The sequence below is a fragment of the Chionomys nivalis genome, chromosome 10 (assembly GCF_950005125.1).
Source record: "Chionomys nivalis chromosome 10, mChiNiv1.1, whole genome shotgun sequence".
NCBI classification, from domain to species: domain Eukaryota; kingdom Metazoa; phylum Chordata; class Mammalia; order Rodentia; family Cricetidae; genus Chionomys; species Chionomys nivalis.
In genome coordinates, this window is record NC_080095.1 from 8,644,723 (window position 1) to 8,716,811 (window position 72,089).

Consider the following 72,089-nt stretch of genomic DNA (forward strand, 5'->3'; position numbering starts at 1 on the left):
TTCCCACAGGGCAGGGAACACTGACTGCTCTTTGGACTGGAGAGGGAGTGGGAGGGGAGTGGGGCGTGGGGAGTGGGGGAAGAGGGAGTGAAAAGGGAGGCCAGGAGGAGGCAGAAATTTTTAATAAAAAAAGAGACACTACTAAAGACTTACTAAGTTTCTGAGGAACTTAATTTAGGACCGCACATTTGCACAGCTATTACAGCCACCTCTTTCCCACAGTGTAAAATACATTAATGCGTTTTCTTTATTCCTAATGTGTTTGTTGTTTTTATACTGAAAGTATTTAATTTTATGAATTATATGTTCTATATTCTATGAAATATATATTTTACCTTTGTGTTCAATCACATTGTTCAATTACATGTTTAATCTTGTTAGCAAACCTCCAGTGATTCTCTTTGAATTGAGGGAATTAAAATACTTGGTGTAATTCATAAAATTTTCTAGAACACTCTGAGGAAATTTATATCCACACTTATGAGTTATTTTGCTGTATTTTCATAATAATATTATCCTATATTATTTTTACAATCAATGTTTTTCTTTATGACATTTTCATACGTGTATATGGCGTACATTTATGATTTAGTATATTGAGGTAAAATTCACATGGACGTTCATGTTCAACTTACAGGTATACAATTAAAATATGAATTATACTCATTGTTTGTAAAATAAAAATTATTTACAAAAAATGTTTCGCTGATACATTAACTTCAAAGTCTAATGGTAAAAATACAAAGATTTAATAACCAGGTCACGTGTTAAATCTGTATTTATGATTCAGACTCTATATGTTTTTATCTGTGTGTGTCTGTACATAGAGCAATTTAAATTCTCATACACATTATAGAAAGGATGCCACTTCTCTGTATATCATCCAAAACCTGCCATTTGTTTTCTTCTTTTTTCTTTTTATTTAATTTTTTTCATAAAATACATATCAACCACAGCCTTCTCTCTCTGGATTTCTCCCAGATCCCTCCTTTTAGCTTCCTCCATATTGTCTACTCCTCCTTTTCTTTTCAGAAAAGAACAGGCCTCCTGGTGATATCAACTGGATATGGTATAACGTGATTCAATAAAGACTAGGCACAAAATCTCATATCAAGGCTGAACTAGGCAATGCAGTAGAAGAAAAAGATTCCAAGAGCAGATGAAAGAGTCAGAGACATTCCTGTTCTCTCTGTTAGGAATCCTACATAAACTCCAGGTTCACCATGGAATGTATGTGTAGCACCTAGTGCAGTCCCATGCATGCTTCATGAGTGTCTCCTCAGTCTCTGTGAACCTTATGCTCCCTACTACGTTGATACAATGGGCAATGTTCTGCTGAAATCCTAGAAACCTCTGGTTCCTACAGTTCTTCCTTCATCTTGGTTCTGTAAATTTTGCCTAATGTTTTCCTGTGGGTATATACATCTGCTCACATCAGCTAATAGGGAAAGCCTCTGTGGTGATGACTGGGCTACACACCAATCTATGAGGACAGCAGAATATCACTAGAAATCATTTCATTGACATTTTCCCCACTCATACTTTGTCTTACCATAGATTCTATGATTTATCCATCTTCCAGTTCCTGGTAGTTCAGGCATTGTCCTGCATGATCTTCCTCTTGTGTTTGGGCCTCAAGTTAGACCAGCCATTTGTATCTCCCTTAATCTCTGAACCACCATTACCCTAGCACATCTTGCAGGCAGGACACATCTCTGTTGGAGGTTTTGTGAGAATAGTTTCCCAGTCTAACCACTGATAGACTTGTCTGGATAAAGAAGATGGCAATTTCTGGCTTCATGTACTCCATTACTGGGATTCTTCACTAGCATCACCCTCATACATTACAGGAAATTTTCACTCCAGTCTTTCCACATCATACCCTAAATGTCCACAGTTCCAGTCATATTTTTCTGTCGTCTTTCTCACCCTGACCTGATCATTTGTGTTCCCATTCATGCCCATAACAAGATAGGCCGTTATGAGAAACAACCTAGATGTCCCTCAACCAAAGAATGGATAGAGAAATTATAGTATATTTATACAATGGAGTGTTACTCAACTGAAAAAAAGAAGAAAACACGAAATTTGCAGACAAATGGAGAGAACTCTTTTTTTTTATTGAAAAAAAAATTTTCTGCCTCCTCCCCGCCTCCCATTTCCCTCCCCCTCCTCCCGCCCCTCTCCCCCTCCCCCCACTCCTCTTCTCCTCCCTCTCCAGTCCCAGGAGCGGTCAGGGTTCCCTGCCCTGTGGAAAGTCCAAGGTCCTCCCCCCTCCATCCAGATCTAGGAAGTTGAACATCCAAACTGTCTAGGCTCCCACAAAGTCAGAACCTGAAGTAGGATCAACAACCCCTGCCATTGTCCTGGGCCTCTTGTCAGCTCTCATTGTCCGCCATGTTCAGAGAGTCCGGTGTTATCCCATGCTTCTTCAGTCACAGTCCAGCTGGCCTTGGTGAGCTCCCAATAGATCAGTCCGACTGCCTCAGTGGGTGGGTGCACCCCTTGTGGTCCTGACTTCATTGTACATGTTCTCCCTCCTTCTGCTACTCATTAGGACCTTGGGAGCTCAGTCCGGTGCTCCAGTGTGGGTCTCTGTCTCTATCTCCATCCATCGCTAGATGAAGGTTCTATGGTGATATGCAAGATATTCATCAGTATGGCTATAGGATAGGTTCATTTCAGGTTCCCTATCCTCAGGTGCCCAAGGAACAAACTGGGGACATTGCCCTGGGCATCTGGTAGCCACCCCAAGTTCAAGTCTCTTGCCAACCCTTAGGTGGTTCCCTTAACTAAGATATGAGTTTCCCTGCTCCCCTATCCAACCTTCCTATATCCCCAATCATCCCGTTTCCCCAAGTTCCTCTCATCCTCTCCTTCACACTTTTCTTTCTCCATCTCCCCTTACCCCTATCCCACCCTACCCCCAAGATTCCAATTTTTTGCCCGGCACTCTTGTCTACCTCCCATAGCCAGGAGGATAACTATATGTTTTTCCTTGGGTTTGCCCTCTTGTTTAGCTTCTTTAGGATCACATATTATAGACTCAGAGGCGCCCTATCCATAGCTAGAAACCAATTATGAGTGAGTACATCCCATGATCTTCTTTTTGGGTCTGGGTTACCTCACTCAGGATAGTATTTTCTATTTCCATCCATTTGCATGCAAAATTTGAGAAGTCATTGTTTTTTACTGCAGAGTAGTACTCTAATGTGTATATATTCCACACTTTCTTCATCCATTCTTCCATTGAAGGACACCTAGGATGCTTCCAGGTTCTGGCTATTACAAATAATGCTGCTATGAACATAGTTGAACAAATGCTTTTGTCATAGGATAAGGAATCTCTTGGGTATATTCCCAGGAGTGGTATTGCTTGGTCCACGGGTAGGTTGATCCCAATTTTTCTGAGAAACTGCCACACTGATTTCCAAAGTGGTTGCACAAGTTTGCAGTCCCACCAGCAATGGATGAGGGTACCCCTTTCTCCACAACCTCTCCAGCAAAGGCTATCCTTGGTGTTTTTGATTTTAGCCATTCTGACAGGTGTAAGATGATATCTCAAAGTTGTTTTGATTTGCATTTCTCTGATCGCTAAGGAGGTTGAGCATGACCTTAAGTATCTTTTGGCCATTTGAACTTCTTCTGTTGAGAATTCTCTGTTCAGTTCAGTGCCCCATTTTTTAATTGGGTTAATTATCATTTTAACGTCTAGTTTCTTGAGTTCTTTATGTATTTTGGAGATCAGACCTTTGTCTGTTGTGGGGTTGGTGAAGATCTTCTCCCAGTCAGTAGGCTGCCTTTTTGTCTTCGTGACAGTGTCCTTTGCTTTAGAGAAGCTTCTCAGCTTCAGGAGGTACCATTTATTCAATGTTGCCCTTAATGTCTGTGCTGCTGGGGTTATACATAGGAAGCGATCTTCTGTGCCCATATCTTGTAGGATACTTCCCATTTACTCTTCTATCAGGTTGAGTGTGTTCAGATTGATATTGAGGTCTTTGATCCATTTGGACTTGAGTTTTGTGCATGGTGATAGATATGGGTCTATTTTCATTCTTCTACAGGTTGACATCCAGTTGTGCCAGCACCATTTGTTGAAGATGCTTTCTTTCTTCCATTGTACACTTTTAGCTCCTTTATCAAAAATGAGGTGTTCATAGGTTTGTGGGTTAAAATCCGGGTCTTCTATATGATTCCATTGGTCGACTTCTCTGTTTTTATGCCAGTACCACGCTGTTTTCATTACTGTAGCTCTGTAATAGAGTTTGAAGTCAGGGATGGTAATGCCTCCAGAAGTTCCTTTATTGTATAAGATTGTTTTTGCTATCCTGGGTTTTTTGTTTTTCCATATAAAGTTGATTATTGTCCTTCAAGATCTGTGAAGAATTTTCATGGGACCTTGATGGGCATTGCATTGAATCAATAGATTGCCTTTGGTAGAATTGCCATTTTTACTATATTGATCCTCCCAATCCAAGAGCAAGGGAGATCCTTCCATTTTCTGGTATCCTCTTCAATTTCTTTCTTCAAAGACTTAAAGTTCTTGTCAAATAGATCTTTCACTTCCTTGGTTAGAGTTACCCCAAGATATTTTATGCTGTTTGTGGCTATCATGAAAGGTGATGATTCTCTTATTTCCCTCTCTGCTTCCATATCCTTTGTGTATAAGAGGGCGACTGATTTTTTGGAGTTGATCTTGTATCCTGCCACATTACTAAAGGTATTTATCAGCTGTAGAAGTTCTTTGGTGGAGTTTTGGGGTCGCTTAAGTACACTATCATATCATCTACAAATAACGCATGTTTAACTTCTTCCTTTCCAATTCGATTCCCCTTGATCCCCTTATGTTGTCTTATTGCTATTGCTAAGACTTCAAGAACTATATTGAAGAGGTATGGGGAGAGTGGACAGCCTTGGCATGTTCCTGATTTTAGTGGGATGGCTTTATGTTTCTCTCCATTTAATTTGATGTTAGCTGTCAGCTTTCTGTAAAATAGCTTTAATTATATTTAGGTATGACCCTTGTATCCCTAATCTCTCCAAGACTTTTATCATAAAGGGATGTTGAATTTTGTCAAATGCTTTTTCAGCATCTAATGAAACTATCATATGGTTTTTTTCTTTCACTTTATTTATATGATGGATTACATTGATAGATTTGCGTATGTTAAACCAGCCCTGCATCTCTGGGATGAAGCCTACTTGATCATAATGGATAATTTTTCTAATGTGTTCTTGGATTCGGTTTGCCAGTATTTTGTTGAGGATTTTTGCGTCGATGTTCATGAGTGAGATTGGCCTGTAATTCTCTTTCTTGGTTGAGTCTTTGTGTGGTTTTGGTATCAGAGTTACTGTAGCTTCATAGAAGGAATTTGGCAATGACTCTTCTCTTTCCATATTGTGAAATACATTTAGGAGTATAGGTATTAGGTCTTCTTGGAAGTTCTGGTAGAATTCCGCATTGAAACCATCTGGTCCTGGACTTTATTTGGAAGGGAGGTTTTTGATAACAGCTTCTAATTCTTCACAACTCACAGGTCTATTTAGGTTGTTCACCTGGTCCTGTTTTAACTTTGGTATATGGTATTCATCTAAAAAAGTGTCCATTTCTTTAACATATTCCAGTTTTGTGGCATACAGGCTTTTGTTGTAAGATCTAATGATTGTCTGAATTTCTTCTGTGTCTGTGGTTATGTCCCCCTTTTCATTTTTGATTTTATTAATTTGCAAATTCTCTCTCTGCCGTTTGATTAGTTTGGATAGGGGTTTATCAATCTTGTTGACTTTCTCCAGGAACCAGCTTTTTGTTTCATTGATTCTTTCAATTGTTTTCTGTGTTTCTATTTTGTTGATTTAAGCCCTTAGTTTGATTATTTCCAGTTTTCTACTCCTTCTAGGTGAGTCTGCTTCTTTTTTTTTCTAGAGCTTTCAGGTTGGCTGTTAAGTCTACAATGTGTGCTTTCTCTGTTTTCTTTAAGTGGGCACGTAGTGCTATGAACTTTCCTCTCAGGACTGCTTTCATAGTATCCCATAGGTTTAAGTATGTTGTTTATTTGTTTTCATTGAATTCAAGGAAGACTTTAATTTCTTTCTTTATTTCTTCCTTAATCCAGGTATGGTTCAGTAGTTGACTGTTCAGTTTCCATGAGTTTGTAGGCTTTCTGGAGGTAGCATTGTTGTTGAATTCTAGCTTTAATCCATGGTGATCTGATAAGATACAGGTGGTTACAGACATTTTTTTGCAACTGTGGATGTTTGCTTTGTTACCGAGTATGTGGTCAATTTTCGAGAAGGTTCCATGAGCTGCAGAGAAGAAGGTATATTCTTTCCTATTTGGGTGGAATGTTCTATAGATGTCTGTTAAGTCCATTTGATTCATTACCTCCAATAATTCTCTTATTTCTCTGTTAGGTTTCTGTCTAATTGACCTGTCCATTGGTGAGAGAGGAGTGTTAAAGTCTCCTACTATTAATGTGTGTGCTTTGATTGCTGCCTTGAGTTTTAGCAATGTTTCTTTTATGTACAAGGGTGCTTTTGTATTAGGGGCATAGATATTCAGGATTGAGACTTCATCCTGATGAATTGTTCCTGTTATGAGTAGAAAATGTCCCTCTCCATCTCTTCTGATTGATTTTAGTTTGATGTCAACTTTGTTAGATATTAGTATGGCCACACCTGCTTGTTTCCTAGGTCCATTTACTTGATAAGCCTTGTCCCAGCCCTTTATTCTGAGTAGGTGCCTGTCTTTGTGGTTGAGGTGTGTTTCTTGTAAACAGCAGAATGTTGGATCCTGTTTTCGTATCCAGTCTCTTAGTCTGTGCCTTTTTATAGGTGAGTTGAGTCCATTGACATTAAGTGATATTAATGACCAGTGGTTGTTAACTCCGGTCATTTCTTTAGTAGTAAATTTTGTGTGTTTCCCTTCTTTGTGTTGTGCTGGTGAAGGGGCTCTAGTTGTCTGAGATATTATGGTCATTGTTGGACTCCTTGGTTAGTGATTTTCCTTCTATTACTTTCTGTAAGGCTGGATTTGTGGCTCCGTATTGTTTAAATTTGTTTTTATCCTGGAAAATTTTGTTTTCTCCTTTTATAATGAACGAAAGTTTGGCTGGGTATAGTAGTCTGGGCTTGCATCCACAGTTTCTTAGTTTCTGCAGTACATCTATCCAGGACCTTCTGGCTTTCATGGTTTCCATAGAGAAGTCAGGTGTAAGTCTGATAGGTTTACCTTTATAAGTAACTTGGCCTTTTTCCTTTGCAGCTCTTAATATTCTTTCTTTGTTCTGTATGCTTTGTGTTTTGATTATTATATGGCGAGGGGATGTTTTTTTTGATCCAGCCTATTCGGTGTTCTGTATGCTTCTTGAACCTTCGTAGGTATATCTTTCTTTAGGATAGGAAAGTTTTCTTCTATAATTTTATTAAATATATTTTCTGGACCGTTGAGATGCGCTTCTTCCCCTTCTTCTACTCCTGTTTTTCTTAGGTTTGGTCTTTTTATTGTGTCCCATATTTCCTGAATGTTTTGTGATGAGAGTTTGTTGGCCTTGCTGTTTTCTTTGATCAGCGTGTTTATTTTCTCTATGGTATCTTCAGAATCTGAGATTCTTTCTTCTATCTCTTGTATTCTGTTGGTTATGCTTGTTTCTGTAGACTCTATTTATTTACCTAGATTTTCCATGTCCAGCCAGCCTTCTGTTTGTGTTTTCTTCTTTGCCTCCAATTCAGTTTTCAAGACTTGAACTGTTTCCATTATCTGTTTGATTGTTTTTCCTTGGTTTCCTAGGGTATCATTCACTGATTTACTCAATTCTTCAAACTTTCTGTTATACTTCTCATCCATTTCTATAAGGGCATTTTTTACATGCTGTTTAAGGGCGTCAATCACTTTCATAAAGTCAATTTTTTCTACTTCTTCATGATTAAGGTGTTCATGTCCTCCTGTTGTGAGGTCGCTGGGTTCTGGTGGTTTCATATTATTTTTCAGATTGTTGGGTGAATTCTTGCATTGGTGCCTGCCCATCTCTTCCTTGGAATGCTCTCCTATGGATCTTCTTTTACAGGATCAGGTCTCCTTGCCTACTGTTGTACCTTCCCAGTGATGGTACTCCCCAGTGATGGTTCTCCTGGTGCTCCAGTGATGTCTCTCCTGGTGACAATATCAGATCTCCGTGCCCAATGATGGCTCTCTTGGTGCCAAGATCAGCTCTCCTTGCTGGTTGGGTAGTTCGTAAACAAAGTGCCTACCTTGCTTGGTGCAGGCAGGCCAGTGAAACAGAGGAACTCCCGCCTGCCTGTTTGCCCTGAGGATTAGCCCCCAGAGCCCAGACAGGCTGAGCTAGGTGTTGTTATGTGCCCAAAGAAGGAAGGGGCAAAAGGAAGAAGGGTTCTGGATGCAAGCTGGGTGGGATAGGAACAGAGAGGCAGTCTGCAGGGAGTATAGTCTCTGCAGGGAGCCCAGGAGGGATGGGGGTGGGTGAGGAACTTCTGAGTTCCCTGTCAGGGGCTGCTGCCGCGTCACAAACTCACCCCAATGATGTCTCTCCTGGTACTGAGCTCAGATCTCCGTGCTGGTTGGGTAGTTCGTAAACAAAGCGCCTACCTTGCTTGGTGCAGGCAGGCCAGTGAAACAAAGGAACTCCCGCCCGCCTGTTTGCCCTGAGGATTTGCCCCCAGTGCCCAGCGAGAGAACTCTTAAAGATCATCCTGAGCAGGCAACCCAGACCCATATAGTCAGGCATGACATGTAATGACTCATTTGTTTTTCTAATGACTGCCAGTCTGATTGTGACTATATAGAATCCATATTCGGTAAAAATTCAGCTTTAACATGCTTTTGTCTATCATGATTTTTATTGTAAAGTAGAACGCATGGCTTTCAATTTGTCTTCTAACATCCACAATCTGAAAAATTAAAGTCAGTGAGTGAGCACATGTCCAACTGGAGTCTGCAACAAGTCCATTTTCTCTTACCAAGCCTTCCCATAAGCAGTTTTATCCCATTTTTCACATTATTGGAATTTTTATATGTCCAACCATTTCCAATTTGGTTTCTATGTTTATGTTCTTCCCTGCTTCTAGTGACAAGGAAATATTTCCATTATCTATATTCTTTCCCAGAAATTTCTGTGTAAAAGCATTGTCACACTGGTGAAACTGAGAGTAGTATTGCTCATAAGTCAAGTATTATTAAATATTCAATGTGAGGCACCCAACTGTATATAACATGTTATGACTTTATCATGAAACCTCTGTGAAAAAGTAGAGCTAGTACCCACTATGAATTGCAAATTTAGGGAGAAAGTCACCAGGAGACATTTCCTAAGTCAGCACATATATGGGGAATGTGCAAACACTGGTCTCAGAGAAGTGTCATGTAAATAAAAGTAAGCAGAAAACAGGTGTAAGATATTGGGGGAAAGAAAAACACATTTCAATATTGCTTTTATAAAAATATCCACTGATCTTCAATAAATGATGAAGCAAATACTGTTAGTAACTGAAGAATATTAATATAATAAATGTATATCTTCTCAAGACATTGACAACTAAGTGGTAAATGTACCCATAGAATGATATGTGCATATTGCACAATATATGTGGAGTAGAAGTTTCAAATATTTTGATTCCCTGTACCTGTATTTATAGATTATTTCTTACAGCCCATTGATTTTGTACAGAAGCATATACAATTTTTGTAAAGGAACTGTTAGAATATGCTGGTAACTAATATGGACTTTTGGAGACACAGATTGTAATTGGGACTTCAACTCCAGCATCATTCTCAGTCGGGATAACTCCTATAGCTACGTTTTCTTATATCTGAACCATGTGCCATGTCTTACCGTGCCAGAACCATGGGAGGAGACTTTAGTGTGAACTCAGACATAAACCTTCATAGACAGGAGCTCAGAAACAGCAGAGAACATAAAGAACCACTAAAGCTACTCAGAATGTTCAGGTGCCACTGATATAGGCAGTTTTGAATTTCTATGATGTGATTCCTTATAAAAAAGCACATGTCTGTTTACATTTTAGAATATGTGTTTTTCTCTTCCTGTTCAAAAAATCTAGAGTACATTTGCTTTGTTAAATTGATGTGGGAGTGTCATATATCAATCTGTTGATTTCATTGGTTAAGTAATAAAGAAACTGCTTGGCCCTCATAGGTTAAAACATAAGTGGGTGGAGTAAACAGAAAAGAATGCTGGGAGGAAGAGGAAGTGAGCTCAGACTCGACAGCTCTGCTCTCTGGAGCAGACGCCATGCTCCCCTCTCTCCAGCAGACGCAATAAAGCTCCGACCCAGGATGGACGTAGGCTAGAATCTTCCCGGTAAGCACACCTTGGGGTGCTACACACATGAATAGAAATGGACCAAGCAGTGTTTAAAAGAATACCGTTTTGGGTCATTATTTTGGGGCATAAGCTAGCCAGGCAGCCATGAGCCGGGCTGTGGGAAGAGGCCCGCAGCCCCCACTACATTAAATTCTATGATAATTATGATTTGATTAATGTCTAACAAGCATATCATTATTTCCAAATGGAACACTTAAGATAATCATTTATTACTTGTTATCAGATGAAATGAACATAGAATCTCTTTTCATTTTTTCTACAATATTTATAATTTTAAGACTTGGTTATGTTAGTTTTAGTTGGAAACTACTTAGAAATTTAAATATTCTGAAAATCTTTCTATTTATTTCCTCTCATGGTGAGTAAACTTCAGATCTTCCATGTACGTGGGAATATATCTTGTCTATTCTTTCCAGATTCCAATGTGTTGATGCTCTAACAAGGTAGAAATAATTAACATTTTCACATAATGCATATTTAAAATTATCATCCTTCTAAAGATTACTTTACAATCCACTTATCATATAATGATTCCACTGGAGGTGTTTCTTGTATCCCCATCTTGTTGAAATGTCTGAGTGACCAAAGTGCACATACTAAGTGATATGGCAACAGAGTTCCTTATCACAGTTTTCTGCTTTTTGCTAGTGTTTTTGTAAACATTTCCTGCATGATTGCTGACGTGGAACTCTTTATTTCTGCTGAATATAGAAAAGCTTGAATGTTTTATGTCTAAGTTAGATTAGCATTACTGGAGAAGTGAATTTTGGTGTTGGTCCATTGTTAAGAATTACATGTTTTAGGAATTTGGAAAAGGAAAAAAGACTCTCCTAGTCCAGGCCTGAGCCTTTCCTGGATAGTATTATACTGATCTCAGACTTATATTAAGAAATTTTGGAGAACAAAGACGCTATAGAATATGGGATTACTCAGATGAAGAAAAACAGCTCAACGAACAACACAGTGTAAGGTGAAATCCAAGGAATCCACAGTCTTTTGCCAAATGACAGTAAAACCAGCAGCCCACATTGGTGCCAGTGACCTATGATGACCACAGAGAACCTGAATGTTGGGCACACTCTGGATTTCAGGAGTCCATGAAATTACTTCTTCATATCTTCCATGTACATTGAAGGAAATATATATTGATATATGATCCATGTTTAATGAATGTAAAATGAGATATCTTGGCTAGTATTTTGGAAAATAATTCTTCAACAATGAGATTACTACATTTGATACAATCCTTGTAACTGCCAGTACTTATTTACCAAGCCAGGGTTTCCTGAGTATGGTCAGTGAGTACTGAATTTTAACCGTTCAGTAGGAAGCAGCCACAGCAAGACTGAAGCTCTGACAAGTTTATTGCTAACAATCTGAATTTTTACATTCTTTTTAGAATGATAAGTGTATAAAATAATAAGAATATTAAAAGTGTATTCTTAAGTTCAGTAACATGCCAACATGAAGGCTGCTCAAGACCAGCAGAGGACAAAATGGAGTCAACTATCAACAAGACAGAAATGAGGAATGGAGGGGATTCCAGACTCTGTGAACTAACTCCTTAAAGTCTATTAGCTTAACAACACATACTACAATTGATACGTGATGTCTCAAATTTTCAAACCCTGTAAAAATTTATTGTTAAATATTGCACTGATGTTTTCTCATTTATTTAATTAATATTTATTTATTTTTTGAATATTTACAAGTTTTTTCAAAAAATATATTATGAACACATTCCATACCCAACTCCTCTTAGAACATTACCATGTTTTATCACTAAATTCCACAATCTTTGTTTCTCAATATAGAAAGCATACAATAGACTAAGAGAAAAAGTGTCACCAGATACTAATATCTAAAACCTTTTAGAAAAGTAAATATTAATTTCTTATACATGAAAACCGATTAGAAATTCTCCTATTTTAGGGGTTTTGGGAGTTTCCAGTCACATTATTCTCATCACTACCATCACCTGTAAATCAGTGTTGTCACCAAGAAGACCATATGTCTCAGGTTGTGATTCTGTTTTTATATTAAGAGATTAGGCCTTGTTGTTATGTCCACAGAGTCTGCAGAGGTCTCCAGAATATATACTTCCTTAGACAGTGTGAGGATTTGGATTCAGCATTCTGTTGCCTGATACAGGTCTTATCTACCTCCTTCTTCCCCATCTGGACTAGATATTTATGTAAGAAATAATATCCACACCTCATGGATATTAAATTATGTGGGTCTATGTTGACAATACAGGGATGCCCACATCCCACAACAACTTTTGATCAGTGTCTTCTCCAGAGTCACTGAGTACACATTCCTTCACGATGGAATGGATTTGGATTATTTTCTTTCTCATGGCAACAGTTACAGGTAAGTGGTTTCCTAGTTCCAGACTTGAAAAGGGTCCACACACTTAGTTAAAAGTGACTCCACCCGGCCTTTGTCTTCACAGGTTTCCACTCCCAGGTCCATCTGCAGTGATTTGGAGCTGAGCTTGTGAGACCTGAGACCTCAGAAAATTTGTCCTGCAAGACTTCTAGCAATCCTTAACTATTATATGCACTGTGTGAATCAGTGACCGGGGCAGAGCTTGAAGTAAATTGGAAGAGTTCATCTTGGAAATGGCAGTATTCTTTATGAACAGAAGTTCCAAGACAAAGCCACACTTATTGTAGGCAAATCCTTCATAAAGTATACATGGAGCTCAGAAGCCTGACATTTGTGGTGTCTATGATCTCTTACTGTGCAAGATACAGTGTTGCAACTACATGGTGAGTCTGTCAAAACCCTGGAGGTCCAGGAAATTCAGATGACCTTGAAGATTAGCGTGGATACAATATCAGAAACCATCAATCTGAGTGTCTATTTTCAGCCATTTTTTCACATTCCTCTATGGTGTTTCTCAACATTTCAAAAAAACATCAGAGAATTGTTGAAGATGGGAGCAGCGGGGCTCCTTCCCACCGCTACTGGGCTAGCTTTACCTGAAATAATTACACGAAAACTGTATTCTTTTAAACACTGCTTGGCCCATTAGTTCTAGCCACTTACTGGCTAACTCTTACATATTTATCTAACCCATTTCTAATATTCTGTGTAGCACCATGAGCTGTCTTACCAGGAAGATCTTAACCTGCATCTGTCTGGAGTGGGAGAATCATGGCGACTCCTGACTCAGCTTCTTTCTCCCAGCATTCTGTTCTGTTTACTCCGCCTACCTAATTTTTTGTCCTATTAAAGGGGCCAAGGCAGTTTCTTCATTACTTAACCAATGAAACAACAGACAGAAAGATGACCCACCTCCATCAGAGAATAAAGATGTGCTGATTCTGGATGTACCATACAGTCCACCATACCTTGACAAGATCTTTATATGTTAATATCTTAGACATGCTTCTGCTTTAGAGAAACAAACAAACAAACAACAAAAAAGAAACCCCAGCAAACTCCAGCATAAAAAACTTTACCATCATATTATATTATCACAGTATCCTTTAAAGCTATGAGTTTAGAACTGTATTTGGAGTAAATGAGAATATACTATAATATGAATTCCTCTAGTAAAATACAACTCAAAAATATCAGGGCAAACTAAAACCCCTTTCAAAATTCAGTTTGATATACCTGTATACCTCATACTTTGTAAGAAGTTTTCCCCATAGTTTTAGGGGAAGTCTTTACCTTTCCTCATAAATATAATTTTATATATTTATTAATAATTAATTCTAATCCTGAATTGCTTTTAGCTGCATTAATCAAATTTCTTATTGTTTTATAGACAAAGATGTACCTAGATGTCATTATGTGGCGTGTTCACATGTGGAATCTCCTACGTTGACAACATTTTGTACCCTTGCTCAGAAAACATTGGGCCAGAGGTGTAGGATTCAAACTGGGAATGTAAAAGATTAGTTCTATTTATGGTAAGCCTTGCATGTCCATTGTCTTTATCTCAAGTACTAGATTAGCATTGATAGAAATTGAATGGATGTCATTGTGTAGTGTACTAGTCCTACTAACACACATAAATATACAAGTGTTTTGTTATCAGAAGCAACAATGTCAACATGGGACTTTTATTGATTTGGCTCTGTCATAAATTTGACATGTCTGAAATCAAACATTTCTTACAATGTATGTTTCTTAAATTTTTTTAAATTTTTTTTTATATATAGGAGACTTCACATATACATTGGTTATAAATTGGCTGAATTTCCAGAGGAGAAATAATACTTCCATTTTTAACATGACTGCAATCTTGCTAATTTGATTAAGACAATAAAGAGAAAAAGAAAAATGTAAGCAACACAGTGGACACTGGCATTCTCTGGTATAAACAGTTTTATTTTATGTATTTATATGTTTATGCAATTATTATCTATTTATTGTTGCAATAAAAGCCTGTTTACACACCAGTTTACATTGTTGTGTAAACAAGAACCTGCAACTAGGATATCCAGTTTCTTTCTCACCTCAGATGGTTCCTCTCACATACATGATCATCCCCAGGTTGAATGTAGATGAGAGTGTCTGTTTTCCTGCCACTGCATTTATTTTACTCTTGAAATTTATTCTCACAGTTCCTCATTATCCTTCCAGGCATTTTCCAGTAGACCACATGATAGGGAAGAAATTTCTCCTGCACAAGAAAAACTGAACAGAAATTTCTTATCTTTTACAGCCTAATGTCTTTCTTCACAACATAACAGGTCAATAACATCAAGAACTCTCCTGTTCAAATATAAATTACAAAGTCAAGGCTGAAATTAAACACAGCTTCTATAATCTAGGAATTCTGGGTAACCATCAGCAGGAAGACTAAGAGTGGTATGAATGAGAGTTATTGTTAGATTTGAACTGGGTAGACCCATGCAGGATTCATAATACTGACTTTTGCAGGTGTAAGCTATCATTATTAAGAAGAGCCATAATGGACAATGAGGACTACTGAGAACTCAAGAACAATGGCAATGGGTTTTTGATCCTACTGCATGTACTGGCTTTGTGGGAGCCTAGGCAGTTTGGATGCTCACCTTACTAGACCTGGATGGAGGTGGGTGGTCCTTGGACTTCCCACAGGGCAGGGAACCCGGATTACTCTTAGGGATGACGAGGGAGGGTAACTTGATGGGGGAGGGGGAGGGAAATGGGAGGTGGTGGCAGGGAGAAGGCAGAAATCTTTAATAAATAAATAAATAAATAAAAATAAAAATAAAAAAAAGAAGAGCCGCAGCTTCCATCCTTCACAGAATTGTGCCTTGTGCATACTCTGATACATCACAGTAACACAAGATTTTTAGGACAGCCTACCTGACCCACACAGGATGGCTGACAGAACATAAAAGTGGCTACAAACACTTTCTTTAAACAATCACTACATGGGAGTGAGATTAGTCAATTGAAGATGCTGTTCTGTCAAACTAAAAAAAGGAGAAACACATTCAGATATTGTGTATTGTGATTTTCAAATGACATAAAGTCCATATGAACAATAGCATTGCTAAATATTTTTGACATAAGGCAGCAAAAAAGTAAAACCTAAATAAACTAAGTATGCACATCCTAAGGTGCAGGGTCAGAAAGGCCAGCAGTGGTGTTTCCTGACACTAGTCAGAGTTTACTCCTCTCATTTAATTACACACAGGGCCCATGAGACCATCTCCTATGGCAGTTAGTACCCTCTCCTATAATGACACAAGATCTGTCATGGAAAGTAAAGTTAGTTCCTAGAATCTATGACACTCTCCTTGGAATGTTAAAATGACAGAAATGATCTATTTATAAAGTCTCTCCGAGTCACCTTGAAAAAAGCATATCTCAATCTAGAATTGGTCTATTGTATAATGAAGGCCTGTCACTCTTGTCTCTTATAGAGCTAATTTTAAAAATCTTTATGCTGAGACTCAGTATAGAGTGTCATGTCCTGGGGAGGTGTTAGTACTGGTTAGAAGAAAGTTAATCAGATCAGGACACTATATGGAGGGTCTAGAATACTCTTAACCTTTTGGAACTCACAGTTATGTTTCCTTTATTACTATTAAATAGTTTAATAACACTAATCTGTTATACAGGAGTGTTACATCTTACACAGACAATACCAGACTAGCAATAAATATTAATAGACAAGTTCAAAATTTAAAAATTATTTACAGAAAAATCTTAGCATATGGAACATACATATCACTGTTTTTCAATACCGGATATCAAATTCTAGGCATTTTTAAAAATCAGCACTAAGCTGCTCTTTGAAAACCATTTCTTCATTATCATATCTGGATTCAATATTCATAAAAATTTGTTAATCCTTCTAAACCAATTCCCACATCCAACTCTCATTTCATATAAAATTCATGAATTTTTAAATTTTAGTTAACTTTTACAAGTCTCTCCTACTTCTATCTCTGTCTTAATTTTGTGTGTGTGTGTTTTTGCCTATGTCTATTATATTGACCTCAGTTGTAGCTACTTATATGTTCATATGTAAAGCAGTCTAACTGAGCAGTAAAGGGTATTGCCTGCTCTCCCAAATTTCCTGAGTTCAATTCCCAGTAACCACATGGTGTCTCACCAGCATCTGTTATGAGATCTTGTTCTCTCTTGAGGAGAAGTCAGCTGTACTTTTCAACTTACCTAACAAAACCCAATATGGACAAATTCAACAAAACCGCCATATATGAGTGACACGTGCATGCTTCAGCATTGCCAGGGCATACCATCATTTTCTATTTTTCAACCTGTCCCTGAAGAAACTTGATTCTTATTCTCTCAAAAGCTATTGATTAACTGTAGCTCTTCATTTAGGAGTGAGGAACAGAGAAGTTTCCTCCTATGGATTGGTATCTAGTTTAGGCTTCAATATTGTAAAGATTTCATGGGTGCAGCACTCCTGCTCCTTCTGAAAAGTACTTTCTCATAATTACATCCTGGTTCTTTAAATATTACAATAGTTCTGTGTCTTCTTCAGGACTTTTCCAGAGATTTTAGTATATGATTTGTATTGAAGATATATAAACTCTAAATGGTCATCACAACATCATTTTTTCTCTGCATGTTTACCTAATATGAATGTCTGCAATAGTTTTCATCTACAAATAAAATCAATAACTTTATTAATGTGAATGTTAGAACTTTTATCTGACAGTATATGACCCTCATAGGAATCACACAGCGGTACACAATGCTCCAGAGATAATCCTGACTAGTTTTGTTAATTGATTATGCACTCTAAATATAGACAGAGCATCCCAAGCATGGTATATGTTGAAACTCAATATAAAAATGTAAAGGTAGTTCTTCCCTGATTTGTTGGAACAACTAACAAAATTCTTTTTTAAGTCTTTTACAAACCAAGAATCAGTTCATTCTATAGACTGACAGCAGTGGTGCTGGGAGAAACTTCATAGATTTATCATTTGATGAAAACACATGAAATGTGGTTAAATATTTGGGTAATATAAAATTTAAACAACTGAATAATAAATACTTTTTAAAGCTTTCATCATATTTTTCTATTAGAGAATTGTAAATTGGAAAATGCAGTGAGATTTTGTTTTATTCCAGTAGGAATGATATTTAATAGAGAAACAAATTACACCAAATCTTGATGATCAGTTGTAGAAAGGAAAATCATATTTAGATGGAGAGGGCGCTAATTGTTACGGTCTGTATAACATTTCGTCTGGAAATTCCCCCAAAACCTGAAAATACATTTGTCATGTGAAATAACTATATTACTTCTGTGCAGACACCTAAGTATTCTTTACTGCCAAGATAACAGATCATTTCTGTGAAATGTCACCCTCTGCATAGCAGCTAAGAGCTGGAATCATTCTAGAGGTCCAGCAATGAATGAATGGACAATAAAGATGTGTTTGAACCCATTTCTTGTTCTATCTGTACAGGCACTCAGGTTCATGCTCCTTTTCTTTAAACTTGTTAGATCTGTAATGGAAGATTCAACAAGCATATGGGATAGTCAATTATATTTCATACAAAACACTTGTTTTACTGTTTCATATTGCAGATGTACTTCATGACCCCTTCTTGTGGACAGTTAGTTTGAGATGTGTTGCATTCATTTATGCTTTGGATTATTTCTTCAATTTTGCAAATATGTGCTGCACTTTTTATGTTGCATTTGTTTAAATTTGTAAAGCTGAGTTACATTCCCTAGCTAAATCTCCTGATTGATCTTCTAAAGATCTAAATGGTCAATTTCTAGTAATGAAACAGCAGTCAATATGGCTGTTTAAAAAGAGAATAAGCAGACAGAATGTTAGGAAAGAGAGTGAAGAGTGAGAAAAGGAAGAGGGGAGGATACAAATGGGCCAACCACACAGCCACACAGTCAGTCCTGGAGTAGGAAGAAAAAAAATGGATAGAATAAAAAAGGTAAAAAGCCTAGAGAAAAAAATGTAAAGTGAATCAGAATAATTTATGCTAGAAAATATGAAGTGAAAGAAGCAAAAATAAGGCCAACATTCACAAATAAGAATAAGTCTCTGTATTTATTTGGGATCTGGGTGGCAGAAATCCAAATAGTTACAAAAAATCAACTACAATACCTCATATTTAAAAATAAATGTTATGTCCATTTATGTGATACAGACCCCATCAATTTCCTGTTCTCATTCTCAAGCCTCCAGTGAAGAACGAATTATCCAGTGCCAGAACTGAAAATCTAATTCATAGGAAAGAACTTTAAGCCTTAAGGGATTGGAGTCGAGAGGATATATCTCCTGTAGGAAATGTAAATAGTATAGATACTAGTGGATGCATTGGGGGAAGGTTGGGAGAGAGGATCAAAGGGGGAAGAAAATGAAAGAGAAGAAGGGAATAAGGGGAAAAAGAGCTAAAAGTAAGATCTGCTTAGTGGATAGTTTAGAAACCGATTACGGTAGACGTTTCTAAAGAAGAAATGTAAACACAAAGATATGTTACAGCTCCTTTGATTATAATGGTGTCCTGCCTACATTATATGCTAGGTCAATGGTGGAACAAAACTTTTTGAGTAACCAACAATATATGCTTTGCATTAAGACTTTTCCAAGAAATAGAACCCATACTCTACACTACTTGAGTGACCAATAATCTGAGAAGAGATAATCTAGGAAACTACAGAAAAATAAATATCATTCTTTCAAAATATAACATTACATTAAAATGACTCTCTATAACATTCTGCTACAAGCAAATTCCAGTGGCTTGCTCAGCCATGAGCAGAGAAGCTTCCTATTGCAGAGGATGGGAACAGATACAGAGATCTAAAGCCTGACAATATTCTGAGAGTGAGAGACCTTGGGACATTCAATACTATACAAGGTGCCTTCATCAAGTCCATGGTTTGAAGAGTTCTCAGCTGCTTCGCTCAGAATGAGATTACTCTACATTCCACAAACTGGATGGATTAAGAATTAGGTGTGGTTCCTATACAACAGCAATATGTCAACGGTCAAATTTCGTAGGAAAGACGGAAACTTGTAGGAGACTTTTCTTTCCCCAGTCCTCCTGTAAACAAATAACATAAACTGAGAATTAATAAAAATTTTAAATGTTCATCCAATATCATTGGATTGTTACTCACTTTTATTTATATTAACACATTTCTCTGATTCTATATGTTGCCACATAGCTCTTGTCTTTACCTTTCCTCCATCCCGTACTTCTCCCTCTGCATCTCCTGGTGTCTTTTTGGAACTCTGCCTTTCATCTTCTAAGAATTCTCCTAGGCTTACTCGCTGGCACCAACTTTCCTACCCAGGTGTAGACCAGTCAGATTTTTAGTAACCAGTGAGAATAATGCATATTTAAACTGTACAAAAATTGTTACACATGCACAATTTCATCTCGTGAGTGAGAAAAGAGAATGACATTAGTAGCAGTGTGGTCATTCTAATCAAAAATCAAGAACTCAGGAAATGTAGCATGAACAGATGGTTGGCATTGAGTTGTGACCTAAAAATACAGAAACAGAAGAATTTGATGGAGAGGGTAGGCTAGGAAGTGGATGCGGGTTCATACAAGATATGTTTACTATGATGAGTATAGTACCTATGCTCTCTTATTCCAGACTCTATCTGTAGGAAGGTCAGAGACACTGTTGACCATATTGTAATAAACCAGTTGGTTGGTCTGCATCTCCAGTTTATAAGTCTAGCCTGACTTCCCTCATGCAAATGTATCTTCTAGCTCTGTGTTAAATCCCCTCCTGTACTGTGGGAGCTCACATCTCTCTCAAGGAGGCTAACCTCTGAAGAAAAGGAGGTGTATTCTAGAAGATGAAACTGTTTAAACTTCTTTACCTGGTGATGGCCTTTCCTGGTGAGTGTTCCCACTTCATACATGTGTCCATGTCGGGTTCTGACAACATGTGACTGACAGAATTCTTTTTTTTTTTTTTGTCTGAAGGAATTCTGTCCCAGATTCATCTTCAAGAGTCAGGACCTAGCTTGGTGAAGCCGTCACAATCACTGTCCCTCACCTGCTCTGTCACCGGTTACTCCATTACTAGTGGTTACTACTGGAGCTGGATCAGACAGTCCCCAGAGAAGAAGTTGGAGTATATTGGGTACATAAATAGAGGTGGTAGTACTTATTACAACCCGTCATTTAAGAGCCCCGTCTCCATCACTAGAGACACATCCAAGAACCAGTACTTCTTGCAGCTGAACTCTCTGACCACTGAGGACACAGCCACATATTACTGTGCAAGAGACACAGTGTGGGAACTTCAGCATTAGCCCAGACACAAACTTCCCTGTCGAGGAACTCTGGACCAGCAGGGGGAGCTCAGTCCTAACTGATCTCAGGAACTTTAAAAACTGCAGGCAGAGAAAGAAAAACACTTGGTTTTTTTCTGGCTTTTCTTCTAACTGCCTAAGAACAGAGAAAATAGAGGTTGACTTGTTCCTGATTTTTGTGTAAATATTTAGAAATTCTTTACATTTCAGTTGATATTTGTTGAGAACTTCCAGTATATTGCACTTCTTATGGTGAAGTATATTCCTTGTGACCATAGCATCTCAGGGCATTTATCATGAAAAGGTATTAGATTTGTTAAACTCATTTATCACTCTAATCATATGATCATTTGGATTTTATCTTTTAGTCTGATTAGGTTGTGGATTACATTTGTATTTTTACATATGTAGAAACTTTACTTCATCTCTGGAATGAGGTCTACTTGCTCATGGTAGATGATATTTTTCCTTTATTCTTTTATTAAATTTATGTATTTTATTACAAATTTACACACTAGCATCGCCCTCTGTTATCAGAGTCTTAGAGTCTCATTTTTAAGTCTCCTTATAATAGCAGACAATCAGCGCAGCATAGGTAATGGAAATGCCTATTGTAGGGGTCAGGCACTGTGTGGATGATTTCTGCCTTGTTGAAGTTGCTGAAAGTCCCCTTCAGGCTACACTAAGTTCATCGTTGTCCAGGAATAACATGTGCCCTCTTATGGTTTACATAATAGTCAGATGACCTGAAGAGAAAGTTGATCCAGTTTCTTGACACTTACCTACAATTTTCAATATTGTACACTTCAAGTATAACAAAGATCATTAGGTCTAAATTTGGATTACACTTCACAGATGTGGCACAGGACAATTCAGGGATGAAGTTACATCCATAAATAGACCTTGGGATGAACTCCTATACAAACATTGCCTGCACTGTAGTGCAAACCTAGATCCCGTACTTAAATGTACACCTCCTATATTTACAGGAAAGTCCCTGGGTCTGTCTCAGTCCAGCTGTGAAATCTGGAAACACAGGCTGGGTGACATGCATAGCTTTTGTTAAACTCCACACACTTTTTGGTGCAATTCTGGATGTGGGTATTCAGGAAGATTCAGAAGAGATTAATGTGCCATTAGTATAATAGGGTCACCAGAGCCCTATTCACAGCTGCTACAAGGATTTCAGTGACTGGAAGACTGATAAATCCTGTCTTGAGTTAATGCTCCTTTCCGGATTCATCTTTTTTTCTATCATTTTTATAAGAAATAAAATGAAAAGACAGACTGATGAACAGTTGAAAAAATTATGAGTGAAACACAGGAACAGAATAAGGCACACTCATTTCTATAACCCAGATATAGCTCTATTTCTCTCTATCTGTCTGTGTGTGTGTGTCTGTGTGTGTGTGTTTAATTTTAAGGAATGTTGGACATTAAAGTAGAACCATGCATAACTGTCCCAACTTCTGTCCTCTGTTGTGGTCATTTTTCAAATGATCACAAAAGTCACTGACTGAACCGTGATAGCTTGCAGATTCCTCATGAGGTTGGGCTGTTTTACAACATGTGGCCAGTGTCAGTATTGATGATCCTCTATCTTTTCTACTGTCATGGCCTGATGAATATCTACATTGTTCTTCAGGTTGGACCAAGGAAGTAACTGTTCATGAAAAGGTTTCTGTCAAAAGCTTATGATCTCACTGGGTCTTGTATCTAATACTGGGCAAAAATCACTTTTTCCAGTGATTGGACTATTGTCATTAAATACAACAAAATTCCATACAAGAATATCTCTGATTTTGAGAATGAACTGCAGAGACATTGGGACTCACCCAGTACAATTCAAACCTGACTATCAGTTGCAGATACTCAAAGTGAGGGGTACATTTACATTTTTATTGCAATGGGAAAATATGATGAGTAATACCAACTTGGGAAGAAAAATATTTATTTCAAATTCTAGCTTTCACATTTTAGTCCACCCCTGAATGAAATCAAGGCAGAAAATCAAGGTCAGAACGAAAGCAGAAGCAATACTTGAGTGTTGCCTTCTGTCTTGTTTCCCAAGGCTTGTTCAGCATGATTACTGAAAACCCCTAGACAATATATGGTAGGAAGTTCAATGCACAACTGGATAGGTTTGGTCAACTCAATCATTAAGGGATTAATTGAATCATAATCTTGCCTATAGTAATATATTTACAGAAGTTTCTCAATTGAAATTCTTTCCTCTTAGGTTACTCTCGATTTTGCTGTTAATTTATCAAAACATTAGTCATAAGATGAGGCATTTTCCAGTGTCAGAATCATCTTTTTCTTTCCTATAGTCAACATAGAAAGCTTGTAGAAAACATTATTTGGAAAACATTATATTTGGTTATTTTCCAAGTTTGGTCCTTTTGTTGTAATAACCACCATGATCAAAGCAACTAGAAGAAGAAAAGATCATCTTACAGATCATAATCCAACATTGAACAAAACCAATACAGGATTATAAAGATGATGACTGAGGTGAAGACGAAAAGTGAATACTGCTTATTTCCTTAATTAGACTGCTTCATTATATAGGCCCTTCCTAAATACCCAGGAATAGCATCTGGCATGATGGAGTAGATTCATTTACATTAATTACCATTTAAGTAAATGCATACAAGAAAGGCTGTAGGCCAGTCAAATAGAAGGAATTCTTCAATGTAAATTATTTACATCTAGGTGTTTCAAATTGATGGCTAAGTCACCATCATTATAAATGTTAATTTAACTCAGTAGTCAATGAAGATCCAGGATATAAAATATTCAGTGTGTCTTGGTATCTTAGAATAAACAAGTGATAGAACAGGAATGCACCCTTCACTTACATGGTGGTAGAGAACATGCTGGAAGAGACCATGTTCCTACATCTGAGATATTCAGCACTAAGATGAGAGCGAATCACTGTGATGGCAACTCAGATATTTGGTGATGTATACATCTATGCATCACACAATAGGTAATGATGAGAAATGCTGACTTATATACTTGTAAGAAGTAAAAGTCTTGAGAAACAAATTCAAGAAAACAAATGTCTAGTCAAGTCATTGGAAAATTATGCTTATTTAAGACACTGTTGGTTCCTATTGTTTCTGGATAAGTAAATGAACATGAGGAACTTACCAGGTTATGTAATTAATAATTAGTGTCCTTCTCCTCAATAGGCTGCAATTCACACCCTGAAAATCATATTGTAAAAGTGTCTGAGAGTAATCAGCTAAAATCACAGATGTTCCATTTTCTCTGTTGAACAGTCATCTGAGTTCAACCAAAGTCTCCAGTGTTCTCTACTGTTGCCTCATGGGGTCAGAAAGGGCTCAATGAACTTTCTCAAAACCACAGATGATTTTTACTTCACATAGTATATGCAGAGGTAACAATCTGGAAAAGGGCATGAAACAGTCTGAATAAGAAATGTCAAGGGGTGGGGTGTTACGAGTGACACTGTCATTCTGGGAGGCCCGTGAAGGTATATGTGAAGACATGTAGAGTTCAAATGCTGAGCTGTATACTGAAGTTCAGCTTATCAGTCACTCCCTGTTTCTAGTGAACAGACAGGTAAATATTCGGAAAAAAGGCATAAAATAAAAAAATAACACAAATTTTTCATACTACCCGATGCAAATGAAAATGGACAAAGTCTCTGCAGGTTCCTTACTGAACAATTTAATTCAGTCATGTCACATGATCTCAACACAAAAATAGAGTTTCCAAACTCCAGAGGCAACTACACTTACAACTTAGGGCTGTAGCTGACTCGGATGATGCCTAGTGCATCAATGATGAAGTCAACACAGCATAAGAAAAGATCTGCAGAGCATGTAACAAAGCAATGCCTACTGCCATCTATAATATAGGAAATGAATAATTGGGCAGAAATTATTCCTAAATTGCATATTTTGTTCGTAATTATTAAATGAAATAGATGATACTTAATGTGAATGAAAAATAGCTTAGTACGATACAAATATTTTTATAACATTATCTTTACTGCCATCCTTTCCCACACATTTACAAACATAGTAGAACACGCTATCTCTTAGCTCCAACAGCAGAACTTATATAGCAGGAAGGCATGCAAATAATGCCCATATCTTCTCATGAAAACCAGATAAATATTGGCTCTGAGTCTCAGACAAAGGAATCAGTACTGGATGCCCAGGTCTTCACATTTAGTAATCAGCACAGAAAATAAATCACACAATGGATTTGGTGTTTATTTGGGTTTTCCTTGTTGCTTGTTTCAAAAGTAATTTATGAAGAAGAGATACTGAATGTGTTAGTGAACATGAACAAGATATATATAAGATAGAACTTCTGTAGCAATTTACTAACAACTTTCTCTGTGTTTGCAGGTGTCCAGTCTGAGGTGAAGCTTGTGGAGTCTGGAGGAGGTCTGGTGAATCCTGGAGGATCCCTGAGCCTATCCTGTGTTGCCACTGGATTCACTTTCAGTGACTACTGGATACACTGGGTTCGCCAAGCTCCAGGGAAGGGGCTGGAGTGGGTTGGAGAGATTAATAAAGACAGCAGTACAACAAACTATGCACCATCTGTGAAGGATCGATTCACCATCTCCAGAGACGATGCCAAGAACACTCTGTACCTGCAAATGAGCAGTGTGAGATCTGAGGACACAGCCACTTATTACTGTGCTAATGACACAGTGATGGGACTTCAGTGTTAACTCAGACTTAAACCTCACTGTTAGGCCACTCAAGGCCACCAGGGGGTACAAAAGACACAGAATACAGGTTCATCCCAGGAATTTATGCAGACATGATTAGATTAAGCACTCTTCTCAGGTGTTTGACCTGCATTTCTTTTACACTTTCTCAGGAATTTTCTCCACATGAATGTTGTGAAGGGATCCAATGTCCTCAACACATTATATGCTCTTCTTGTGCTATTTTATCATATGAGGCATGGTCTCTCATAAACAAAGTGTATACTGACAACTACAGGGACACAAAGTACCCTACATTAGTCATTGAAATTTCATGAGAAGAAAGTACATGGACATTTCTGAGTATTTGCATATTCTAGGCAGAGGTCAGGTTATACTTTTTGATTATAGCTGCATGAATGTTTAAGGGAAAACCAAGAGAAAGATGGCACCATGTTAATTACATAAAAACATCTTGGCATATTTGCAATCATCTCTTCTCCTTGAGGATGATGCACTCAGGTTCAAATGAGACCCAGGTGTGCTTTTAGTTCATTTGGAAGGGAAAGGATGTAGTTATATTTTAATAAAATATGAATTAAGAACATTTTCCCAAGGTTTTGTATATTCTTCACTTTGCTAATGATTTCTTTCCTGTTCAGAAACTTGCTTGCAGAAATAATTTCAGTTATGAATACTGACTTTTGTTCCCATATCTTTGTCTCTCAATAAAATTATTTCAATGATTTGTATAACTATTGCCTTTGTCAATATTAAATTACCTATGTGGACACCAAGTCATATATTTAGCAGTAGACTGGGTTGTTTGGGTATTGCATGGGAATTGCTTGGCCAATAATTCAATTAGATAAAACCTATTCCTAGACTTGGAGGCCTCATTTGATTATGAGAGATATCTATCTACATCTTCATCTTCCCTGTTATATGTAAATCTATTTAGATTGCCTTCATATATGTATGCAATTTAGCCAGCTTCTGTTTCATTGTTTTCCATATGAACCTCCAATTGGCCTTTAGTTTTACTTTTCCCTCTCCATAATACCTCTATTCTTCCCTCTTCTAACTCTCTTACACTTTGATCCTATTCCATTGCACAACATCCCAGTCCATAACTCTGCATTCCATTTCAACTTCCTGGATAGATTTAACCTAACTGCCTAGTCCCATAATTTAAACCTAACATGTGTGGTTATGTGGAATAAAACATACTTACCTAAGCCTCAAGAGCAAACTTCCTCATGTAAGGGCATGTATGGCATGTTTGTATTTTGGGGTCTGGGTTACCTCACTCAGTATGCCTTTTTCCCTAGATACAGTTCTCTGTCTTCAAATTTTATGACTTTGAAATTTAAACATCTGAATAATATTCTGTCATGTTAATGAACCATATTTTCTTTATCCATCCATCCACCGAAGGACATCTAGGCAGAAATAAATATGTTTGAGCAAGTGTCATCATCTTAGTTTGCAAAATCTTCTAGATATATGAATAAGCTGAAACTTGAGGTAGATCTCCTTTCACTCCTGAGGAACCTCTACTATGATTTCCATAATGGCTGTACAAATTTTTATTCTCACCTGTAAGTGCTCCTTACTCTACTTGACCAAATAATGAGCTGTCATTTGTTTTATTGACCTAGGACATTCTGAATTAGTGTATATTTAAGTCTCAGAGCACTTTTGACTTGCTTTTCCTTCATGCTGGTGAATTTTGAATATTTCTTCTCATCCTTCTCAACCTTTTTGAGACATCTCACTTTGAATCTATCCCATTTTAATTGATTTGCTTGTGTTCTTGATACCCTGTTTTTGTGGGTTCCTTAGATATTCAAGAAATTATCCTCATATTGGATGAGAAGTTGGTAAAAAATATTTTCCATTTTGTAGCCTGATCTATGTGTGTTGGGGGAAGGGTGTAATATTTTTTTTTTTTTTACATTCTTCTACATGCAGCCAAACAATTTGGCCAGCTTTATTTGTTGAGGATGATTCCCTTTTATTTCTAGTTGGACTTTTGGCTTCTTTCGAAAAAAAAAAAAAAAGTCCATTGTCTATAAGTGTTTGAACTTACGTAAGTGACTTCAGTATTTTTCCATTGATCAACATACCAGATTTATGCCAAGACCATGCTATTAATTTACTACAGCTCTATAGTATGATTTGATGTCGGGGATGGTAATACCTTCAACAGTTCTTGTATTAATTAGGGTTATTTTAACTTCCTGAATTCTTGTTCTTGTTGTTTTCAGATGAATCTGAACATTGTCCTTTCAATTATGAATATTTGTGGTGGAATTTTGCTGAAGTTTGTATTGAATCTGTAGATAGCTATTTATAAAATGAAAATTTTAGCTGTATTAATCCTACTAATTCATTTGTGGGGGAGATCTGTCCATCTCTATAAGCCTTTTCAATTTTTTCTTCAATATTTTAAAGTTTTTATCATACAAATATTTTACTTGGTTAGAGTTACCACAAAATATTTTTGAGGCTCTTGTGAATGTACTGTTTCCTTGTCAAGTTCTATCTCAATTTCATTATCATATGTATATAGAAAGATCACTGATATCTGTGTATTTATATCATGTCCTGATATTTAGTAATCACATTTCTTAGTTGTAGTAGTTTTCAGACGGCTTTTTAGGGTTAGTTGTATATTCAATCATATAATCTACAAGGATAGATACTTTGAGTTCTTCCCTTCCTAATATTGTCCACTTTATCTCCTTAGTTATATTAATGTTCTAGATAAGACTTCACGTACTATTTTGAGTTGGTATATAGAGAGTGGATAAACTTGTTCCTGATTTTGGTGGAAATGCCTATAAATTCTTTTAATTTCAGTTGATGTTTGTTGAGAGCTTCCAGTGTATTGCATTTATTATGGTGAGGTATATTCCTTGTGTTCCTAGAGTCTCACGACATTTATCATGAAGAGATACTAGACCTTGTTAAACTCATTTTTCAGTCCTATGATATGATCATGTGGATTTTGTCTTTTAGTCTGATTGTGTTATGGATTAAATTGGTAACTTTACAAATGTAAAACTTTACTTCATCTCTGGAATGAGTCCTACTTGCTCATGATAGATGATATTTTTCATTTAGTCTTATATTAAATTTACATATTTTATTATAAATTTACACACTAATATCCCCTTTTGTTATCAGAATCCTAGAGTCTTTACTACCAGACTTCTCCAGAACATTTACAAACATATTAGAACACACTCTTAGCTCCAACAGCAGAACTTATATAGCCAGAATGTATGCAAATAAGGCCCATCTGTTCTCATGAAAACAAGATAAACCCTTATTCTGAAGCTCAGACAAAGGAATCAGTCCTGAATGCCCAGGTCTTCCCATTCAGAGATCAGCACAGAAAACAAAACACACAATGGATTTGGTACTGATATGGGTTTTCCTTGTTGCTTTTTTAAAAGGTAATTTATGAAGAAGAGATATTAGTGTGTTAGTGAACATGAACAAGATATATAAAAGATAGAACCCAGACTACTATATCCAGCCAAGCTTTTGTTCACTATAAATGGAGAAAACAAAATTTTTCCAGGATAAAAACATATTTAAACAATATGTAGCCACAAATCCAGCGTTACAGATGTAATTGAAGGAAATTCACAACCCAAGGAGTCCAACAATGCCCACAATAACTCAGACATCTAATGACCTTTCACGAGCACAACTCAAAGAAGGGAAACAAACAAATTCTACTATCAAAAAAAAAAAAAGAAAGAAAGAAAGAAAAAATGACCGGAGTTAACAACCACTGGTCATTAATATCACTTAATGTCAATGGACTCAACTCACCTATAAAGAGGCACAGGCTAAGAGATTGGATACGAAAACAGGATCCAACATTCTGCTGTTTACAAGAAACATATCTCAACTACAAAGACAGACATCTACTCAGAGTAAAGGGCTGGGAAAAGGTTTATCAAGCAAATGGACCTAAGAAACAAGCAGGTGTGGCCATACTAATTTCTAACAAAGTTGACTTCAAACAAATCAATCAGAAGAGATGGAGAGGGACATTTTTTACTCATAATAGGAACATTCTTCAGGATGAAATCTCAATCCTGAATATCTATGCCCCTAATATAAAAGCACCCACTTATGTAAAAGAATCATTACTAAAACTCAAGGCAGTCATCAAACCACACACATTTATAGTAGGAGATTTCAACACTCCTCTCTCACCAAAGGACAGGTCAATCAGACAGAAAACTAACAGAGAAATAAGAGGATTAAGGGGGGTAATGAGTAAAATGGACTTAACAGATATCTATAGAACATTCCACCCAAATAGGAAAGAATATACCTTCTTCTCTGCAGCTCATGGAACATTCTCGAAAATTGACCACATACTCGGTAACAAACTAAACTCACACAGTTACAAAAAAATATTAGTAATCACCTGTGTCTTATCAAATCACCATGGATTAAAGTTAGAATTCAACAATAATGCTACCTCCAGAAAGTCACGAACTCATGGAAACTGGACAGTCAACTACTTAACCAAACCTGGATCAAGGAAGAACTAAAGAAAGAAATTAAAGCCTTTCTTGAATTCAATGAAACAAAGACTCAACATACTCAAACCTATGGGACAGTATGAAAGCAGTGCTAAGAGGAAAGTTCATAGCATTAAGTGCCCACTTAAAGAAAACAGAGAAAGCACACATTGGAGACTTAATAGCCCACCTGAAAGCGCTAGAAAAAAAAGAAGCAGACTCACCTAGGAGAAGTAGAAGACTGGAAATTATCAAACTGAGGGCTGAAATCAACAAAATAGAAACACAGAAAACAATCCAAAGAATCAATGAAACAAAAAGCTGGTTCTTGGAGAAAATCAACAAGATTGATAAACTGCTATCCAAAGTAATCAAATGGCGGAGAGAGAATATGCAAATTTACAAGATCAGAAATGAAAAGGGAGACATAACCACAGACACAGAGGAAATTCAGAGAATCATTAGATCTTACTACAAAGCCCATATGCCACAAAATTGGAAAATGTAAAAGAAATGGACACTTTTTTAGATAAGTACCATATACCAAAGTTAAACCAGGACCAGGTGAACAATCTAAATAGACCTGTTAGTCGCGAAGAAGTAGAAGTTGTTATAAAAAACCTCCCTATCGAAAAAAGCCCAGGTCCAGAGGGCTTCAATGCAAAATTCTACCAGAACTTGCAAGAAGACCTAATACCTATATTCCTTATTGTATTCCACAATATAGAAACAGAGAAGTCATTGCCAAATTCCTTTGATGAAGGTGCAGTTACTCTGATACCAAAACCATACAAAGACACAATCAAGAAAGAGAACTATAGGTCAATCTCACTTATGAACATCGACGCAAAAAACCTCAATAAAATACTGGCAAACCGAATCAAAGAACACATTAGAAAAATTATCCATTATGATCAAGTAGGCTTCTCCCAGAGATGCAGGGCTGGTTCAACATACGAAAATCTGTCAATGTAATCCACCATATAAATAAACTGAAAGAAAAAAACCATATGATCATTTCATTAGATGCTGAAAATGCATTTGACAAAATTCAACATCCCTTTATGATAAAGGTCTTAGAGAGATTAGGAATACAAGGGTCGTACCTAACTATAATAAACGTTATTTATAGCAAGCCGACAGCTAACATCAAATTAAAAGGAGAGAAACTCAAAGCTATTCCACTAAAATCAGGAACACGAAAAGGCTGTCCACTCTCTCCATACCTCTTTAATATAGTGCTTGAAATTCTAGCGATAGCAATAAGACAACATAAGGGGATCAAAGGGATTCAAATTGGAAAGGAAGAAGTTAAACTCTCATTATTTGCAGACGATATGATAGTGTACATAAGCGACCCCAAAAACTCCAGCAAAGAACTCCTACAGCTGATAAACACCTTTAGTAGTGTGGCAAGATACAAGATCAATTCCAAAAAATCAGTTGCCTTCCTATACACAAAGGATAAGGAAGCAGAGAGGGAAATCAGAGAAGCATCACTCTTCACAATAGCCACAAATAGCATACAATATCTTGGGGTAACTCTATCCAAGGAAGTGAAGGATCTATTTGACAAGAACTTTAAGTCTTTGAAGAAAGAAATTGAGGAGGATACCAGAAAATGGAAGGATCTCCCTTGGTCTTGGATTGGGAGGATCAACATAGTAAAAATGGCAGTTCTATCAAGGGCAATTTATAGATCCAATGCAATCCCCATTAAAATCCCATCAAAATTCTTCACAGATCTTGAAAGGACATTAATTAATCAGCTTTATATGGAAAAACAAAAAACCCAGGATAACCAAAACAATCTTATATAATAAAGGATCATCTGGAGGCATTATCATCCCTGACTTCAAACTCCATTGCAAAGCTTGAGTATTGAAAACAGCTTGGTATTGGCATAAAAACAGAGAAGTTGATCAATGGAACTGAGTAGAAGACCCTGATTTTAACCCACAAACATATGAACACCTGATTTTTGATAAAGGAGCTAAAAGTATCCAATGGAAAAAAGAGAGCATCTTCAACAAATGGTGCTGGCAGAACTGGTTGCCAACCTGTAGAAGAATGGAAATAGATCCATATCTATCGCCATGTACAAAACTCAAGTGCAAATGGATTAAAGACCTCAATATCAGTCTGAACACTCTGAACCTGATAGAAGAAAAAGTGGGAAGTACTCTACAACATATGGGTACAGGAGATCACTTCCTACTTATATCCCCAGCAGCACAGATATTAAGGACAACATTGAATAAATGGGACCTCCTGAAACTGAGAAGCTTCTGTAAAGCAAAGGACACTGTCACTAAGACAAAAAGGCAACCCACTGACTGGGAGAAGATCTTCACCAACCCCACAACAGTCAAAGGTCTGATCTCCAAAATATATAAAGAACTCAAGAAACTAGACTTTAAAATGCTAATTAACCCAATTAAAAAAATGGGGCACTGATCTGAACAGAGAATTCTCAACAGAAGAAATTCAAATAGCCAAAGACACTTAAGGTCATGCTCAACCTCCTTAAAGATCATGGAAATGCAAATTGAAACAACTTTGAGATACCATCTTATATCTGTCAGAATGGCCAAAATCAAAACCACCCATGATAGCCTTTGTTGGAGAGGTTGTGGAGTAAGGGGCACACTCATCCATTGCTGGTGGGAATGCAAACTAGTGCAACCACTTTGGAAATCAGTGTGGCGATTTCTCAGGAAATTTGGGATCAACCTACCCCAAGATCCAGTAATACCACTCTTGGGAATATACCCAAGAAATGCCCTATCATATGACAAACGTATCTGTTCAACTATGTTCATAGCATCATTGTTTGTAATAGCTAGAACCTGGAAACAACCTAGATGCCCTTCAATGGAGGAATGGATGAAGAAAGTGTGGAATATATACATATTTGAGTACTACTCAGTGGTAAAAAACAATGACTTCTCGAATTTTGCATGCAGATGGATGTAAATAGAAAACACTATGCTGAGTGGGGTATCCCAGACCCAAAAAGAGGAACATGAGATGCATTCACTCATAATTGGTTTCTAGCCATAAATAAAGGACAATGAGCATATAATTTGTAATCCTAGAGAAGCTACATAAGAAAATGAACCCAAGAAAAACGTATAGGCATCTACCTGGATAGGGGAAGTAGACAAGATTGCTGGGCAAAAACTGGGAACTTCCGGGTGATGTGGCATCGGGCTAAGGGGAAATGTGGTGAGAAACGTGAGAAGGGGAGGATGGGAGGAGCTTGGGGGAATGGGATTGTTGGGATATAGGAAGGGTGGATGGGGAGCAGTGAAGTATTTATCCTAACTAAGGGAGCCATCTTAGGGTTGGCAAGAGACTTGACTCTAGAGGGGCTCGCAGGTGTCCAGGGAGATGTTCCCAGCTGGTACCTTGGGCAACTGAGGAGAGGGAACCTGAAGTGACCCTATCCTATACTGATGAATATCTTGCATATCACCTTAGAACCTTCATCTGGCGATGGATGGAGACAGAGACAGAGACCCAATTTGGAGCAACGGTCTCAGCTCTTAAGGTCCAAATGAGGAGCAGAAGGAGGGAGAACATTAGCAAGGAAGTCAGAACCTCGAGGGGTGCACCCACCCACTGTGACAGTGGAACTGATCTATTGGGAGCCCACCAAGGCCAGCTGGACTGGGACTGAATAAGCATGGGTTGAAACTGGACTCTCTGAACATGGCGGACAATGAAGGCTGATGAGAAGCCAAGGACAATGGCACTAGGTTTCGATCCTAATACATGAACTGGCTTTGTGGGAGCTTAGCCTGTTTGGATGCTCACCTTCCTGGACCTAGATAGAAGTGGGAGGACCTTGGTCTTCCCGCAGGGAAGGGAATTTGGACTGCTCTTCAGTATGCAGAGGGAGGGGGAATGGAGTGGGGGGAGGAGAAGAGGAGTGGGGTTAGGGGGACGGGAGTAGTGGGAGGGGGTAATATTTGGGAGGAGGGGGAGGGAAATGGGAAACGTGGAGCAGGTTAAAATTTTAATTAAAAAATAATAAAAAAATAAAAAAAGAAATTTCAAGTGAATGTATAGAAGTGTGTCAACACTTAAAAAATTGTCATTATTTGCTGCTGAAATTACGGAAATATCTATACACAAAGAAGTTCCTTCAAACGTAGATAAATAAGACTTACTTTTCTAAATGATTTTTTAGGGCCTTTGATTTTCTACATTTTCTCTAAAGCCTCAGATATACACCAGCAACAGGACCATGCAGAAATTCTTTTGATAAAACTGATCATGGAACTTTAATGACACATCAGTAAATAGACTCATTTTTTCATGACTACACATAGCTCTATACGGACAAGAATAGCAATTTTCATGCTTTGGGAGATAGAGCAGTGTGAAGATAGGAATTTTCTTGTGAGTGATGCTGTCTCTCCCCCCACAGAGAACCCCCATTCTCTTTGCCTATTTTACCATATGTTCATTTGTCTTGTTGGAAGGAGCAGCTCATAAACATCATTCTATGTGATGGAAATGCAGTCAGTAGAGTTAAAAAATTAATCTTAGCAGGCTTTTTACATCACCCAGAGCTTATACATGTGGTGTTATGGCAATGGCAGAGGCATACATTGATAGAAGTCAGAGGAGTTGACCAAATATAACGATTTTCCAAGTTCCACAGTCTGTCAGAATTTTACTGATCTTACATATTAAAGGAGCAAACCAGGATCAGGCAGGTTCGAATATCCTAATCTCAGTCACTATGATCTTCCTAACTTCTTCCTTGCTGGTCTGACAATCATTGAGATCACACAGAAGTGCACAATAGTTCAACAAATAATCCTGAGCAGTTTTGTTAATTGATCATGCACTCTAAATATAGCTAGAGCATCCCAAGCATGGTATATGTTGAAACTCAATACAAATATGGAAAGGTGGTTCTTCCCTGATTTGTTGCCACAACAAACAGAGTTCTTTCTAAAGTCTTTTACAGACCAAGAATCAATTCATTCTATAGACAGGCAGCAGTGGTGCTGAGAGACACTTCATAGGTTTGTCATTTCATGAAAACACACTGTTTTTATACATTTGGGTAATAAATATTTTAAACAAATGACTATTAAATACTTTTTAAAGTTTTCAGCATATCAATCTAATAGAGAAATGCAAATTGAAAAATACTGTGATATTTTATTTTATCCTAGTAAGAATGATATTTAATAGGGAAACAAATGACACCAAATGTTCTTGATTAAGTGTAGAAAGGAAAATTATATACACAATTGGAGAGAGTGTGAATTGTTGTATTCTCTATAAAGTATCATCTGGATTTTCCCCAAAAATCTGAATATACATTTGTCATGTGAACTAACTATATCACTGCTGGAAAGACATCTAAGGATTCTTACTGAAAAGATACCAGATCATTTCAGTGAAATGTCACCCTCTTCATAGTAGTTAAGAGCTGGAATCATTCTAGAGGCCCATCAATGGATGAACGGACAATAATGATGTGTTTGAAACCCATTTTTTTCTATCTGTACAGGCACTCAGGTTCATGCTCCATTTCATTAAACTTGTTAGATCTGTAATGGAAGATTCAGCAAGCATATAGGATAGTCAATTATATTTCAATCAAAACAGTTGCTCTACTGTTTCAAATTGCAGAAGTACTTGATGATCTTGTCTTGTGGACTATTAGTTTAAGATATATTACATAATTTATTCTTTGGGTTAATTGTTCAATATTTCAAAGATGTGCTGCATTCTATTGATGGAGGAAGGTCATTGGCTAATAAAGAAACTGCCTTGGCCCATCTGATAGGGCAGAATTTAGATAGGTGGAGTAAACAGAATAGAATGCTGGGAGGAAGAGGAAGTGAGCTCAGACTCGACAGCTCTGCTCTCTGGAGCAGACGCCATGCTCCCCTCTCCCCGGCAGATGCGATAAAGCTCCGACCCAGGATGGACGTAGGCTAGAATCTTCCCGGTAAGCGCTCCTTGGGGTGCTACACACATGAATAGAAATGGGCCAAGCAGTGTTTAAAAGAATACAGTTTGTGTGTCATTATTTTGGGGCATAAGCTAGCCAGGCAACCATGAGCCGGGCTGTGGGAAGAGGCCCGCAGCGCCACACTACAGATGGCGTCCAGACATGGGGCAGTGAATCTACAGAAAGCTTGAGAAAGCTTGGGAAAGAATAGAGTAAAGCATGTTTTCTTGGTAGCAACAATTTCTCGGGTCTGCTCTGCTTGCTAGAGGCAAGCAAGTGCTCTCATCTAAGAGAGGCTTCCTGACTCAGCTTCAGCTGCAAAATCCTGCAGCTCATTTAAGAGGTCCTGCCACAAAACACTTAAAACGGTGTTGGTGAAAAGCTGAAGGCATGCTTTTCGGTTTTCAGCCGTAGCAGGAAAAAAGTTGTGCTGTTTTAAAATGCTGGCTTTGTGGGCCATCCTACCAGGGCAAACTCTGACTCTGAGGCAGGAGGTCAGCTACAGAGAGAACATTTGAGTGTTGTAGCTTGTTTGCTGGCAAGGACCTTGAAACTCCACAGAGTTGTGGTGATTAACATGACTACAGCCGGTACCTCAGCCATGAGGCTGGAAAGCTAAGGAATGTGCTGGATCCAGCCGTCAAAGCCACGGCTTTCGTCCTACTGATATTGCTTGGTAAATTAAAGACTCATGTGGTCAGAAAAAGAGAGATATACAGTAAAGAGAGATTCAAAGACAAAGAAAACTTTAAATGATTTACTGTGTGTTTAAAAATATATGCAGGCTGAAAGATAAAGTTCTTAAAAGTAAAAAAAAACAAAAATAAGGAAGTAGTTGGGTGTGGTAGTACACACCTTTAATCCCAACACTTGGGAGGCAGAGGGAGATTGACCTCTGAGACTTCAAGGTGTGGTAGCACACGCCTTTAATCCCACTGCCTGGGAGGCAGAGACAGATCTCTGAGAGTTCAAGGACAGCCTGGTCTAAAGAGTTATTCCAGGACGAAGATATACAGAAAAAATAAAAGTAAAAGTAAACAAAATATAGTTAAAATAAAGCTGCACAAAGATGGAAAATACACAGAGAATCTTGATACTATATGCTATTATGCTCTCTTTGAATTGTTTGAATGCTGAGGAAAGAGCAACAGATGCTAAAAGATATTTGTTTATAAATGCTGCTGAACTAATCCAAGATAGATATTTTCAAAATACCTTTACTTTAAAATTTGAATCTAAGGACATGATACTTTGGAAAGGAGTTTCTTCTTTTGTTTTCACAGAGGATGAGATGCTGTGGATTTCTTCTATCACAATATGGTATGATGGACCACGTCCTCCTGAAGGGTTGCTGTGAACACCTTCAAAAAATTACTTCACTCAACTGCTGACTGAGAGGAACCTAGCAGACAGGTTATACCATGAAAGACTTGATTAATAGCGCCCCCATTCAGCAGGAAGCAGTTTGGAGAGAAAAAACTGCGCCCATGTTCCCATATATTGTTTATAAATGTTCTTTTACATTTAAAGGGGGAGATGATATAGATGTGAATAATTTGCATTGATATGAATCTTGGTTTACTGATATTAATTTAAGGTCAATTTTATTATATGTATTTCTGATATTGATTAAGGTATTGTGATTGTGTAGTTCACTTAAAAATGTAATGTCTATAGGTTGTTAATGGATAATTATCAATAATAGTCAAGTTTGTAGTCATGTTAGTTAGATTTTCTAGATGTACATAGATATATTTTAAATAGACATTCTTCATATCTTTCAAAGATTATAAAATATGGCATTTTAAGTGCTTTAATAACTTAGGGTTTTTCATGACAATGAGACACTCTGCTCCTGGCAGCACCAATCTACTTCAAGAAGAAAGAAGACGGGCATTGAAGAGGCACCTTATGGAGTTTGATAGCTATTTGGGCAAGAAACTGCTCTTGCCTGGACTATTGTATAAACTGGACACAAAGAACCCGCAGAGAGAGGACTGCTGAACTTGCCTAAAGGTGAGATGATCTTTTGGGGTTCCTGATTCATGAAAGAGACATGAATTCATGTGAGACATTCCGCAGGACACAGCAGATAGTGACTGAACTGCCTTTGAAATTTCCTGCTTGATGGAAATGTGTGCTGGAAACTATGGGCCTTTAGGCCGAAGATGGATGCCCCAACGGTACAGAGAAACTTTGGGTGACTGTCAAGGCAGCGAGATGTCTCTGTCATTTCTAGAGTTTAGAAGTTGCTTATTTCTTGTTTGCTTAGGTAATATTATATCCTTCTGGAGTCTTTGATAGAGTTGAAGAATAGATAGATAGTTATAGTTTTCTTTAGTTATGATAAAGATAAAATAGATGTAAATATTGTAAATATTGTAACTGTAATTCTTACTTGATAACTGTTTTGCTATATGTAATTTTGCTATGTTAGAGCCTTTCCTTTTTGTTTAAACAGAAAAAGGGGAAATGATGGAGGAAGGTCATTGGCTAATAAAGAAACTGCCTTGGCCCATCTGATAGGGCAGAATTTAGATAGGTGGAGTAAACAGAATAGAATGCTGGGAGGAAGAGGAAGTGAGCTCAGACTCGACAGCTCTGCTCTCTGGAGCAGACGCCATGCTCCCCTCTCCCCGGCAGATGCGATAAAGCTCCGACCCAGGATGGACGTAGGCTAGAATCTTCCCGGTAAGCGCTCCTTGGGGTGCTACACACATGAATAGAAATGGGCCAAGCAGTGTTTAAAAGAATACAGTTTGTGTGTCATTATTTTGGGGCATAAGCTAGCCAGGCAACCATGAGCCGGGCTGTGGGAAGAGGCCCGCAGCTCCCTACTACATTCTATTATGTTGAATTTTTTAAAAAAATATTTATTTATTTGTTATGTATACAATATTCTGACTGTGTGTATGACTGCAGGTCAGAAGAGGGCACCAGACCTCATTACAGATAGTTGTGAGCCACCATGTGGTTGCCGGGAATTGAACTCAGGACCTTTGGAAGAGCAGGCAAAACTCTTAACCACTGAGCCATCTCTCCAGCCCCTATTATGTTGAATTTGTTTAACTCCATAAAGCTGTGCTACTTTGCCTGACAAAATCTCCTGATTGGTCTACTAGAGCTCTAAATAGCCAATTTCTAGTCAGGAAAGAGAAGTCAATATGGCTGTTAAACAAGAGAAAAAATAAACAATATTTGGGAACATTTACATTTTAAAGGTGATATGATATAGATATGAATAATTTGCATTGGTATGGATCTTGGTTTATTGATACAAATTTAGGTCAATTTTCGTATATGTATATGTATTTCTAATCTTTACTAAAGTATTATGGTGTAGGTCATTTTAAAATTTAATGTATTATTAAGAAGTATAGGTAAATACATAATTGTCTATAATAATCAAGTCAAGTTTGCGGTCATGTTAGTTAGATTTTCTAGACATACAGAGAAGTATTTCAGTTATATAGGTATTTTGAATAACAGCTAAGCTTTTCCTAATCTTTAGCCAATTGTGATATAAGATAAGTAATTTTGTATTTTGAGACTGTAATCTTATGACTGTCCTGTGGTTTTTTTCTTTATAAAATTCATACAAAAATAGAAAGGTCCTATTCCCTTTATCTGCTGTTTCAGGCTGTGCAGCAGAGGACACGTGCTAGGCTGTACTTAATAAACGAAACCTTGCTTTTGCAAAAAAAAGAAAGAAAGAAAGAAAGAAAGAAAGAAAGAAAGAAAGAAAGAAAGAGTCTGCAAGACATTGTGAATGACACCAAAATGTGACTAAGAAAATGCCAATATAGGCAGAAATGTCTTTAAAATTTTCCTGGTTCATTAAAGAGTCTACTGGATATTATGAGCCAGTAGGCTAAAGATGGATTCCCCCACAGTACAAAAGAACTTATGGTAACTGTTCAGGCAGCAAAATGTCTCTGTCAATTCTAGAGTTTTGAAAGTTGCTTATAATATGTTTCCTGTTTACTTAGGTAATGTTATATGTTCTGGAGTTTTTGATGAAGCTAAAAAAATATAGTTACAGTTTTCCTTAGTTATGATAAAAGATAAAGTAGATATAAATATTGTAACTGTGATTCTTGCTTGAGAACTGTTTTGTTATATATAATTTTACTATAATAAAGTTAAAACTTTCCTTTTTGTTTAAACAGAAAAGGGGAAATGGTGTAGGAGGTCCTTCTGTTCATAAGAATAAGTCTCCCTGTATTTATTTGAGATCTGGGTGGCAGTACTCCAAATAGTTACAAAAATAATCAACTACAATACCTAATATTTAAACTGAAATGTTGTGTCCATTTATGTGATGCAGGCTCCGTCAACTTCCTGTTCTCATCCTTAAGTCTCTGGTAAAGAATGAATTATCCAGGGGCAGAATTGAAAACCTAGATTCACAGGAAAGAAATTTAAGCCTTAAGGGATTGAGGTTGAAAGGGTATATCTTCTGTAGAAATGTAAATAGTATAGATAGTAGTGGATGCTTTGGAGGATGGTTGGAAGCGAGAATCAAAGGGGAAAAAAAGGAAAGAGAAGAAGGGAATAAGAGCTAAAAGTAAGAGCCATTTTAGGGATAAAATAGAAACTTAATACAGTAGAAGATTCTAAAGGAAATATGTAAACACAAAGATAAGTTAGAGCTCCTTTGATTTATAATGATTTCCAGGCAACATTATGTGCTAGGTCAAAGATAGAAAAATACTTGTTTGAGTAACCAACAATATCTGCTTTGCTTAGGGCTTTTCAAAAACTAGAACCCACTCCTCTCCTGCCAAAGGAACAAGATGGGGACATCTCCTTGGAACCTGGGAACCCCTCTAGAGTCAAGTCTCTAAAATGACTCCCTTAATTAAGATATCTACTTCCCTGTTCCCATTTCCAACCTTCCTCCATCTCAACCATCCCATTCCACCAAGCTCTCCCCAATCATTCCCTTCTCCCTTCTCTCTACCCATCCCCCATCACCCCCATCCCAAACCTACTCCCATGATCCCAACTTTTGCCTGGCAGTCTTGTCTACTTCCTATATCCAGGAGGACAAATACATGTTTTTCTTTCGGTTCACCATCTTATTTAGCTTCTCTAGGACTGGAAAGAGAGGGTGAGGGGCAGTGGGAAGGAAATGGAAAGAGAGGAAGAGGTGGAAATTTTTAATAAATAATTGAAAAAATATGAACCCCCCCCAAGAAAACCCATACTCTACACTACTTGAGGGACCAATATCTGAGAATAGATACTATAGGAAACTACAGTAAAGATAAATATCATTCTTTTACAAAATAAGATTATATTATAATGATTCCCTATAATACTTTGCTACATGTAAAGATCAGTGCCTTGCTCAGCCATGATCTGAGAAACTTCCTACTGTAACAGACTGGAATAAATACACAGAACTAAAGCCTGATAATATTCTGAGAGTGAGAGACCTTGGGACATTCAATACTACACAAGATGTCTTCACAAATCCATGGTGTGAAGAGTTCTCAGCTGCTTCTCTCAGAATGTGCTTACATTCTACAAAATGAATGGATTAAGAATTAGGTGTGGTCCCTATAAAACAACTATATGTGAATGGTCAAATTTATAGGAAAGTTGGAAACTTGTAGGCAGACTTTTCTTTCTCCAGTCTGCCTGCAAACAAATAACATATACTGAGAATTAATAAAAAAAATTAAATTTTGGGGCAAAAGCACTGGATTGTTATTTTTATTTATAGTAAAACATTTCTATGATTCTATATGTTGACACGTTGACACATAGCTCTTGTCTTTACATCTCCTCCACCTTGTACCTACTGCATCTTCTGGTGACCTCTTCTAACTCTGCCCTACATGTACTCAGAATTCTCCTAGTCTTATTCTCCTGCACCATCTTTCCTATCAAGGTGTATAACTATCAGCGTTTTAGTAACCAGTGAGAATGATGCATATTTAAAGTGTGCAAATATTGTTACAGGTCAGAATCCCACCTCATGGGTGAGAAAAGGAAATGACATTAGTAGCAGTGTGGGCATACTAATCAAAAATCAAGAACACAGGAAATGTAGTGTGAACAGAAGCTTGGCACTGAGTTGTGACCTAAAAATACAGAAACAGAAGAATTTGATGGGGGAGGTTGGGCTAGGAAATGGATACAGGTTCATGCCAAGATGTGTTTACTATGATGAGTGTAGCACCCAAGTTCTCTTATTCCAGACTCTATCTGTAGGAAGTCAGAAACACTGTTGACCATATTGTAATAACCCAGTAGGGTAGTCTCCATCTCCAGTTTATAAAGTCTAGCCTGACTTCCTTCATGCAAATGTATTTTCTAGCTCTATGTTAAATCCCCTCCTCTACTTTGGGAGCTCACATCTCTCTCACAAGAGGCCGACCTCTGAAGAAAAGGAGGTGTATTCTAGAAGATGAAACTGTTTGATCTTCTTTACCTGGTGACAGCCCTTCCTGGTGAGTGTTCCCACTTCGTACATATGTCCATGTGGGGTTCTGACAACATGTGACTGACAGAATGCTTTTTTTTTTGTCTAAAGGAATTCTGTCCCAGATTCAGCTTCAAGAGTCAGGACCTGGCCTGGTGAAGCCGTCACAATCACTGTCCCTCACCTGCTCTGTCACCGGTTACTCCATTACTAGTGGTTACGCATGGAGCTGGGTCAGACTGTCCCAAGAGAAGAAGTTGGAGTATATTGGGTACATAAATAGTGGTGGTGGTACTAATTACAACCCATCATTTAAGAGCCGTGTCTCCATCACTAGAGACACATCCAAGAACCAGTTCTTCTTGCAGCTGAACTCTCTGACCACTGAGGACACAGCCACATATTACTGTGCAAGAGACACAGTGAGGGAACTTTAGCATTAGCCCAGACACAAACCTCCCTGTAGAGGACCTCTGGACCAGCAGGGGGAGCTCAGCCCTAACTGATCTCAGGAACTTTAAAACTTCAGGCAGAGAAAGAAAAACACTTGGTTTTTCTCTGGCTTTTCTTCTAACTGCCTAAGAACAGAGAAGATAGAGGTTCATTCCTCTATCTGATCGTGAAATATTTTGTTTGTGTGAAGCCACATTTATTTGTTTCTGACTGTGTCACTGAAGACAGGGTACAAGGCATTATTTCATGTAATTTTGAATGTGGATGAAGCCTTTACCAACAGAGCCATCTTTCTGGTTGTAGGAATATGTTTTAATGATAATAGCTCTTTGAAACGCAGCAGATTTCACATGACAGTAATTTTTCTGTAACAATTGTGATTCCACTTTTGATTGTTTATACACTCCTCTCTGTATGTTGAAGCACATCCTAGTCAGTTCACACAAACCATTTGCTGGGATGCCTACAGAAGGATACATATTGTGTTTTGGGGCTCCACATATCATTACTGCTGTATTACCAACTGTGTAATGCACAGCAGGGTATGCACTGGTGTCAAGTGTGTAGGAGGGAATGGATATAATAACTCTGTTGCCAATATCAACTGTCTTGCAAAGACAAAATATTTTGTGCAAGAAAATACATAAATTGGTAGTAGAATTTAAAACATCATATCAAATAAATATTCATGTTCACACTGATTATTAATTTATTTAAATGTGTCAGAGAAGGAAACCTCTGACATAGAAGAGAATTGAAAAGTATGTGTTTAGATATGCTTGGACCTTCACCTTGAAAGATTGTTCATTGGTTTGTGATTTTATTCCAATATTATTAGAGAAATGTAATTCTAACCCAATTATAGACCCTGAAACACAGTGCCTCACTTATGTAACTAAAACAAAATCAACAGTGTAAATGGAATCTTATCATACCCCCACTTAAGTGAATAACCACTCCATTCAGTGAACAAGACTTATATTAAATTCTGGGATATTTTTTGTCAAACTCTCTCTGAACTTTAGGAAAATTTGAAGAAACCAAGTATGGTAAATATTATCTGAAATTAATAGCCCCCATACTATCATAATTTTACCAATAAGATGGGACAGCATGCAGAGGTGTTGCAGTCCCTCAGAACCTGCTCTGAACATCTGCCTCTCCACTGAGAATATCTGTCACCATCATGGAAAACCACAGCCTAAAGATCATTGAGAAAGAATTAATGACTCAAATATAAGATTTCTAGGAATGAAGAACTCGATGGACATCCAGCCAGGCCAACCAAGGCCTACAGACTATCCTCAGTTTTAAGGATGACCTTGTGAAATAAGTAGTGGGATTCCAAGCTGAGAATGATTGTAAGAGCAGGGATTCTGTTCTTAGCAGCCCTGGGTTGTGCTCATTCCTCACATTTCTGAAGCTGTATTGTGCCTTTCACCACTTTCAGATGGACATCAACAAGAACAGTGATAATAAGTTTTATATTTTGGGGGTGTTTTAGAGGGAGGTTTTTCTTTTTACTTTGATTTTAAGTAGCAAATTTTGTTTGCAAAGACTGTTGAAATGAACATTTTCCTCCAATACAATACTTTTGAAACACATAGGGAAACACAAGAATACTGACATAATCTGAGTCTTATGCTCCTCTGTCCAATATTTTGCCATTGTTTTATCAAATCAGTAATAGTATGAGAAGTGTTAGAACCTACAGTATGGAGCTTCTTATAATTAAAAGAAACAAGAAAGAATCACCTTCTTTACTTTCCTTCTTCCTGAATAACACTTGTTGTATAAAATCAAGAGAGTCATGAAGGGCCCTAAAGTTTCTGTCTATAATCAGAACATTGCCTGTTGAAGTATTATTATTATTAGAAACTTTATTCCAAGCTTTTAATATCAGCTTGGGTTCTTTGGCCATTAACCATATGAGGAAGGGCAAACTATTGGGCAACTGTTTGGAAGTCTCCTGACCCTACAATTTGATAATAAGTAATTCCTAGAGGAATCCTTGCATTTGCTTATAAGCTGCATTAGATAGGGATTTGTTGTTACTGTACTTAAGTCACAGATTAAACTGATGGTTGGTGAGATTTTTCATAGAGTTTGCCACTCAAAGGGTATCCTATCATGCATACTTGTTTTTTTTTACTTGCCATGTAGATTAGATGTATGTATGTCACTCTTAGTGTATTCATATTTGTCTAAGTGCTCTGGGATTGTGATTTGTGGTTTTCTTTTCTTTTCTTTTCTTTCTTTTTTTTTGGCTTTTTGAGACAGAGTTTCTCTGTGGCTTTGGAGCCTGTCCTGGAACTAGCTCTGTAGACCAGGCTGGTCTTGAACTCACAGAGATCCGCCTGCCTCTGCCTCCCGAGTGCTGGGATTAAAGGCGTGCACCACCAACGCCCGGCTGATTTGTGGTTTTCTTTGCTTTATGTTTAAAAACCACTTAGAGAGAGTGCATGTGATATTTGTCTTTCTGTTCTGGGTTACCTCACTCAAAACAATGTTTTCTACCTCCATCTATTTTCATGCAAAATTCAAGATGTCATTATTTTTTTCTGCTGTGTAGTACTCTATTGTGTAAATGTACCAGATTTTTCTTATCTATTCTTAGATCAAGGGGCATTTAGGTTGTTTACAATTTCCAGCTATGACAAACAATGCTGATATGAACATAGTTGAGCACATGTCCTTGTGGCACGATTGAGCATCCTTTGTATATATACCCCAAAGTGGTATTACTTGGTCTTGAAGAAGGATATTTCCTTATTTTCTGAGAAATCTCCACATCCAAAGGGGCTGTACCAGCTTGCATTCCAACCATTAAGTGTGTCTTTACCCCACAACCTCTCCAGCATAAGTTGTCATCAGTGTTTTTGATCTTGGCCATTCTTTCAGGTGTAAGATGGAATCTTAGAGTCATTTTGATTTGCATTTCTCTGATGACTAAGGATGTTGGACATTTATTTAAGCATCTTACAGCCATTTTAGATTACTCTGTTGAGATTTCTCTATTTATGTCTGTACTCTGTTTATTATTGTACTATTTGTTATTTTGATGATCATTTTTTGATTTCTTTGTATATTTTGAAGATAAGCCCTTTGATATTGTGTTGTTGAAGATGTTTTCCCATTCTGTAGGATGTTGTTCTGTCTTGTTGACCATGTCCTTTGCTTTACAGAAAATTTTCAGTTTCAGGAGGTCCCATTTATTAATTGTTTCTTTCAGTGTCTGTGCTGCTGCTGTTTTATTTAGGAAGTGGTAACCTGTGCCAATGCATTCAAGTGTATTTCCCATTTTCTCTTCTATAAGGTTTAGTGTGCCTGGCTTATGTTGAGGTCTATGATCCATTTGAACTTGAGTTTTGTGCATGGTGTCAAATATCAGGTGTTCAAAGGTGTGTGAATTAATATCTTTGTTTTCTATTCAGTTCCATTGGTTCTCCTTTCTGTTCTTATGCCAATACCAGGCTGTTTTCAGTACTGTAACTCTGTAATGCAGTTTGAAGTCAGGGATTGTGATGTCTCCAAAATTTCTTTAATGGAAAAAATATTTCTTCCTGAGGAACTTTTTAAAATTTTCTTTGACTATAGATCACTTAATTTATTACTATTTGGTAGGAATTCTTGCAGAAATTATATAAGAAATTCAATAGGAAAAACATTACTGATATTTCTTCTTCCTTTTTTGAGACTGTTCGAAAGTCCCATGTTGTAGGATGCTGCTTGTTCATTTCCCATCTGCACAAACTCCAAAAATAATCATGCAGAAATTATATTATTTAAATCACTGCTTGGCCATCACTTAAGTGTATTGATAGCTAGCGCTTACATCTAGAATTATCCAATTTCCATAATTTTATATTTTACTATGGAGTTTTTGATCTACTAGCAAGAAGCTACCTGACAGCTCATTGAAGGCATAAGTCACAGACAATCCCACACCAGTTTGGAATTATGATTAATAGGGTGGCATTTATTTAAAGGGGAAAAAAACTTACAGATCACCAACCCAGACAAGAGCCCTCTGCGCAATCAGGAAGGAGCCTACTCGGCAGAAACGGAGCAGGAATCAAAAAGAGAGAGCGAGGAGGGAAGTGGCTGCTTTTTAAAAGAGAGAGACCACACCCCAATGGGCTGGTATCTCAGTGGCTATTGGCTGGAGGAGCGGAAGGACCTCCCACAACAGCTCATGTCTTTCCTTTCTGGCAGCTACATGCCATCCCGTGATTCTGCCTTGTTTCTCTCAGGATTCAGTTTAGTTTTCCCCAGCCTACCTCTATTCTTCCCTGCACAGGCCTAAGACAGTTTCTTTTTTAATCAATGGCATTCAGAACATGAATATTAGAATACAACATCCCCTCCCTTTTTCTGTTTAAATAAAATGGAAAGTTTTAACTTTAACATAGTAAAATTACATATAACAAAATAGTTATCAAGCAAGAATTAGAGTTACAATATTTATATAAATATTTTCTTTTTATTTTTCACAATTTAAGAAAACTATTATTATAATTATCTATTTCTCAACTCCATTAAAGACTTCAGAAAGATCTAATATTACCTAATTAAACAGGAAGTGCATTGTGAACAACTTCCAAAACTAGAATTGACGGAGACATCTCACTATTTAGATAGTTACCCAAAGCTTTTCTGTACTGTTGGGGCATCCATCTTCTGCCTACAGGCCCATAAGATCCAGCAGATTTTTCCATGAAGCAGGAAGTTTCAAAGACAGTTATGCCTATACTGGCAGCTTGTTACTCACTTTTTTATGTGTCCTGCAGCATGTCTGGCAGTGTCTTTTACGAAGCAGCAATGCCAAAGGACTGCCTCACATTTCTTTTAAAAATTCAGCAATCATATTTCTGTGGGTCCTTTGTGTCCATTTTTTTTGTAGCATAGCATCAAGCAGCCTAGGTAAGAGCAGTTTCTTAATCAAATGTCTAGAAAACTCCATAAGGAGCCTTTACAGTGCACATCTTACTCTTGAAGTAATTGGTGGTGCCAGGAGCAGATGTGTCATACTGACATAAAAAGTCCTAAGTTCTTAAAATATTTCAACACCATATTCTGAAAGTCTCTGAAGATTTGAAGAATACCCATTTAATTGAAATATGTCTCTATATATCTAGAAAACCTAACTTACATGACTGCAAGTTTGACTATTATAGATGGTTATCTATTAACCTATATTCTTAATTATGCATTACATCTATAAATTAGCTGGACATACACAATACCTTAGTCAAGCCCAGAAATACATATCCACAATATAAAAAAATTACCTTAAATTTGTATCAATAAACTAAGATCCATACCAATGTAATTCTCTATATCATATCCCCCTTTAAATGAAAACAAACATTTATAAACAATATTTGGGAATTTGGGCATAGTTCTCTCTCAACTACTTTCTGCTTTTTGTTGGGTGAAGTATTTTTGGGGGTGCTTGTGGTGAACTTTTGTGGGGTCCATGAACCCATATTAGTTTGGAATTAATCCACATGATCTCATTCTCTGTGGAAACAACAACAACAAAAAAAAACCGCATTTCCAAAGTAAAATATCCATAGACACAAACTTTGAAATCAAGATAACTTTTTTTAAGAGTACAAATGTGTGTATTTATTTGCAACCGGATTTGCTATGTAGCTGTAGCTGACCTCAAAGCTCAACTTCTCCCTCTTTAGCAGTCTTAATTCTGGACTTACTGTAGGCATGTACCTCTATAACTCACTCTAGAATATATTTTTCTTAATTATTTATTAAAGATTTCTGCCTCCTCCCTGCCAACGCCTCCCGTTTCACTTCCCCAATCCCCAATCAAGTCCCTCCCCCCATCAGCCCGAAGAGCAGTAAGGGTTACCTGCCCTTTGGGAAGTCCAAGGACCTCCCACCTCCTTCCAGGTTTAGTAAGGTGAGCATCCAAACTGCCAAGGCTCCCACAAAGCCAGTACGTGCAGTAGAATCAAAACCCAGTGCCATTGTTCTTGACTTCTCATCAGTCCTCATTGTCCCCTATGTTCAGCGAGTCCAGTTTTATCCCATGCTTTTTCAGACACAGGCCAGCTGGCCTTGGTGAGTTCCCGAAAGATCATTTCCATTGTCTCAGTGTGTGGGTGCACCCCTCGTGGTCCTGAGTTCCTTGCTCGTGTTCTCTCTCCTTCTGCTCCTGATTTGGACCTTGGGATTTCAGTCCGGTATTCCAATGTGGTTCTCCGTCTGTATCTCCTGTGCCCATGTGTTGTAGAGTACTTCCCACTTTCTCTTCTATCAGGTTCAGTGTGTTCGGACTGATATTGAGGTCTTTAATGCATTTGGACTTGAGTTTTGTGCATGGTGATAGATATGGATCTATTTTCATTCTCCTACAGATTGACATCCAGTTATGCCAGCACCATTTATTGAAGATGCTTTATTTTTTCCATTGTATACTTTTAGCTCCTTTATCAAAAATCAGGTGTTCAGATGTTTGTGGGTTAATGTCCGGGTCTTCTATTCGATTCCATTGGTCAACTTCTCTGTTTTTATGCCAATACCAAGCTGTTTTCAATACTGTAGCTCTGTAATAAGAGTTTGAAGTCAGGGATGATAATGCCTCCAGATGATTCTTTATTGTATAAGATTGTTTTGGCTATCCTGGGTTTTTTGTTTTTACATATAAAGTTGATTATTGACTTCTCCAGATCTGTGAAGAATTTTGATGGGATTTTGATGGAGATTGCATTGAATCTATAAATTGCCTTTGGTAGAATTGCCATTTTTACTATGTTGATCCTCCCAATCCAAGAGCAAGGGAGATCCTTCCATTTTCTGGTGTCCTCTTCAATTTCTTTCTTCAAAGGCTTAAATTCTTTTCAAATAGATCTTTCACTTCCTTGGTCAGAGTTACCCCAAGATATTTTATGCTATTTGTGGCTATCATGAAAGGTGATGCTTCTCTGAATTCCCTCTCTGCTTCCTTATCCTTAGTGTATAAGAAGGAAACTGATTTTTTGGAGTTGATCTTGTATCCTGCTACATTACTAAAGGTGTTTATCAGCTGGAGGAGTTCTTTGGTAGAGTTTTTGTGGTCACTTATATATACTATCATATCTTTTGCCAATAACGAAAGCTTAATTTCTTCCTTTCCAATACGAGTCCTCTTGATCCCCTTATGTTGTCTTATTTCTATTGCAAGAACTTCAAGCACTATATTGAAGAGGTATGGAGAGAGTGGACATCCTTGACGTGTTCCTGATTTTAGTGGAATTGCTTTGAGTTTTTCTCCATTTAATTTAATGCTAGCTGTTAACTTGCTGTAAATAGCATTTGTTATATTTAGGCATGAGCCTTGTATTTCTAATCTCTCCAAGACCTTTATCATAAAGGGGTGTTGAATTTTGTCGAATGTTTTTTCAGAATCTAATGGAATGATCATATGTTTTTTTTCTTTCAGTTTATTACATTGATAGATTTGGGATGAAGTCTACTTGATCATAATGGATAATTTTTCTAATGTGTTCTTGGATTTGGTTTGCCAGTATTGAGAGTTTTTATGTCGATGTTCATGAGTGAGATAGGCCTGTAATTCTCTTTCTTGTTTGGGTCTTTGTGTGGTTTTTGTATCAGGGTAACTGTAGCTTCATAAAAGGAATTTGGCAATGACTCTTCTGTTTCTATATTGTGAAATACATTAAGGAGTATAGGTATTAGCTCTTCTTGGAAGGTCTGGTAGAATTCTGCATTGAAACCATCTGGTCCTGGGCTTTTTTTTTTTTGAAGGGAAATTTTTGATAACAGTTTCTAATTCTTCACGACTAACAGGTCTATTTAGATCATTTACCTGGTCTTGGTTTAAGTTTAGTATATGGTACTTATATGAAAAAAAGTTCATTTCTTTTGCATTTTCCAGTTTTGTGGCATACAGGCTTTTGTAGTAAGATCTAATGATTCTCTGAATTTTCTTTGTGTCTGTGGTTATATCCCCCCTTTCATTTCTGATCTTATTTATTTGTGTGTTCTCTATTTGTCATTTAATTATTTTGGATAGGGGTTTGTCGATCTTGTTGAGGTTTTTCTCCAAGAACCAACTTTTTGTTTCATTGATTCTTTGGACTGTTTTCTGTTTACTATTTTGTTGATTTCCATCCTCAGTTTGATTATTTCCAGTCTTCTACTCCTCCTGGGTGCATCTGCTTCTTTTTCTTTCTAGAGCTTTCAGGTGTGCTGTTAAGTCTGCAAGGATATACTTTCTCCATTTTCTTTAAGTAGGCACTTAGTGCTATGAACTTTCCTCTTAGCACTGCTTTCATCGTGTCCCATAGGTTTGAGTATGTTGTCTCTTTATTTTCATTAAATTCAAGGAAGACTTTAATTTCTTTCTTAATTTCTTCCTTGACCCAGGTGTGGTTCACTAGTTGACTGTTCAGTTTCCATGAGTTTATTGGCTTTCTGGGGGTAGCATTGTTGTTGCCTTCTAATTTTAATCCATGGTGATCTGATAAGACACAGGTGGACACTGATTTTTTTTTGTATCTCTGGAGGTTTCCTTTGTTACCGAGTATGTGGTCAATTTTTGAGAAGGTTCCATGAGCTACAGAGAAGAAGGTATCTTCTTTCCTATTTGGGTGGAGTGTTCTATAGATGTCTGTTAAGTCCATTTGCTTCATTACCTCCAATAATTGTCTTAATTCTCTATTAGATTTTTGTCTGATTGACCTGTCCATTGGTGAGAGAGGTGTGTTGAAGTCTCCTACTACTAGTGTGTGTGGTTTGATGTCTGCCTTGAGTTCTAGTAATATTTCTTTTACATAAGTGGGTACTTTTATATTAGGGGCATAGATATTCAAGATTGAGACTTCATCCTGATGAATTTTTCCTGTTATGATTATAAAGTGTCCATCTCAATTTCCTCTGATTGATTTTAGTTTGAAGTCAGTTTTGTTAGAAATTAGTATGGCCACACTAATTAGGACCATTTTCTTGAAAAACCTTTTCCCAACCCTTTACTCTGAATAGATGCCTGTCTTTGTGGTTGAGATGTGTTTCTTGTAAACAGCAGAATTTTGGATCCTGTTTTCATATCCAACCTCTTAGCCTGTGCCTTTTTATAGGTGAATTGAGACCATTAATATTAAGTGATATTAATGACCAGTGGTTGTTTACTCCAGTTATTCTTATTGTTTTTGGTAGTAGAGTTTGTGTGTCTCCCTTCGAGTTGTGCTGTTGAATGGTCACGAGATGCCTGAGTTATTGTAGGTAGTGTGGGCAATGTTGGATTCCTTGGATTGTGATTTTCTTTCTATTACTTTCTGTAGGGCTGGATTTGTGGCTACGTATTGTTTAAATTTGTTCTTATCCTGGAATGTCTTGTTTTCTTCATTGATAGTGAACAATAGTTTGGCTGGGTATAGTAGTTTGGGTTTGTATCCATGGTCTCTTAGTTTCTGCAGTACCACTATCCAGGACCTTCTGGCTTTCATGGTTTCCATAGAGAAATCATGTGTAAGTCTAATCAGTTTACCTTTATTGGTTACTTGACCTTTTTCCTTTGCCGTTCTTAATATTCTTTCTTTTTTTTTTATTTATTATGTATACAATATTCTGTCTGTGTTTATGTCTTCAGGCCAGAAGAGGGCACCAGACCCCATTACAGATGGTTGTGAGCCACCATGTGGTTGCTGGGAATTGAACTCAGGACCTTTGGAAGAGCAGGCAATGCTCTTAACCTCTGAGCCATCTTTCCAGCCCCTTAATATTCTTTCTTTAATCTGTATATTTTGTGTTTTGATTATTATATGGCGAGGGGATGTTTTTTTTGATCCAGCCTATTTGGTATTCTGTATGCTTCTTGAATATTCAAAGGAATATCTTTCTTTATTTTGGGAAAGTTTTCTTCCATAAGTTTGTTAAAAATATTTTCTGGGCCTTTGAGCTGTGACTCTTCTCCTTCTTATATCCCTATTATTCTTAGGGATAATCAATTCTATTGATTATGCTTGTTTCTGTAGTCTCTGCTCATTGACCCAGATTTTCCATATCAAGCTGATCCTCAATTTGTGTTTTCTTCCTTGCTTCCATTTCAGTTTTCAATTCTTGAACTGTTTCCATTACCTTTTTGATTGTTTTTTTTTTTTTGGTTTCCCAGGGTATCATTTACGAATTTACTCATTTATTCAAACTTTTTGTTATACTTCTCATCTTTTTCTATAAGGGAATTTTTTACATGTTGTTTAAGGGACTCTATTGCTTTCATAAAGTCGATTTTTTTCCACTTCTTCTGTTTTATGGTGTTCAAGTCCTTCTGTTGTAAGATCATTGGGTTCTGGTGTTTTCATGTTGTTTTTCAGATTGTTGGGTAAATTCTTGCCTTGGCACCTGCCCATCTCCTCTTATCGATGCTATCTAATGGGTTTGATTTAATTGTAGTGGGGCAATCTGCTCTCAGTGTGGGCTTCACTATTTCATGCTTAGACCATCCCGCATCAGTCGCGTCTGCATGCCAGTCTCTCCGCTGCATCTGCGTGCCCAGTCTCTCGTGATAACTTTAAAGTATATATGTTTGCTTAGCTTACTAGTTTTCAAAACTGTTTCTTTGCAGTCAAAATATTTAAAGTAAGCATAATAGTATACACAATCCAGACTCTCTTTGTACATTCCATCTTTATGTGGCTTATTTTTCTTTACTACTTTAATCTATTCCTGTCTGTACTCTGTCTCTTCAAAGACTTTACCTTTTTAAAAAAATATTTACTTTCTTTTATAACTGTCTATATTCTGTTTCTTTTCTCTCCCAAGCCTGTGTGGATTCATCCAGCACTGTGATCCGTTTAGAGGTCTTTTTTAAAACTTAATATGTCTTTATTGTGTATTTTTATTGATTTTCCGTTCAGGAATGCTTTTTAAAATGCTTAGTGTTTCTTAAAATTCTAAGTGATGTCATTGCTAAGGCAAACAAGGCCCTGCCTGCTTGCTCCACCCAGTCCAACATGATGGAAGTCTGTTCGTTGCCTCTAAAACTGCTAGGTTGGAGAAGTCCTCACCACCTCAACTCTCATAACCAGTTGGCCCATACTGCCAACAAGTAACTTGCATTATGCTGCCCACAAACTGTATTTATTGTTTGGACTGCTGAAAGAGTCAGAGTTTGTGCTGGCAGCATGGCCTAGAAAGTCATCATTTCAAAACTACAGGGCTTTTTTCTGCTACCGCTCAACCAGGAAAACCTCTTTTAAAGGACCTGTCATAAGCTGATGGAAAAAAAATGTGGCTAAACTTTGTTTTTCTATGTCTAGAATTTCTTTCCAAGCATTCTCAGATCTTATATGGATGTAGTCAGCCTCATGTTGTTGTACCAATTTGTTGTAGGAGGCTGCTTGTTTATTTCCCAACTGCTACTGAAATAAGCTCACAGAAACTGTTTGTTCCCTGTGTTTGAAGTTGAAATGGAATCCAACAGAACCATTTACAGGAAGAGAAACAAGGAAATAAAAGATTGCTTTTAGGGCATGGATCCAACTATTTAGACCTGAGGAGTACAAAATTCCCTTTATGTGGAAACTCTCTACAGCTCAGAAAGATGAGGGAGGAACCTTTGGAAAATAGTTAGAATCTCATAGCTTTGATGAAAATTATGAACAAAACCAATATCCTCCACAGTGGATCATCCGTATTAAGAGTTCAGTCTATCATTTACACCACTGGTGCTCAAAATATTTCACTAATACATTAAATATTCCCAACAAAATAAGCAGGTTTATTCCATTAATGGTTTCTCACACAAATTTCTAAATGTACAGATTCAAACACACTAATAATAAACATATATTCAGCAAAATTTCTTCCACATCACATTAAGGAAATAAATCAAAAACTTTCCCTTAATGTCATTTAACATAATGTGAGGCCAAACTTGAACTTTCTACTTTATTCTCCCTGTGTCTACTTTTGTTACTACTTTTCAAATGTATGAGTCTGAATCTCAGTTTTGATTTATCTGCCTCTATTTCTTCTTCCTTCCTCCCTCCCTCTGAGTGTGTGTGTATGTAAGTGAGTTCATATATTCATGTGTGTATTTGGGGTAAAATCGTAACAAAGATCTTTTTCTCTGTATTTATTGAACAGCACAGAAAACATCTCTTGGAAAAATAGAGGGGTATTTACAAAAATCTTTAACCCACTTGTACAGGGGTGGTCCCTTATTACTGAATCCAGTTGATTCAAGTAATAAATATGATAACAAACATTATTGTTTAAAAAACATTATCTGTATGATTTCATCAACAATTTTTGATATTCATTTAGAAGATATTTTCAAACTTATACATTGTGTTCTTGATAATTGGTTGTCATAACACACACGAAATCATATTCAATAGCCTTTAGTCAAAAGCATTGAAGAGCATATAATTTAATATTAGAACTGTGCATGGGGGCTGAATCAGCAATCTCTGCCAGAATAGGTACTAGGGGAAACCTCAGTGGGAACAGGCCTGTGGGAGGGACCTCCACAGGAGCAGGTATGGGAGAAAAACTACCAAATGAGCAGGTTTGAGACAAGGACCCCTGAGTCCTTCTATGGGACTGGTTCTTATCCAGGAACCTTCACAGAAGCGGGTATTGGGGAGAAACTACCAAAAGAGCAGGCCTGAGGCAAAGACCCCTGTGGGACCAGTGTACACTGCCAGAGCAGTCCTGAGCCAGGAACATCTGCAGTAACAGACCCAAGCCAGCAACCTTTCACAAAGCAGGGGAGAGACATTGATTTACGAAGGACCTGACCAAAACCAGTGACCTTGCAGGAACAGGAATGACTTTGTGACTGCTGAGGAAGCAGACCTGAGCCAGAGGCCTCTGTGTGACTGGGTCAGAGCCACCATCCTCAGTGGGAGCAGGCTCTAGCCAGAGATATCTGTGGAAGCAGGCCCCAGTCAGCAACCTCCAGCAGAATAGGCCCTGGAGAGTGACTTCTGTCTGCTGGTGCAGGCCTAAGCTAGAAACCTGGAGAATTGCATGACAGATTATTTTTACTTCACATAATATCACATAATATTATTTCTAGTTAATATCATAACTAGAAAACGGCATGAAACAGACTGAATAAGAAAGGTAAAGGGAAGGGGTATTATGAGTGAGGTTATCCTCCTGGGGGGCCTGTGAAGGCATATGAGTAGAACACTTAGAGTTCAAATCCTGAATTGTACATTGAAGTTCAGTTTATCAGTCACTCCCTGTTTCTAATAAAGAGATAGGTATATATTCTGGAAAAAGAGAGTAAAATTGAAAGAACACAATAATTTTATACTCCTTGGTGCACATGAATCTGGACAAAGTCTCTGGAGGTGACCTCCTGAACAAATGAATTCAGTCATGTGACAACAATCCAGTGATCTCAACACAAAAATAGAGCTTCTAAATTCCAGAGGCAACTACACATAGGGCTGTACCTGACTCGGGCAGTACCTAGTGCATCAGTGTTGAAGTCAACATAGAATAAGGAAAGATCTCCAGAGCATGTCAGAAAGCAATGCCAACTGACCTCTATAGTACAGGACATAAAAAGTAGGCAGAAATTCTACCTAAAATGCACATTTTGATTGTGATCATTAAATGTAATCGATGATACATAATGTGTCCCCAAAAAGAGCTTAGTATGATACAGAAATTTCCTAATATTATCTTTCCTGCTAGACTTTCCCAGAACATTTCAAACATATTAGAACACACTGGTTCTTAGCTCCAACAGCAGAACTTATATACCAGGAAGGCATGCAAATAAGACTGATCTCTTCTCATGAAAACCAGATAAACAATGACCCTGAAGCTCAGACAAAGGAATCAGTCCTGGATGCCCAGGTCTTCCCATTCAGTGATCAGCACAGAAAACAAAACACACAATCGATTTGGTGTTGATATGGGTTTTCCTTGTTGCTTTTTTAAAAGGTAATTTATGAAGAAGAGGTACTGAGTGTTAGTGAACATGAACAACATATATGAAAGATAGAACTTCTGTGGCAATTTACTAACAACATTCTCTGTGTTTGCAGGTGTCCAGTCTGAGGTGCAACTTGTGGAGTCTGGAGGAGGTCTGGTGAAGCCTGGAGGATCCCTGAGGCTATCCTGTGTAGCCTCTGGATTCACTTTCAGTGACTCCTGGATGTACTGGTTTCGCCAAGCCCCAGGGAAGGGGCTGGAGTGGGTTGGAAATATTAATACAGACAGCAGTACTATAAGATATGCACCATCTGTGAAGGATCGATTCACCATCTCCAGAGAAAATGCTAAGAACACTCTGTACCTGCAAATGAGCAATGTGAGATTGGAAGACACAGCCACTTATTACTGTGCTAGAGACACGGTGATGGGATTTCAGTGTTAACTCAGGCAGAAATTTCACTGTTAGGCCAATCAAGACCACCAGGTGGTGCAAAAGACACAGAATACAGGTTCATACCAAGAATTTATGCAGACATGATTAGATCAAGCACTCTTCTCAGGTGTTTGACCTGCATTTTTTTTATACATTCTTTGGAATTCTCCACATGTAAGTTCTGAAGGGATCCAATGTCCTCAATGCATTACATGTTCTTCTTGTGCTATTTTATCAAATGAGACACAGTCTCCCATGAACAAAGTGTAAACTGACAACTATGGGGACACAAAGTACATTAGTCATTGAGATTTCATGAGAAGAAAGTACATGGGCATTTCTGAGGATTTTCATAATTTGGGCAGAGTTTAGGTCATATTTTTTGATTATAGCAGCACTAATGTTTAAGGGAAAAGTTGAGAAAAGTGACACCATGATCATTAGATAAAAACATCCTAGCATATTTATAATCTTCTCTCTTGTCCTTGAGGATTGTGTACTCATGGTCAAATAAGATCCAGACATGCTTTTATTTCATTGGGTTTATTACTTCATGACTTTCAACTTGGTTCATAATAGAAATTTATATAAACCGATTCCATCAACAAAAGTTCATGAGAAGTGAGATCTACCTACATAGAAAATCAAAAACACACAATATGCCATTGTTATGTGAATCTGTCATATAGATATTGGGTGTTTGAGGTAAAATCTCATCACTGGCAGAGCAAGTTCATTTCTATTAGATCCACAGAAATATTCACCATACTGTGCAAAACACCAAGGATATTTATCTTGGCTATTTTTCTATTGTTATGATAATACAACATGATGAAGGCAACATAAAATGAACACATTTATTATGCTTACAGCTTCAGAATCTTAGAGTGGATTATGACTGAGTCAGCACTTGGTGGTTGGAGTAGCAGCTGAGTGTCCTAAGTTTGATTTGTGAGTGCAGTGGGAGCTGCGCGCTGTGTTCCTGCCACCCCAGCTCCTGGTCGCCTGGCTAGCTTATGCCCCAAAATAACAACACACCAACTGTATTCTTTTAAACACTGCTTGGTCTATTATATCTAGCCTCTTCTCGGCTAACTCTCGCACCTGGACTAGCCCATTTCTAATAATGTGTGTAGCACCCCTAGGTGCGCTTACCGGGAAGATTCTAGCCTACATCCATCCTGGGTCGGAGCTTCATTGCATCTGCCCCAGAGAGGAGAGCTATCAAGTCTGAGCTCACTTCCTCGTCCTCCCAGCATTCTGTTCTGTTTACTCCACCCACCTATGTTCTAACCTATGAGGGCCAAGCAGTTTCTTTATTTTTTAACCAATGACCTTCCTCCATCATTTACCCTTTTTCTGTTTAAACAAAAAAAGGAAGGCTTTAACTTTAACATAGCAAAATTATATATAACAAAACAGTTATCATGCAAGAATTACAGTTACAATATTTACATCTATTTCATCTTTTATCATAACAAAGGAAAACTATAACTTCAACTCCATCAAAGACTCCAGAAAGATACAATATTACCTAAGCAAACAAGAAATAAGCAACTTCCAAACTCTAGAAATGACAGAGGCATCTCGCTGCCTGAACAGTCACCCAAAGTTTCTCTGTACCATTGGGGCATCCATCTTTGGTCTACCGGCCCATAGTATCCAGAGACATTTCCATGAAGCAGAGATATTTCAAAGGCAGTTCAGTCACTATCTGCTGTATCCTGCTTAATGTCTCACAGACTCTTTCATGAATCAGGAACCCAGAAAGGTCATCTCACCTTTAGGCAAGTTCAGTAGTCCTCTCTCTGCGGGTTCTCTGTGTCCAGTTTATGCAATAGTCCAGGCAAGAGCAGTTTCTTGCCCAAATGTCTATCAAACTCCATAAGGTGCCTCTTCCATGCCCATCTTCTTTCTTCTTGAAGTAGATTGGTGCTTCCAGGAGCAGACATGTCTCATTGTCATGAAAAACCCTAAGTTATTAAAACATTTAAAATGCCATATTCTATAATCTTTGAAAGATATGTAGAATGCCTATCTAAAATCTATCTATGTACATCTAGAAAATCTTAACATGACTACAAACTTGACTATTATGATTATCTATTAACAACCTATATACATTACATTTTAAAATGAACTTCACAATCACAATACCCTAATAAATATCAGAAATATATATACACACATAACAAAATTGACCTTAAATTTCTATCAATAAGGCAAAATTTATACAAATGCAAATTATTCATATCTATATCATATCCCCTTTAAATGTAAAACAACATTTATAAACAATATTTGGGAACATGGACGCAGTTTTTTCTCTCCAAACTGTTTCATGCTGAATGGGGGCACTGTTATTCAGGCCTTTCATGCTATATAACCTGTGTGCCAGGGTCATCTCAGTCGTCAATTGAGTGAAGTAATTTTTGAAGGTGTTCACAGCAACCATTCAGGAGGTCGTGGTCTATCATACCATATTGGAATGGAAGCAATCCACAGGGTGTTATCATCTGTGAAAACAAAAGAAGAATCCTTTTTCCAAAGTATCATATCCTTAGATCCAAATTCTGAAGTCAAGGTATTTTCAAAATATCTATGTTGGATTAGTTCAGTAGCATTTATAAACAAATATCTTTTAGCAGCTGTTGCCCCTTCCTCAGCATTCAAACAATTTAAACAGAGCATAATAGCATACAGTATCAAAATTCTCTGTGTATTTTCCATCTTTGTGCGCTTTATTTTAACCTCTATTTTGTTCATTTTTACTTTTATTTTTTGATTTTTGAGACAGGTTCTCTGTATCTTTGACCTGGAATAACTCTGTAGACCAGGCTGTACTTGAACTCTCAGAGATCCACCAGTCTCTGCCTCCCAGGCATTGGGATTAAAGGTGTGTGCTACTACACCTTGAACTCACAGAGATCTGTTTGTCTCTGCCTTTTAGGCACTAGGATTAAAGGTGTGTGCTACCACACCTTGAAGTCACAGAGGTCAATCTCGGGATTAAAGGTGTGTACTACCACACCCAACTACTCTCTTTCTTCGTTTTTTTTTAACTTTAAGAATTTTAACTTGTAGCCTGCATATATTTTTAACACACTGTAAATCATTTAAAGGGTTATTTTGTTTTGTTTTGTTTTTGAATCTCTCTTTACTGTATCTCTCTCTCTCTCTCTTTCTGACCACATGAGCCTTTAAATTACTGAGCAAAATGAGTAGGATTAAAGCTGTGGCTTTGCCGGCTAGATCCAGTCCATTCCTTAGTTTTCTAGCCTCATGGCAGAAGTACCAGCTGTAGCCATGTTTATCACCACAACTCTGTGACGTTTAAAGGTCCTTGCCAGCAAACAAGTTACAACACTTAAATGCTCTCTCTGTAGCTGACCTCCTGCCTCAAAGAGTCAGAGTTTGCCCTGGCAGGATGGCCCACAAAGCTGGCATTTTTAAATGGAGCAGTTTTTTTTCCTACTACAGCTGACAACTGAAAAGCATGCATTCAGCTTTTCATCAACACCGTTTAAGTGTTTTGTGGCAGGACCTCTTAAGTGTGCTGCAAGTTTTTGCAGCTAAAGCTGAGTCAGGAAGCCTCTCTTAGATGAGAGTGCTTGCTTGCCTCTAGCAAGCAGAGCAGACCCAAGAAATTGCTGCTACCAAGAAAACATGCTTTACTCTATTCTTTCCGAAGCTTTCTTAGGCTTTCTGTGGACTCAGTTGTCCACACGTTGGGCAGCCATTCTGTAGTAGGGAGCTGCGGGCTGTGTTTCTGACAACCCAGTTCCTGGTCGCCTGGCTAGTTTATGCCCCAAAATAACAACACACAAACTGTATTCTTTTAAACACTGCTTGGCCCATTATATCTAGTCTCTTCTCAGCTAACTCTCGCACCTGGACTTGCCCATTTCTAATAATGTGTGTAGTACCCCTAGGTGCGCTTACCGGGAAGATTTTAGCTTATGTCCATCCTGGGTCAGAGCTTCATAGCATCTGCCCCAGAGAGGAGAGCTATCGAGTCTGAGCTCACTTTCTCTTCCTCCCAGCATTCTGTTCTGTTTACTCCACCCACCTATGTTCTAACCTATGAGGGCCAAGCAGTTTCTTTATTTTTTAACCAATGACCTTCCTCCACCATGTGAGCTGGAAGCAAAAGTCTCTGAAATACCCTGAGTCTTTAGAAAAATCTAAGCTTTCTAAATGGCACACCTTCTCCTACAAGATCACAGCTCCTATTCTTTCCCAAACACTTTCTCCAATTGAGACTTGAGTATTTAAACTTATGAGTCTGTAAGAGGCTTTCTAATTCAAAATTATATATCCAATGAAAGGACTACAGTTTGGGCCTCATGTATGAGAAATATAGAGTCTGGAAAAGAAGGGCACTGTTCTTCTCAGTATCACCTTCTTCACCCTTTCATCATTCATGTAAGATTATTCTTCAAACAACATCCATAATTATTTCACCTTTCTATGTCTCCACATATTACAATCTTAATTGATATGTCTCAGTCATTTACAAGCTTTGGGTTTCTCTTCATTAATGTCATATTATTGTGTATGAATTTCCCTAGGGATAAACAGATTGACAACTATTCCTACAGATGAAAATAGCTTTTTTTCACTTTAGTATCTTCTGTTACTTTGTACAAAATCAGTTGTCCATTGTTTTTGTTCAAAACTGAAGATCTTAGATACTATTGTAATGAGCTTGAAGTTGTGAGGTTTCATATTGCTAGTAAGCTTGTCTTAATGTGAAAGCACCCAATACCCTTACTCAAAGAGTTGTAATGAAGATGGCAAGATTCACATTTACCATACATGGCAAGTTTTATTGGGCTGCATGTCAGCAGTCAGTAGAATAGTAAAAATGGGAATACTGCCTATTCCCAGTAAATTCATCTGTATACTTCTTGATCTATGAACATGAAAGAAAATCACATAAATAATAAGAGAATGCAATTATAGTTTGGATGTGACATGATGGTCACCTAAGACACACAGATACTGCTTTGTTTCTTGTAATAAATTTTGTGGACCATGTTGAAGGGAATGCTTACTCTGTGACTGTTGGAGAGAGGTTGCATGTATGTTCCCAGGCACTCAGCTACCTTAGTCCAGAAATAATCACTCAGAAACTGTATAATTAAGTGTCTGCTTTGTCTGTTATCTCTAGCTTTCTATTGGCTTACTCTTATATTAATTTAATCCATTTTTATTAATCTGTATATCACCATTTGGTGGTTACCAGGTAAAGTTGCCAACATTTGTCTCTAGTGGCTCCATGGCTTCTCTCTGACTCTTCTCTTCTTTCTCCCAGTATAAAGCCCAGTTTTCCCCTCCTAGTTCTGTTCTTCCCTGTCATAGGCTCAAAGCAGTTCTTTATTCATTAATCAATAAGAACAGCACATAGACAGAAAGACCTCCCACAGCATATGACACTGTATATAGAAAGATATATTATTTTCTTATTTAAGTAGAATTCCAATTTACTTATTACTATTATGTTTTAGATTTTTATACTTAAAATAATATTAATAGAGGTAAGATTTAGATTATTCTAGAGACTAGGAGTAATGCTCAATCGAGGTAATCAAATTCTTGTGGAGGATCTGATTTAATTCTGAGCACCCAAAATAACAGTTCATAAGCACATATAACTATTGTTGCATGTGATATGCCACCCTCTTCTGTCCTCCACAGCCACATGCACTCAAGTGCACATATACAAAGAAATTCACATACACACATATGAAAATAACTATTAAAATTTTCAGGTGTCTATATGATGAACTGAGAGCAATTTGAATTGTAAGATGTCAGATTATTTGAAGAACATTCGGGAAATATTTAAAGATGAAACCAAAAGGAATTCATTATCAAGTTGAGAAGAAGTAAACATGAGATGATTTAACTTCATGTTAATCTTGTCTATAATTGTGATCAACTAGAAAAGTCTTCTGTGCAGATAGGCTTATTATTGCTGATAAATCTCTTCTCTTTTATGAATGCATGTACTTATTGAATAATGAGTTTTGAAGGAGAGACAGAAATGACACATAGAGAGAAACATCATAAATAGGAGTGTAATATGAATGAAAAAAATCCAGAGACAGATATTGGGGTTCAAGCTGAAGATCAGAAAAGCAAAGCAGTGAACCATAAGAGAGAACTTTTACATAAACCAAATCTTCAGACCAAACAGGCAAACTCCTGCCTCCAAAAATACTCAGACTCCACAATCTGCTGATTTCCTGTCTCTTCTCCTTTATATTCTTCTTACCACTCAGTCATACCACTCCTGCCTCCACCTCCCTACTGCTGGGACTAAATGTGTGTGACTTCTAAACACTGAGATTAAAGATATTAGCCACCACCACCTGAATCTGATTTGGGATTGATCTGGTGTAGGCCTCAGGAGCCTTGACCTCACCGAGATTTGTCTTCCTGTCTCCCGAGTCCTGGGATTAAGGTTGTAATTCTGAGGAGTAGGACTCTGCCAGTGACCTGGGACAGTGCATCCCTGAAGAAACAAATTCCACAGAAGTAGGAATGAGCCAGTGACATGGGCCAAAGCAGTCAAGAGGCAGTGAAATCCATAGGAGCAAGACTGAGCCAGTGCCCTATGCCAGAGCAGGTCTGAGGCAACAAATTCCAAAAGAGCAGGACTGACCCAGCAACCCGGGCTGGAATAGGCCTGGGGCCTCTGAGCGAGTAGCTCTGACCCAGGACCTCTGTGGGTCTGAGTGTCAGTATGGTATATCAAAGGAAATGGCAGGAACCAGAAACCTGTGGATTCAGGCATGATTCTGGGACCTCTGTTGGAGTAGGCATGAACCAGGTCCTCTGTGGGTGTGGGTACAAGCAACACTGGGACCTCGGAGGGAGTAGATCAGAGCCAGAGGGCATTACAGAAACAATCCCAATCCCAGGGACCTCGGCAGGAGCAGATTCAGACCAGGGACATTTACATAAATAGGACTGAGCCAACTACCTAGGCCAGAGCAGGCCTGAGACAGCAAACTCCATAAGAGCAGAAAAAAGTCCTATAGTGCTGAGAGACCTCCAGAAACACAGAGTGACCAATGGGGTAACTAGAACCACGGCACAGACTGGACCACTGAGAGCACCTAGAAGATTAATCACCAGAATCACAGACAGCCCCAGTCATACCAATTAAAAGAAAAGATGAGTAAATTGGTAAGAATACACAAAACAGCACAAAGAGAAACACAATGCCAGTAAATCTTGATATTCTACAACAGCAAGACTTTAACAAACAAATATAGATGAGACAGAAGAAAATAATCTTAAAAATTTCAGGAGAATATTTGAAACTCTTAAAGAGGAAATGAGAAATTCTCTCAAAGAAATGGAGAAAAAGACAAACAAAAAATTGAAAGACATCAACAAATTGCTTAAGGAAAACAAAGAAAAAATAATTAAACCTACAAAAGAAACTATTCAAGACTAGAAAACTTAAATAAAGACAATAAATAACACAAGCTGAGGGTATTATAGAAACAGAAATCATGAGAAAATAATCAGGAACAACAAATGCAAGCATAAACAGTAAAATACAAGAGACGAAAGAGAAAATCTCAAGTGCTAAAGATACAATAGAAGAAATAGACTCTCATGAGTCCAAGAAAACATTAAATCTAACAAAAGCTTAACACAAACTATCCAGGAAATATGGGGCAACATGAAAAAAACAAACATACAAATAATAGGTATGGAAGAAGGAGAACAATTTCAACTCAAATGTACAGAAAATATGTTTAACAAAATCATAGAAGAAAACTTTCTCAGCCTAACGAAAGATATGCCTATGAAGATAGAAGTTTACAGAACACCAACAGACTTAATAAAAAAAAACTCCCCTTGACACATAATAATCAAAACACTGAACATACAGAATAAGAAAAGAATATTAAGACGTGCAACAGAAAAAGGCCAAATAATATATAAAGGGAGACATATCAGAATTACACCTGACTTCTCATTAGATACAATGAAAGTCAGAAGCTCATTGTCAACCATTATGCAGACATTAAGGGACCATGAGTGCCAGTCCAGACTTTATACATAGCAACATTTTCAATAACCATAGAAGGACAAAACAAGATATCCCATGGCAAAAGCAGATTTAACCAATAGCTAGCCAGAAAACCGGCCAAACACAAAATACTAGAAGGAAAACTCTAACCCAAGGAAGACGGTTACATCAAAACCAAAACAAAACAAAATAAAATCAGACAATTGATGGTGTCATAGGAGCAAATCCCAAAGAATGGGAAAATGTACAAAATAACATCACCAACAATGAAATCTAAATTATCCATTAATATAAATAAACTCAACTCACCCATAAAAATACATAGTCTTACAGATTGGATACTAAAACAGATTGCATCCTTCTTCTGCATACAAGAAAAACACCTTAACCTCAAAAACAGAGATTGCCTCAGAGAAAATGGTTGAGAATAATTTTTCCAATTGATTGGACCAAAGAAACAAGTTAGTATATCTATCCTAATATCTAACAAAATAGACTGCAAACTAAAATCAATCAAAAGAGTAAAGAAGGACATCTCTTATTAGTCACTGAAAAAATCCATCGAGAGGAAATCTCAGTAAAAACATCTATGCCCCAATTACAAGGGCACCCTCATATGTAAAATAAATACTTCTAAAGCTTACACTATACATTAAACTCCACACAATAATAATAGGAGAGTTCAGCACTCCACTCCCACCATTGGACAGGTCTGTCAGACAAAAAATTAACAGAGAAATTGAGCGAAGTAACATGATGTTATGACTCAAATGGTCTTAACACACATCTATAGAATATTCCAACAAAACATAAAAGAATATTCTTTTTGTCAGCACCTCATGTAACCTTCTCAAAAATTCATGACATACTCAGTAACATAAGAAACCTCAACAAATTAAAAATTAAACTAGAATAAACTCATATATCTTATCAGATCACTATGGCTTAAAACTAGAATTCAACAGCAATACTAATTCCAGAAATCCCACAAACACATGAAAATTAAGCAGTGCTCACCTGAATAATCAATAGTTCAAGGAAGAAATAAAGGAAGAAAGAAATGTTTCTAAAATTCAATTAAAATGGCCACATAACATACTCAAATTTATGGGAAACTATGAAAGCAGTGTTAAGAAGAAAGTTAATAGTACTAAATAACTACATAAAGCATCTGGGAATATCCCACACTAGTAAATTAACAGAACATTTGAAAACTTTAAAACAAAAGAAATCAAACTCACCAAAGAGAACTAGATGGCAGAAAATAATAAAATTGAGAGCTGAAATCAACAAAATAGAAACAAAGAAAACAATATGAAGAATCAATGATCAAAGAGTTGGTTCTTCCAATAATCAACAAAATAGACAAACCTTTATCCAAACTAACCAAAAGGAAGAGAGAGGATATCCAAATTTACAAAATCAGAAAGAAAAAGGGGACATAACAACAGATAAGGAGGAAATACAGAGAACCATCAGGTCATATCCCAAAACCTGTACTCTACAAAATTGGAAAACTTAAAGGAAATGGACAACTTTGCATAAATATCACTTACCAAAATTAAATCAAGACCAGATAAGTAAATTAAACTAACCCATAACTGCTGAAGAAATAGAAAAAGTCATCAAAAGTGTCCCAACCAAAAGAAGCCCAGGACCAAATGGTTTCAGCTCAGAATTCTATAAGATTTTTAAAGAAAAACTAATACCAGTACCCCTCAAATTGTTCCATACAATAGAAACAGAAGGAACATTACCAAACTCTTTTTATAAGGCTATAGTTACCCTTATACACAAACCACATAAAGACATTACTAAGAATGAGTATTACAGACCATTTTCACTCATGATCATTGAGGCAAAAATACTGGCAATTTGATCCAAGTACACATCAGAACCATCATACAACATGATCAAGTTGACTTCATCCCAGAGATGCAGGGATGATTCAACATAATTAAATCTGTCAAAGTAATACACCATATAAAAAAACTTAAAATAAAAACCACATCATCATCTCATTAAATGCAGAAAATATTTCAACAAAATGCAACATCCCTTCATGATAAAGGTCTTGGAGAGAGCAGGGATACAAGGAATATACCTAAACACAATGAAGGAAATATAGAGAAACCCAACAGACAACATTAAACTAATTGGAGAGAAAATCCCAATGATACTTATGAAACCAGGAACAAGACAAAGTTGTCCACTCTCTTCATATAGATTAAATACAGTTGTTGAGGTCCTAGATAGAACAATAAGACACCAAATGGAGTCCAAAGGGATACAAATCAGAAAAGAGAAGTCAAACTCTCACTATTTTCTGATGAAATTACAGTTTACCTAAGGAACCCAAAAAATTCTACCAAGCAACTTCTACAACACATAAACACTTTCAGTAACATAGCAGGATAGTAGACTAACTCAAAAAATTACTAACCTTCCTGTACACAGATGATAATTGGGTTGATAATGAAATCACAGAAATGTCACCCTTCGCAATAGCCTAAAATATCTTGAGGTAACTCTAATCAAACAAGTGGAACTATTGTAAGACAGAACTTTAAGTCTTTGAAGAAAGAAATTGAAGAGAACACCAGAAAGTGGAAAGATCTCCCATGCTCTTGGGCTGGTAGAATTAGCATAGTAAAAAGTCATATTAGGAAGAGCAGTCTACAGATTCAATGCAATGCCCATCAAAAACACAACAAAATTCTCCACAGACCTCGAAAGAATGGCTCTCAACTTCATATGAAGAGCAACAAACACAAGATACCCAATATAATCCTGAACAATAAAAATACTTCTGGAGGCATCACAATTCTTGCCTTAGAAGTCTATTATGGAGGTACAATAATAATAACAGCCTGGTATTGCCATAAAAACAGACAGGAGGACCAATGGAACTGAATCAAAGACCCAGATATTAATCCACACATTTTTGAACACCTGATTTTTGACAAAGAAGCAGAAAATATCAAATGGAAAAAAAGAAAGCATATTTAACAAGTGGTGCTGGCAGAACTGGATATCAACATGTAGAAGAATAAAAATCGATCCATATATATCACCATGCACAAAACTCAAGTCCAAATGAATCAAAGACCTCAACAAAAAGCCAGCCACACTGAACCTCATAGAACAAAAATTGAAAAATAAACTTGAATGCCTTGGCACAGGATACTACTTCCTAAATATAATCCCTGTAGGATAGACACTGTGAGAAATAATAAATAAATGGGACCTCCAGACTAAAAAGCTTCTGTAAAGCAAAGAACATGGTCAACATGACAAAATGACAGCCTACATAATGAGAAAAAATCTTCATGAGCCACACAGCAGACAGAGGCTTAATCTCCAAAATATACAAAGAACTCAAAAAATTGGTCATGAAAAGAACAAAAAGTTCAATAATAAATAGAGTACAGATATAAGCAGAGAACTCTCAACAGAGGAATCCAAAATGGCTGAAAGACATTTTAAGGTATGTAAAGAATTGTGTTGGGATCTTAATGGGAATTGCATTGAATATATAGATTGTATTTGGTATGATTGCCATTCTTATTATGTTTGTCCTAGCTATCAAAAAGCATCAAAATCTTTCCATTTTCTGGTATCTTCTTCAATTTCTTTCTTCAAAGACTTAAAGTTCATGTAGAAGAGGTATTTTACTTCATGGTTAATGTTACCCAAGATACTTTATGCTTTTGGTGGCTATTGTGAAGTGTGATGTTTCTCTGATTTCTTTCTCAGATTCTTTTCATTTATATATAGAAAGTCTACTAATATTTTTGAGTTGATCTTGTAGCCTGACATATTACTGAAGGTATATGTTAGCATTAGGAGTTCCATGGTAGAGTTTTCATCACTTATTTGTACAATCATATTATCTGCAAATAGAAAAAGTTTGACTTCTTTCTAATTCAAAACCCCTTGGACTTTGTTTGTTGTCTAATTGCTCGAGCAATAAATTTGAGAACTTTGTTGAATAGATATGGAGAGTGAACAACCTTACCTTGTTTCTGATTTTAGTAGAATAGCCTTGAATTTCTCTTATTTAATTTGATGTTGACTCTCAACTTTATGTATATAGTTTTAATTATGTTTAGATATGCTCCTTATATCCCTGATCTCTCCAAGATCTTTATCATGAAGGGAACATATCAAAGTAGCATAGCACAGATATTTTAAGTAATTGATAATACATTGTTAGGGAATTTTTAAACTTAGATGGTAATGGTGAATTTGGTAAGTAATAATAGATCATAAATAAGTAGAATTACTATAAATAATATACCCTAAATGAGGTGATTGATTTTTAATTTTATCTGGAATTATCTTTACTTTTGTTTATATTAAATTACCAAGAATGTTAGTCTTATAAACAAATATTGACAAATTGTGCATTATGTTTCATATGAGTTGGGGAAGTGTTCTGCTCTTGTCTTTGCTGGAAAATACTCATCTTCATAAAGTCAAGAGACCCTGAACATCTAGATACCTAAATAGGAAAAGATAATTATCCATATATCACAAAGCAAAGAAAATAATGAATTATGTGAAAACATCATCTGAGGGGAAGAATTACTAAAACATTGTATATATCTTATTTACTATAGTAATAGTCATGAATTACTTAAAAATCAAAGCTGTTTTTGGAGTTTCTCTATACCTTTCTGCTTCTCTAAATTCAAGCATGTTGTTAAAAAAAATCAGAGTTTATATCTCATGTCAAGAGCCATCTGGTGTGAGAGAGAAAGAAAAATATGGTAAAATTTTTAATTTTCTTCATACCTATTTATATCTCTATCAGACTTTTCACGGCATATATGTTTGTATAAATAATAATAAAGGTTTCCACAATGAACAATGAATTTTCCTGCAGTAATTCTTGAAGTTTTCAGGAAGAAGATAGGGCCCCACAACAATGAATTTACCTGGTTGATATGATGTCATGATGACAATATTACTGCTATGAGACCCCTTTTGGGTACCAGCTGCTCAAGACGATTCAAAATTGGTTAGCTGAAATGGTGCACCTTTTTACAACATTCTGGACAGAACTCCAAATAGGATACTCAGAACATCTCTACTGAAAACTCAGAAAGTATATGCAGTTATACTAGAGAGTAATCATGAAACTTAAACATCATTTTACATTCACAGGATCCCATAGAAAGAACAATGACCCCATTACAGCTGAAAGTAATTCTAGAAGGTAACATTCCCTCTCCGAACAAAGTTTGTCCTCAGGGTTGGAGAAATCAATTAGGGGCTGATTGTAGTTGGTATAGGGTTGGAGGCTCAGGGATCTCTTTCTCTAGAGGCTTCTATTTTTCAAACTGAATCTTTATTGATTTTGATGGTATCGGTAACTTTTCTTCTCCTGTGGAAACAAGCACTAAACCCCTTCACCAATGTAGCACATCTACTGTTTTCCAATGTGAGGTCAGCACATCCTTGAAATACACCAGCTGATATAATTCAGAAGATTTTTCTATTATCCAATGTCTTTCTGCTGCTGTTGTTCCTTTCTCCTTAGCATTAAAGCATTGTGTAATTTATTTCTGAAGGTATTTCCTTCCCTTTATGCTTGTCTAACATATCCTTTATAGTTCAATTTGATCTTTCTATAATTCCCTTGCCTGTGGGATTGTTTAGTACACCTTTAATATGCTTTATATTTTAATAAGCAAAAACTGTTTCATTTTCTTAGAGACATATATTGGACCATTATCTATCATTATTTTTGCAGGTATACACATGATGGCCATAAGTTTTAATAAATATGTGATTACTGAGTCAGTCTTTACTGAGCTTAAAGCAGTTGCCAATTGAAAACCTGAATAAGTGTTAACAGTGTGGCATATATATTTTAATTTTCCAAAATCTGCAGAGTGGAACATATCCATCTGCCAGATTTTATTCTTTCGAGTACCCTTTGTGTTACACCATGCAGGTAGTGGAGTTTGGTTAGAGAATAAGCAAATATGACATCTGGTTATAATCTCCTTAGCATGTTGCCATGGAGTAGAAAAATCTTTCTTTAAACCTTTGCTACTGACATGTTAATTTTTATGAAATTCCATGACCTTCAGCATACTTTCAATCAATAATTGATCAAATTTTGTATTACCCTGTGCAGACCTTTATGGAATCAGATGTGTGTTATGTATATGGGAGAAAGACTTTTCCTGATTATATCTTGTACTTGTATAAATAATGAAATCAATTCTGTATCATCTGGTATAAATTTAGTAATTTCAATTTGCAAGACAATTTTTTTCTGCATATTATAAATCAGTAACTATATTGAGAGGTTCTTTAAAATCCCTTAGTACCACGAGAATAGGATATAATTTTGCCTTTGAACAGAAATATAAGGGCTTTGTTCCACCTTACATCAATCTTCTGATTTGTAACCTGCATTTCCAGATTTATTTGCATCATTTG

The 72,089-nt window shown here is 37.1% G+C and overlaps 2 gene segments (V, D, J or C); both read left to right on the forward strand.

Annotated features, from left to right (window-relative positions):
* The first annotated feature begins 25,336 nt into the window (after positions 1-25,336).
* Positions 25,337-25,820, forward strand: LOC130882756 (immunoglobulin heavy variable 3-74-like). The segment is given in 2 exon segments: positions 25,337-25,382; positions 25,489-25,820. Coding segments are annotated over 2 exon segments (378 nt in total).
* Positions 25,821-55,636: 29,816 nt separating this feature from the next.
* On the forward strand, positions 55,637-57,586 carry LOC130882757 (immunoglobulin heavy variable 3-74-like). The segment is given in 3 exon segments: positions 55,637-55,727; positions 57,085-57,150; positions 57,255-57,586. Coding segments are annotated over 3 exon segments (489 nt in total).
* The last annotated feature ends 14,503 nt before the right edge of the window (positions 57,587-72,089 follow it).